The 72,089-nt window shown below is 40.5% G+C and overlaps 1 protein-coding gene across 2 annotated transcripts; it reads right to left on the bottom strand.

The window, feature by feature from the left end:
- Positions 1 to 29,598: 29,598 nt before the first annotated feature.
- On the bottom strand, positions 29,599 to 71,512 carry ANAPC4 (anaphase promoting complex subunit 4; the record flags this gene model as incomplete). 2 transcript variants are annotated; one of them, XM_079698431.1, is made up of 28 exons in its annotated part: positions 29,599 to 29,934; positions 30,559 to 30,682; positions 31,262 to 31,435; positions 32,406 to 32,480; positions 33,287 to 33,388; positions 33,485 to 33,523; positions 33,604 to 33,665; positions 34,465 to 34,562; positions 37,864 to 37,957; positions 40,035 to 40,091; positions 40,424 to 40,480; positions 48,777 to 48,826; positions 51,150 to 51,205; positions 57,563 to 57,614; positions 57,699 to 57,799; positions 59,270 to 59,346; positions 59,455 to 59,497; positions 60,265 to 60,329; positions 60,749 to 60,835; positions 61,951 to 62,034; positions 63,332 to 63,436; positions 64,078 to 64,162; positions 64,812 to 64,856; positions 64,949 to 64,975; positions 65,093 to 65,167; positions 66,702 to 66,834; positions 68,534 to 68,639; positions 71,384 to 71,512. In XM_079698431.1, the coding sequence occupies 28 exons, from the start codon at positions 71,510 to 71,512 to the stop codon at positions 29,707 to 29,709; spliced, it is 2,430 nt and encodes an 809-aa protein (XP_079554557.1). In that variant the 3' UTR covers positions 29,599 to 29,706. The 2 variants fall into 2 exon arrangements, with proteins under 2 accessions (XP_079554557.1, XP_079554556.1); XM_079698430.1 differs by having other exon boundaries at positions 48,780 to 48,826.
- Between the last annotated feature and the right edge of the window lie 577 nt (positions 71,513 to 72,089).

Raw genomic sequence — 72,089 nt, 5'->3', positions numbered from 1 at the left:
CCACAACAGTGAGAGGCCCACGTACCTCAAAAAAAAAAAAAAAAAAAAGAGAGAGAGACAGTGGGTCCGGGAGGTTATAAGGCTTGCCAAGACCGCACAGCCACTACATGCTAGCTGAAGCCCGGCCAACTGACCCGGCCAACTGAGAGGCGTTACTCCCCCCTGCCTCTCTGTCATAGGACACACACAGATCCCCAGCCCGTACCCCAACCCTGGGTCAGCTGTGGGTTGAAATCCAGAAGACTCCGATTTAAGAATGCTCACTCAGTGCAGTATGGCACGGTCCATGACACCCCCAGGGGATCTGGGACAGCACACAATTAGACATATTTCTGCATCAAAACATACTAATCTTCACGCTCAGTGGACTAAATAAAGAGCTATTAATAGCCTCCATTCAGGTGAGGTTTTTGCCACCAAATTCAGGTCACTTTTTTTTTTTAAATTTTGTTTTGGCTGCGTTGGGTCTTCGTTGCTGCACACGGGCTTTCTCTAGTTGTGGCGAACGGGGGCTACCCTTCGTTGCGGTGCGCAGGCTTCTCATTGCGGTGGCTTCTCTTGTTGCGGAGCATGGGCTCTAGCTGCGAGGGCTTCAGTAGTTGCAGCACGCGGGCTCAGTAGTTGCGGAGTGTGGACTCTGGGGAATGCGGGCTTTGGTAGTTGTGACTCGCGGGCTCTAGAGCTCAGGCTCAGTTGTTGTGACGCACCAGCTTAGTTGCTCCGCAGCATGTGGGATCTTCCCAGACCGGGGCTCGAAGCCGTGTCCCCTGCATTGACAGGCGGATTCTTAACCACTGCGCCACCAGGGAAGTCCCAGGTCACATTATGATGCCAAGTTAGTTATCAAAGTAAAAAACAACTTTCGGTTTTCAGAGCCTTTAGGATTTCCACTAAAAGGACTGGGGGAGAAATGTTATATGTTCTGAAAATGACAGCTCTGTGAAGACAGGAGGTGAAGAAGCCAGCTGGAAAAGGGGTCACCCACGTTCCCATCTTGGCATGGCTCAGACTGCGGGAGCTGTCACCAAAGTGGCCGAGCGCTCTGGATGCAAACTTCCTCCTTGACAAAGGACCCAACAGCAGCTCAAGAGCAGCTGGCAATGTGCAGGAAAAAGGTGATGCAGAAGTCCAGATCCAGCTGAAAATGGGAGACAGGAAAGTCCAGCTTTACCAATAAGGCACCAAAATGAAAGTTTTCTTTTCAGTTCTTCTTATTGTGCCCTTGCTAGACGGGGTTGGGTTTGAAAACCTAGCCAGAGGCAGAGAAGTTAAAGATGGGAGAGACAGAAAAGCATCTTTCTTCAAATTAAAAAAAAAAAATTGTTGCCTAAGTCTTGGTCCTCCTGCCCCTACCCCTACCAAGAAATGCAAACCAATTTTGGTCCCCCTCCCTGGGGTCCTCCCCGCTACCCTGCCTTAGAAGGGCCAGAACTGGAGTAAGGCTGAGGGCGCTGGGCAGAGAAGCCAGGCTCGGAGAGGCCATTTCTTCCTTCTGCCCCTCAGCCTGGAGAAGAGGCCTTGGCCGTCATCCCCACCCAAAGTCAGGTTGAAACTCACAGTCCACGTACAGCCTCCACTTCTGTCCTCATTAGCTTTAAGATTCACTGAGAAATGAATAGCAACAGAAATAAGAAGGAAATGATACAATCCCAGGCTTTCCTTGGGAAATTGGGAAAATATCCATTCATTCATTCATTCATTCATTCAATTAGTCTACAGTGTTTATTGAGCACCTACTATATGCCAGGGGGTTGGGATACATCAGCAAACAAAACAGCAAAAGTCCTCGCCCTCACAGGAGCGGGGAGTCAGACTTGGATCCAAAATATTGTGGTGGGCAAAGGTGATGGGTGTTTTGGGGGGTAATATCACAGAATAGGGAGATCAGGGTTCCCGGGCAAGGAATCAAAGTTTTAAATAGGGTGTCAAACTGAGCAAAGAGTCAAAGGAGAAGGAGGAAACCACCCCAATAGTCTGAGAGAGAGTGTTCCAGGCAGAGGGCACAGCCAGGGCAAAGGCCTGGAGCGGGGAGTAGGCCTGTGAGTTCCAAGTACAGCAAGGAGGCTGGTGAGGCTGGAGGTGAGTGAGTAAATGGGAGGAGGGGGAGTACGTGTCGGGAGGAGGGGGCGCAGACTCACTCAGCGGCCGACCTCTTAGGGTGTTTTCTTTTATTCTGGATGAGAAAAGGAGTTGTTGGAGAGTCTTGAGAAAAGCCCAGCATCGTGTTGGTTAGAAGAGTCACTCTGGCGTCTCCAGAACCTGGGGATCATCATACTTGGGGAACCAAGCTGAGCTCTCAGCTTCTGACGAAAGAGGTCCACCATGATCCCAGGATTTTAGGACTGTAAGTATGGCTTGGAGGGAGCCTGGGAGGGAGCCTGGGAGGGAGCCTGGAAGCCCCAGGAGGAGGCTGCTGGAGGTTCTGGGATGGGAAAGGCCCACTGTGGATGGGGAGCAGGGCATGAAACCCAGGCAATATTTCACAAGTACAGTTCAGCCTGGATACAGTGGATCAGTAAAAGGAAAACAGAAGAGATGAGCCGTAAGCGTTCTGATCTGGGAATCTGGACCACAGTGCATTTTAATAAAATGCCCCAAATTAATAAATTGACATGAATACTCGTTAGATGACCCACCCTCCAACCATGTGCAAAGTGCCAAGTCTACCTCTTACACAAACCACAGTGTGGACGAGTTCAGAACTGGGTTCATTCTGCCCGAGTTTGAATTCTGCTGTCTCACAGACAAAATGGTGTGGAGTTTTTGTTATGTTTTTTCTTTTAAAATTTTGTTTTAAGTTGCAATAACGTATATGTAACATAAAATTTGCTATTTAGCCATATTCAAGCACACAATTCAGTGGCACTAATTACATTCACAAAGTTGTGTGTGTCGTGCTTCTTTTATAACTTTAACCAGCCTCAGTTTCCTCCTCTGTTAGGTGGGAATGATGATAAAACCTACCTTCCTTCGAGGGCAATGCAAGGATTACACAGAATAATCCAAGTGACACAGCACAGCGCCCAGCATATAATTGACACTCAACAAATATTAGCTATTTTATACCTTACTGCCTGTCTCTTACTTCTCTGCATCATCCACAGACACACTGGCCTTCATGGCACCCGCATCACTTAGTGCTAATTACCAGGTCCCCCACTCTTCCCTCCATGGGGAGTTATCCTAACAGGCAAACCAGATGCAGGCCAGTTTCTGGTTCAAAACTCCACAGGACTCCTCATCCTCATCATCTCGAGCGAGCAGGCAGTGTCTCTCTCACTTGCCCCAGAAGAGAAATCAGATCACGTTCTTCCTCTGCTTAAAATCCTCCAGCAATGTCCCATCTCATTTAGGAGAAACCCACAGGCCTCACCATGTCCCCCAAGTCCCTGTGATGCAGCCTCCCCCACTGTGGACTGCCCTCCCCCCCTGTCCCCTGCACACACCTCAGGGCCCTGGCAGATCCTGTCCCTTCTGTCAGAATAAATCTATCCCAGATATTCTCTGGCCTCCTCTCTCACCTCCTTCAGATCGCTTCTGGAATGTTCTGCCTAACCTAAAACAGCAACTTCTTCCCTCTTCCTTCCTCCCTCTCTAACTCTTTAACTGGCTTCACATTTCTTTTTCTTTCTTTCTTTTTTTTTTTTTTTTTTTGGCTGCACTGCGCAGCTTGTGGGATCTTAGTTCCCTGACCAGGGATCGAACCCAGGGCCACACAGTGAAAGCACCGAGTCCTGATCACTGGACTGCCAGGGAATTCTCTGCTTCACATTTCTTTATTAATGGTGCCATTCTCCGAAATTATCTTGCTCACTTATATCTTTGCTTGATTATTGTCTACCCCTCCCCCACCATTGGAATATAAGACCATAAGGGTGAGGATTAGGGTTGATGAATATGTATCATCAGTATCCACAGTGATGAGAGCATGTTTGGTTGTTTTCATGTTTTAAGTTTTATAATTATTTCTCTATTTTTTTCCAGTTTTATTGAGAAATAATTGACATTCACCATTGTATGAGTTTAAGGTGTAGAGCATGGTGGTTTGATTTACACATACTGGAAAATGATTACCACAATAGGCTCATCAATCTTCTCATACAGATACAAGAAAAAGAAAAGACAATTAAATGAATGAGTGAAGAGGAAGAGCAGGAGGTGCAAGAAAACAAGGCACGTGTTGCTGTGGAAATACTGCATCTCGGGAGCATGAGCTCAACAGTCATGGAAGAAAATAGAAATAAAGATCCAAGGCAGAAACTTGGGCCTGAATGATGAACCACACGGACTCCATGGGATACTCAGCTGAGGAGAGGTCACTGCCCATCTTCATGAGCTTCTCAGGATGGTCCATGGTTGACCTCTGCTCCTCCTCAAAAGCCCTACGCTTGGCTTCCTGACACCCACTCTCAGGCTCACTCCTACCTCCCAGCTGTTCCTTCTTGGTTTCCTTTCCAGATTTGGCCCTTCTCCAGAGTTCCACATCCAGAAGGCCAGTGGCCAGGTTCTACCAAAATCCCATCATCTTCTCACTCGCTGCTCTCTCCTTAGATGACCTCATCACACCAAGGCCAAGGTATGAATTTATATTCCTATTTAGACCATTCTTCTGAATACCCCCAGATAGCCAACAACCACACTTGGATATATCAAGGGCACCTCCAATTCCATGTATCCAATATCAAGCTAAAGATAGTTCATGGAAATAAAAACTAAACGCACTAAATACACACACACAATGTTCATGTATATTTTCAGATATATTACACAAGATATTGCAGATCTATAAGAAGGAGGAGGTGAAGGAAGAAAATAATAATAATCGAGGAAGAGGAAAGAGCTCTTGGAAATTAAAATATGCTAGAAAAAAATCAAAATTAATTAGAAGATTGGAAGACAAAGTTGAAGAAATCTTTTAGAAAATAAAGTAAAAGTCTTCCTTTTATTTCTTTTTCTTCTCTGACTGCTGTGGCTAAAAGGAATCCAAATCGGAAAAGAAGAAGTAAAGCTGTCACTGTTTGAAGATGACATGATACTATACATAGAGAATCCCAAAGATGCTACCAGAAAACTACTAGAGCTAATCAATGAATTTGGTAAAGTAGCAGGATACAAAATTAATGCACAGAAATCTCTGGCATTCCTATATACTAATGATGAAAAATCTTAAAGTGAAATTAAGAAAACACTCCCATTTACCACTGCAACAAAAAGAATAAAATATCTAGGAATAAACCTACCTAAGGAGACAAAAGACCCGTATGCAGAAAATTATAAGACACTGATGAAAGAAATTAAACATGATACAAATAGATGGAGAGATATACCATGATCTTGGATTGGAAGAATCAACATTGTGAAAATGACTATACTACCTAAAGCAATCTACAGATTCAATGCATTCCCTATCAAACTACCACTGGCATTTTCCACAGAACTAGAACAAAAATTTCACAATTTGTATGGAAACACAAAAGACATTGAATAGCCAAAGCAATCTTGAGAACGAAAAATGGAGCTGGAGGAATCAGGCTCCCTGACTTCAGACTACACTACAAAGCTACAGTAATCAAGACAGTATGGTACTGGCACAAAAACAGAAATATAGATCAATGGAAAAGGATAGAAAGCCCAGAGATAAACTCATGCACATATGGTCACCTTATCTTTGATAAAGGAGGCAAAAATATACAGTGGAGAAAAGACAGCCTCTTCAATAAGTGGTGCTGGGAAAACTGGACAGGTACATGTAAAAGTACGAAATTAGAACACTCCCTAACACCATACACAAAAATTAGCTCAAAATGGATTAAAGACCTAAATGTAAGCCCAGAAACTATCAAACTCTTAGAGGAAAACATACGCAGAACACTCTATGACATAAATCACAGCAAGATCCTTTTGGACCCACCTCCTAGACAAATGGAAATAAAAGCAAAAATAAACAAATGGGACCTAATGAAACTTAAAGCTTTTGCACAGCAAAGGAAACCATAAACAAGACCAAAAGACAACCCTCAGAATAGGAGAAAATATTTGCAAATGAAGCAACTGACAAAAGATTAATCTCCAAAATTTACAAGTAGCTCATGCAGCTGAATAACAAAAAAAACAAACAACCCAATCCAAAAATGGGCAGAAGATCTAAATAAACATTTCTCCAAAGAAGATATACAGATTGCCAACAAACACATGAAAGAATGCTCAACATAATTAATCATTAGAGAAATGCAAATCAAAACTACAATGAGATATCACCTCACACTTGTCAGAATGGCCATTATCAAAAAATCTACAAACAATAAATGCTGGAAAGGGTGTGGAGAAAAGGGAACCCTCTTGCACTGTTGGTGGGAATGTAAATTGATACAGCCACTATGGAGAACAGTATGGAGGTTCCTTAAAAAACTACAAATAGAACTACCATACGACCCAGCAATCTCACTACTGGGCATATACCCTGAGAAAACCATAATTCAAAAACAGTCATGTACCACAATGTTCATTGCAGCTCTATTTACAATAGCCAGGACATGGATGCAACCTAAGTGTCCATCATCAGATGAATGGATAAAGAAGATGTGGCACATATATACAATGGAATATTACTCAGCCATAAAAAGAAATGAAATTGAGTTATTTGTAGTGAGGTGGATGGACCTAGAGTCTGTCATACAGAATGAAGTAAGTCAGAAAGAGAAAAACAAATACCGTATGCTAACACATATATATGGAATCTAAGAAAAAAAAAAGGTCATGAAAAACCTAGGGGTAAGATGGGAATAAAGACACAGACCTACTAGAGAATGGACTTGAGGATACGGGGAGGGGGAAGGGTAAGCTGTGACAAAGTGAGAGAGTGGCATGAACATATATACACTACCAAACGTAAAATAGATAGCTAGTGGGAAGCAGCCGCATAGCACAGGGAGATCAACTTGGTGCTTTGTGACCACCTAGAGGGGTGGAATAGGGAGGGTGGGAGGGAGGGAGATGCAAGAGGGAAGAGATATGGGAACATATGTATATGTATAGCTGATTCACTTTGTTATAAAACAGAAACTAACATACCATTGTAAAGCAATTATACTCCAATAAAGATGTTAAAAAAATAAATAATAAAAAAATAAAGCAAAAGGCAATGAGATTTTAAAAAGTAATAAGAGAGAAAAGATAAAAAAAAAAAAAAAATCAGTCCACGTGAATTCCCGAAAAAGAGAACTGAGAAAATGAAGAGAAGAAAAAAATTAAGAAATAATAATTTTTTTTAAAGTCCCCAAACCGGAGGACATTATATTCCAGTGGTGAGCTGGAGCTGTCTCATTCTGGCTTGGGAGAGCCACTTTTTAAATGCTTGGGAATTTTTTAAGCTAATTGCTAAGCAAAGCCACTATTAAAAATTACATAAACTTAGAATTAAGTAAATTGTGTTAAAAGCAAATGTAATGAATACTCAAAACTTATTACTTGGGGAGGAGTCAAGATGGTGGTATAGGAAGATGCAGACTTAGTGTCTCCCCACAATTAGGGTGCCTGCTGGCTGCTGGTGGGGAACTCTGACCCCCAAGGAGACGGGAGGAACTCCAGAGTGAACTGATAGGATGTAGGGGGACTGAGGGGGGAGGAGAAGTGGAGGACAGACAAGATCAGCGCCCCTGAGGCTGGGGAGATCAGGAGAGGCAGGCGACAGGGACTCTCTGGGAAGAGCGGGAGAGGACTGGAGGGCAAATGCCTGGCCCACTCGGGCCGGGGAGCCTGCTGAGCTCCCAGGCCGATCCCCTGCCCTCCAAGCCCCCTCCAGGCTGCATGTGTCTTTGTGGGCATAGGAGGGAGGCTGGGGAGATCAGGAGAGGCAAGCCGGAGGGGCCCTCCCAGACCCCAGACTAGAGGAGCAGGAGAGGAGAAGAGGGCATTTGCCTCATCCACTTGAGCCCAGAAAGCCTGCTGGGTTTCCGGGTGAGGGACAAAATGTTGGAAATAACTGCTGAGGAGCAGAATAAAGAAAAAAGAATGAAAAGAATTGAAGGCAATCTCAGAGACCTCTGGGACAACACTAAACACACCAACATTCAAATTATAGGGGTCTCAGAAGAAGAAGAGAAAAAGACAGGGTCTGAGAAAATATTTGAAGAGATTATAGTGGAAAACTTCCTAACATGGGAAAGGAAATAGTCACCCAAGTCCAGGAAGCACAGAGAGTCCCATACAGGATAAACCCTAGGAAAAACACACCAAGACACATATTCATCAAACTAACAAAAATTAAATTCAAAGAAAAAATATTAAAAGCAACAAGGGAAAAACAAAAAATAACATACAAAGGAATCCCCATAAGGTTATCAGCTGATTTTTCAGTGGAAACTCTGCAGACCAGAGGGAGTGATAGGATATACTTAAAGTGATGAAAGAGAAAACCTACAACCAAGATTACTCTACCCAGCAAGGATCTCATTCAGATTGGATGAAGAAGTCAAAAGCTTTTCAGACAAACAAAAGCTAAGAGAATTCAGCACCACCAAACCAGCTCCACAACAAATGCTAAAGAAACTTATCTAAGCAGGAAACACAAGAGAAGAAAAAGACCCACACACACAAAAAACCAAAACAGTTAAGAAAATGGTAATAGGAACAAACATATCGATAATAACCTTGAATGTAAATGGATTAAATGCCCCAACCAAAAGACACAGACTGGCTGAATGTATACAAAAACAAGACCCATATATATGCTGTCTACAAGATACCCATTTCAGGTCTAGGGACACATACAGACTGAAAGGGAAAGGATGGAAAAAGATATTCCACGCAAATGGAAATCAAAAGAAAGCTGGAGTAGCAATACTTGTATCAGATAAAATGGACTTTAAAATAGTGTTACAAGTGATAAGGAGGGACACTACGTAATGATCAAAGGATCAATCCAAGAAGATATAACAATTATAAATGTTTATGCACCCAACATAGGAGCACCTCAATACATAAGGCAAATGCTAACAACCATGAAAGGAGAAATCGACAGTAACACAATAGTAGTTGGGGACTTTAACACCCCACTTACACCAATGGACAGATCATTGAAACAGAAAATAAATAAGGAAACACAAGGTTTAAATGACACAATAGACCAGATAGATCTAATTGATATTTATAGAACATTCTACCCAAAAGTGGCAGAATACACTTTCTTCTCAAGTGCACATGGAACATTCTCCAGGACAGATCACATCTTGGGTCACAAATCAAGCTTCAGAAAATTTAAGAAAATTGAAATCATATCAAGCATCTTTTCTGACCACAATGCTATGAGATTTGAAATCAATTACAGGAAAAAAAACTGTAAAAAACACAAATACATGGAGGCTAAACAGTGCACTACTAAATAACCAAGAGATCACTGAAGAAATCAAAGAAGAAATTTAAAAAATACAGAGAAACAAATGACAACGAAAACACGACGACCCAAAACCTATGGGACGCAGCAAAAGCAGTTCTAAGAGGGAAGTTTATAGCAATTCAATCTCACCTCAAGAAACAAGAAAAATCTCAAATAAGCAATCTAACCCTACACTTAAAAGAACTAAAAGAACTAGAGAAAGAAGAACAAAGAAAACCCAAAGTCAGTAGAAGGAAAGAAATCATAAAGATCAGAGCAGAAATAAATAGAAATGAAGAAAACAATAGCAAAGATCAATAAAACTAAAAGTTGGTCCCTGAGAAGATAAACAAAATTGATAAACCCTTGGCCAGACTCATCAAGAAAAAAAGGAAGAGGACACAAATCAATAAAATTAGAAATGAAAACTAAGAAATCACAACAGACACTGCATGAATACAAAGGATTATAAGAGATTACTACAAACAACTATATGCCAATAAAATGTACAACCACGAAGAAATGGACAAATTCATGGAAAGGTACAATTTTCCAAGACTGAACCAGGAAGAATTAGAAAATATAAACAGACCAATCACAAGTAGTGAAACTGAAACCATAATTAAAATCTTCCAACAAACAGAAGTCCAGGACCAGATGGCTTCACAGGTGAATTCTATCAAACATTTAGAGAAGAGCTAACACCAATCCTTCTCAGACTCTTGCAAAAAAATTGCAGAGGGAGAAATACTCACAAATTCATTCTATGAAGCCACCATCACCCTGATACCAAAACCAGACAAAGATATCACAAAAAAAGAAAGTTATAGACCAATATCACTGATGAACATAGATGCAAAAATCCTGAACAAAATACTAACAAACAGAATCCAACAGCACATTAAAAGGATCATACACCATGATCAAGTGGGATTTAGCCCAGGGATGCAAGGATTCTTCAATATACACAAATCAATCAATGTGATACACCACATTAACAAATTAAGGAATAAAGTCCATATGATCATCTCAATAGATGCAGAAAAAGCTTTTGACAAAATTCAACACCCATTTATGATAAAATCTCTCCAGAAAATAGGCATAGAGGGAACTTACCTCAACACAATAAAGGCCATATATGACAAACCCAGCAAGCATCATATTTAATGGTGAAAAACTGAAAGCATTTCCACTAGGATCAGGAACAAGACAAGAATATCTACTCTTACCACTCTTATTCAACATAGTTTTGGAAATCCTAGCCATGGCAATCAGAGAAGAAAAAGAAATAAAAGGAATACAAATTGGAAAAGAAGAAGTAAAACTGTTACTATTTGCAGGTGACATGATACTATACATAGAAAATCCTAAAGATGGCACCAGAAAACTTAGAACTAATCAATGAATTTGATAAGGTTGCAGGATACAAAATTAATGCACAGAAATCTCTGGCATTCCTATACACCAACAACGAAAAATCAGAAAGAGAAATGAAGGAAACAATCCCATTTACCATTGCAACAAAAATAATAAAATACCTAGGAATAAACCTGCCTAAGGAGGCAAAGGACTTGTACTGAAAAAACTATAAAACACTGATGAAAGAAATTAAAGATGAGGGACTTCCCTGGTGGCACAGTGGTTAAGAATCTGCTTGCTTATGCAGGGGACACAGGTTCGAGCCCTGATCTGGGAAGATAGTACAGGCCACGGAGAAACTAAGCCCATGCACCACAACTACTGGGCCTGCTCTCTAGAGCCCGAGTGCCACAACTACTGGGCCCCTGTGCCACAACTACTGAAGCCTGAGCACCTATAGCCTGTGCTCCACAACAAGAGAAGCCACCAGAATGAGAAGCCTGCACACTGCAACAAAGAGTAGCCCCTGCTTGCTGCAACTACAGAAAGCTCGTGTGCAGCAACAAAGACCCAATGTAGCCAAGAATAAATAATAAATAAATAATTTTTTTTAAAAAAAAGGAAATCAAGGATGACATAAACACATGGAGAAATATACCATGTTCGTGGATTGGAAGAATCAATATTGTGAAAATGACTATACTACCTAAGCAGTTTACAGATTAAATGCAATCCTTATCAAACTACCAATGGCATTCTTCACAGAATTAGAACAAAAAATCTCACAGTTCGTATGGAAACACAAAAGACCCCGAATAGCCAAAGCAATCTTGCGAAAGAAAAACAGAGTTGGAGGAATCAGGCTCCCCGACTTCAAACTATACCACAAAGCTACAGTAATCAAGACAGTATGGTACTGGAACAAAACCAGAAATATAGATCAATGGTACAGGATAGAATGCCCAGAGATAAACCCACACACATATGGGCACCTAGTTTACGACAAAGGAGGCAAGAACATACAATGGAGAAAAGACAGTCTCTTCAATAAGTGGTGCTGGGAAAACTGGACAGCTACATGTAGAAGAATGAAATTAGAACACTACCTAACACCATACAGAAAAATAAACTCTAAATGGATTAAGGACTTAAATGTAAGACCAGACACTATAAAACTTTTAGAGGAAAACATAGGAAAAACACTCTTTGACATAAACCACAGCAAGATCTTTTTTGACCCACCTCCTAGGGTGACAGAAATAAAAACAAAAATAAACAAACGGGACCTAATGAAACGTAAAAGATTTTGCACAGCAAAGAAAACCATAAATAAGATAAAAAGACAACCTTCAGAATGGGAGAAGATATTTGCAAATGAAAAAACAAAGGATTAATCTCCAAAATATACAAACAGCTCATGGAGCTCAGTATCAAAAAAACAAACAATCCACTTAAAAAATGGGCAGAAGACCTAAATAGACATTTCCCCAAGGAAGACATACAGATGGCCAAGAGGCACATGAAAAGATGCTCAACATCATTAGTTATTAGAGAAATGCAAATCAAAACTACAATGAGGTATCACCTCACGCCAGTCAGATTGGCCATTATCAAAAAAGCTAGAAACAATAAATGTTTGAAAGGTTGTGGTGAAAAGGTCACCCTCCTACACCGTTGGTGGGAACATAAAAATTGATACAACCACTATGGAAAACAGCATGGAGGTTCCTTAAAAAACTAAAAATAGAACTACCATATGACCCAGCAATCCCACTACTGGGCATATACCCTGAGAAAACCATAATTCAAAAAGAGACATGCACCACAGTGTTCACTGCAGCACTATTGACAATAGCCAGGACATGGAACCAACCTAAATGTCCATTGATAGATAAATGGATAAAGAAGATGTAGCACATATATACAATGGGATATTACTCAGCCATAAAAGGAAACAAAACTGAGTTATTTGTAGTGAGGTGGATGGACCTAGAGTCTGTCATACACAGTGAAGTAAGTCAGAAAGAGAAAAACAAATACCGTATGCTAATGCATATATATGGAATCTAAAAAAAAAAAATTGGTACTGATGAACCTAGTTGCAGGGCAGGAATAAAGATGTAGACATAGAGAATGGACTTGAGGACATGGGGTGGGAGGGCGAAGCTGGGGCAAACTGAGGGTAGCATCGCCATATATATACTACCGAATGTAAAATAGTTGGCTGGTGGGAAGCAGCAGCATAGCACAGGTAGATCGGCTCGGTGCTTTGCGATGACCTAGAGGGGTGGGATAGGGAGGATGGGAGGGGATACAGGGACATGTGTATGCATATGGCTGATTCGCTTTTTTGTGCAACAGAAACTAACACAGTATTGTGAAGCAATTATACTCCAATAAAGATCTATTAAAGGGGCTTCCCTGGTGGCGCAGTGGTTGAGAATCCGCCTGCCAATGCAGGCGACACGGGTTCGAGCCCTGGTCTGGGGAGATCCCACATGCCGCGGAGCAAGTAGGCCCGTGAGCCACAACTACTGAGCCTGCGCGTCTGGAGCCTGTGCTCTGCAACAAGAGAGGCTGAGATAGTGAGAGGCCCATGCACCACGATGAAGAGTGGACCCCGCTCGCTGCAACTAAAGAAAGCCCTCTCACAGAAACGAAGACCCAACACAGCCAAAAATAAAGAAAGAAGCTTTCATAAAAAAAAAAAAAAGATCTATTAAAAACAATTACTTCCTAATTACTTTACAACATTTTATTACATTTTACAACACATCACTACTATCCATCTTTTGAGGTTATTAATGCCTATTGTATCTGTGAGGTCCGACATCTCCATTGCCTGACTTTTGTCTCACTCCTTAACATAAATGAAAATATCAACTAACATTTATACAGGACATACACTCATTCATCAATGACATGAACACCTCCTCTACTGAACTGGATAGTAAACAGGTATTGATTCGTTATTTATTCATTTATTCTGGTTTTGTCAAATCATGCCTGAATGGCAGCTAAAGGTATGTAGAGTTTAACAACAACAACAATGAAAGCATTCCGAGCAGAGAGTAATGTATATTTTATTATTATTTGTAAATGATGGGCATGACTTTCCAGATGGAAGTCCATTAACAGCCCAGTAAATGAATGAAAATCGTCCCACGTGAAGACACATCATTGTAAAATCTCAGCATACTGGAGGGAGAAGGAGGGTCCTAAATGCACCCAGAGGAGAAAACAGAAACAAAACCCAAAACCAGGTCATTGCACATGACAGGCGGGTCATAGGCAACAAGGAGAGCTAAGGGATAAGGGAGGAATGCCTTAAAAATTCTGAGGGGAAATCATTTCTAACCTTGAAATTTGCACCCCACCAAACTATCAATGGATGTCAGAACAGAACAAAGACATTTTCAAAGATAAAACATCTTAGAAAGATTACTCCTGTGTACCCATTCTCAGGAAGCTTCTGGAAAATGTGCTCCCCCCTACGGGGGTGTTGACTGAGAAAGAGGAAACAGGTGAAAAGAATGCTGGGGATGGTGGTGAGGGGGTACAGGACTCCAACCGTGACAGCTGCCGGGCTGGCTGGAGCAGGTCAAAAGGCTCGTCTTGTTTTGTGTTTTCTATGCTCCTTGCTTCCCCCCTTTAATTATAAGAAGCCTGGTACTCGAATTTGAAAAACCCCTGGGACAAAGATCTTGGGTTTGGTTCAATCAAAAAACAGTGCGAGGGGCTTCCCTGGTGGCGCAGTGGTTGAGAGTCCACCTGCCGATGCAGGGGACACGGGTTCGTGCCCTGGTCCGGGAAGATCCCACATGCCGTGGAGTGGCTGGTCCCGTGAGCCATGGCTGCTGGGCCTGCACGTCTGGAGCCTGTGCTCCACAACGGGAGAGGCCTCATCAGTAAGAGGCCCGCGTACCGCAAAAAAAAAAAAAAAAAAAAAAAAAAAACAGTGCGGGCTTCACTGGTGGCGCAGTGGTTGAGAATCTGTTTGCTAATGCAGGGGACACGGGTTCGAGCCCTGGTCTGGGAGGATCCCACATGCCGTGGAGCAACTAGGCCCGTGAGCCACAACTACTGAGCCTGCGCATCTGGAGCTGGTGCTCCGCAACAAGAGAGGCCGCGATAGTGAGAGGCCCGTGCACCACGATGAAGAGTGGCCCCCGCTTGCCACAACTAGAGAAAGCCCTCGCACAGAAACGAAGACCCAACACAGCAAAAATAAATAAATTAATTAATTTTAAAAACCCTCCTACCCCCAACAAAACAAACAAACAAACAAAAAAACAGTGCATCTCAATCTTGTTTTCTGGTCCATAATTCAGGTGTTTCTCAGGCCTCCCAGAGACTTTTGTGAAGACTGCCAAATATTGAAGGCTGGGTAGGTGGATCAAGGTCACCAAGAAACCAGGGCAGTGTGGCACGTGGCCAGGTAAGGCATTTAATGAGCACTTACTGTGTGCCTCTGGCCACTCAGAACCAAGGTGAGCATCAGGCATTGGCAAATGTATCATGATTTCATTGCCCCATGAGTCACCATGCAGGTACCAGCTAGACACAATAGTCTTCAAACCGAGAGTGTCGGGAGGCGGAGCCAGGAGGAGCCAGGGAGAGAAGGAGGCCGCAATGGCCACGCCTGCTGCTTATGAGTCAATGCCGTTTGTCGTGTGCACAGCCAGTCCTCACCACTCTGCTTTAGACGTGTGACTGCAGAGCGATGGGACTGCTCCCAAAACAGCCCTTCAGAATCTGTGTGAAACAAACCTGTCCCCTTGCAAATGGCCACCTGGGAGGCCACCCTTGTGCTTCAGCCCATAGTACTGTTTTCCCAAAAGGTTAGGAAAGGCCTCCTTGGCAGCTGCCACCAGCTCTCATGGCGTCTTCTTTTAAAAGCCCTCAGCGGAGAAAAGTCTTCATCCTTTGAGAGTTTGAGGGCATTCAAAGCCAGAGCTGATGTCTGAGGCGACATGTATATGGGGAAATTTTCTTTTACCAGAAAGAAAAATGTAACCAGAGCAATAGGCAGTGGGTTCTGGAGCTACTTTCATGATACTGGATCATAAGCTCGGAAGCTTCCCCAGGGTGAAATCAGAAACTGGCCCCAACAAGGTAGGGGGGCAAGGAGAGACCAAGAAAGAGGCAGCTGCTCCAGACTGGTAGGTGGCAGGTTTAATAAGCAAAGGAACTTACAAATGAGGCTTGTCTGGGGTGGCCCCAGATCTCCACACTGGCCCATCAGTCTTAAAAGTCTATGTAGAGGCCTTAAATGGGTTCAAATGGTCTCAACAACACATTATTTCAAGGCTGCAACCTTGAAACAGCTCCTAGTGGGGGAACAGTGGGCGGAACGTAGGTTCTAGGGATGGGGGCGGTGAAGAGCCTCCAATTGCCCGGGTCCAGCTCAAGGGTCAATTGGCGGTCACGTCCTCTCAATGACCTCCTCCAACACATGAACAGCAAAGAACGCATTGAAATTCGAGTTTATGCTTACAAAGGAATTCATTGTTTTTGTATAACACAGTGCTGATTATAATGGTCCTTGAAAATTTTGCTCTCGACAGATAAAATATTGCCCTCCTCCCTGAAAATTTTTTGCACAGTGCATTTGCTTAGCAAATCTTTTTTTCAAAAATAGACCAAAACTTCTCTATTTAAAATGAACATGATCCAAATTAGTGAGCTTTGACCCAAGTTAGATGTTTGTTTCAGCCCAAGCCCACTGACTATTCACACTGTCCAGAAGACCCCGACCATACCAAGATAGAAAAAACACAGCGGAGGATCTGCAGGCTTCAGAAGGAAACAGACTCGTCAACAGGCCCCAATGACATTCCCCTGGGCGTTTGAACCTGGGTTCCACCAGGAGGCTTTCAGTACTTGGGGACAGCACAATCTCAAATTCTGAGTAAAGTTTGAAAACTGCAGCTAGATCATGAAAGCTTCCTTGGTCGTGAGTCCAAAGAACACAGGAATGGCCACATCATGTACAGGACCCAGTGTGGGTCCCCTTGTCAAGAATTTCAAGATGGTGACAGTGGAATGAGAGATGGATTATACAAACGGTTGATGGCCAGACCATGTATAAAAATAGAACTCCAACCCACAGCCCACAGCAACCTGCCCAGCAAACCATCTCCTCATCTGCAAGAACTAGTCCAGGAAGCCACCTGCTTTATATAAGTCGTTCTTGCAGGAAGGGAGACTGCCATCTCGACAGTGGGAATCCAGGATGCCAATCATCCTTGTAACAATCAGCCCCAATGGCCAGGACTCGATCAATAACTGACAGCTTCCCTAACTTCTGTCCCTGCTTCCAACTCAGGACCCACCAGAGAAGGCCAAAGAGCCACCCCCAAGCAACCACATAGGATGCTCCACTTCTACTTAACCTCCTCCAGCTTCCCAGGGGCCCACAGCCTCCAGTCAGGGCACGTGGGGAGCCATCCCTTTTCTCCACTATAAAGCGTCCCCAGCCCTTCTGCCTGCCTTCGAGTCTCTGCCAAAATGGAAGAGTGCCTCCTTTGCTCAGGGAAGCTCAAATAAGCAGCCTTGCTTGCTGTCATTTGGTTGGTCTTTATTTCCACAGAGCATTAAACCAAGCCTGGGCCCTTCAGAGCTAGAGGCCTGTCATACCCACGTGTCAGGAAGCCGACCCGGCATGAACAGCACAAACAAGCACACTGCTGCCCTCTGCAGGGGTTTTCAGCCATCCTCCAACCCGCAAGCCAAGACGACCTCTGGAACCCCAGGTCTCCTGATGGGGACCCTCCCACACATCTTCCTCTCTGGGATGTCCTTCCTAGGCCACTGGGCCTGGCAGAGTACTGCCTGGTCAGCCAGAAAGTCCATGTGGTACCCGAGCGTCCTGGATTGAGGCATTCCCACAGAGCAGCCTCAGAAACCCAGCTGCGGGGAGCAGCCCTCTCCTACCTTGGGTGGCTCAGCTCTGCTGCCCTGGACCTAAGGCTGGGAACCTTCAGCACTGGCCGGCTTGGGGCTAAAGTTAGGCTTCTCAGGCACCAGGGGGCGCTGTGGCTTCCCAAACAGGACTCAGGGGCCCAGACTCCACAAATTTTAAGGGTGGGGCTTCCTATAGGGCACAGGTCTTTAGTGAGGATTTACCATCAGGCAGCAGGGCTGCCTGCCCTTGAGGAGTTCACATGCCAGAAGGGGAAGGTATGTTATTCACAAGTAAAGGGAGGTGGTGGTAGAGGCCAGGGATGTACTGTGTATGATGGAGAACTCGGGCCCGGCCCCTCACTAGCTGTGTGACCTTGGACAAATTACCTAACCTCTCTGGGCCTCTCCTTCCTCCTCGGTACAAAGGGATTAACAATGCTTCCTTCCTCATGGGTGATGGGGTGGGGGCAGCTGGACAAGTTCATACCTGTAGTGCATTTATTAGTCTAGGTCCTTGCCTGTGCTTAGTGCTCAGTAACCACAATGGTTATGGTGAGAGCTTGAGGCAGAGATAAGAGCCAGTCTGGGGCTGGGATGGTGGGGCCTGGAGTTGAGGTGCTGAGGCTTGGAGGAGTGAGGAGTGAACGGAAGCTTTGCAAAAGCATTTGAACTGGACTCTGGCACTGACAGAGGGATAACAATTCACTCCCTTCTCCCCCCAGAGCCACACCACTCCTCTCTGTTCTGCTTCAACCCATAAAACATGTCTTCATTTCCTCTTCCAGGGATTTTGTGTACTGTCATTTTCTTAACCACCTTTGGCAGCAAAGCATCATCCATCCCTCCGACTTCCGGAGATGGACCGGACCAGGTGTCACACGCCTAATGACCAGCCCAGAGCAAGGTGAGTTGTAAATTAGTCTTGCATTTAATTAAACATAAACAGGCCACTATACTAATTTTGGAACTAAGGGGAGTGAAGAGTACTGGGTTAGAAATGTGAGAGGTCTAAGGCTCACATTTTCATTGAATTGCTGAGACAATTTGCAAATCTGTTCCTTCAACTTCCGTTTCTCAAAAGGATCTACATTATTACATTTCCTGCTCCACCCCGAGAGTGTCACCCCATCAAGTCCCTTTTACATGTTAGATGAGTAAATAGGATAATTGGCATGTGATGCTCTGAGCTATTTTGTGGAAAAACACAAGATGGAGCTTATTTTCTCGACACTGCATTATCATCGTCCCTAGTCCACAACTAACAGGCCAAGTGTGCTTCTAGTCTGTATTTCATGGAGTCACACAGTCCTTCTCACAGTGTTCACCACTGAACATTCCGTGTTTTGAATAGTTTCCCTGCTGCAAACTGCAAATACACCCCCTGCCTGGCCCATGTATTTATTCAGAAGATCATCTCTCTGCCTTTCACCTGCTTCCCATCTGCCGTGGGAGCCTTTACCCATGGGAAGTCTGTAGACCAGCAAAATGCAAAATAACCTCGATGCATTGGGAGATGGGACAGAGAATATTCATGGCACAAATACTGTGGGCAGCTTCCCTGCTGTCACCTTTCTGGGGAGAGGACTGCTCTGTCTCTGTGAGCCCTGAACACACACACACACACACACACACACACACACACACACACACACACACACACACGAGAACCTGCTCAGGAGGCAAAGCAAGAGGGCACAGTAACTGCCGTGGGCATTGCTGTCTTGGGGGAAACCACACTGATCTCGGGGGGCAGGATTTGGGGTTCTCGCACATATTTCCGTGTCTGCAGGAAAAGCAGCTCTGCTCCCTCTTCACAGCCTGTTTCCTCACAGAGCTGATGGTGATTATGAACGAAGGAGCTCTGGGAAGAATGAAGTCTTGGCATCGCTACCAGTCATTCCACACAGACATCACGGTGGCCGTGCCGCTGCAGGGAGACTGTGCCCGGGGAGCACGGCCAGGGGCAAGGCAGCAGGGGCGAGGGAGGGAGGGCAGGGCTGCGGATCAACACAGACCCCGGAAAGGCAGCACCTGTAGGGGTTAAGAGCAAGGATGCAATATGGTCACCTTATCTTTGATAAAGGAGCCAAGAATAAACAATGGAAAAAAGACAGCCTCTTCAATAAGTGGTGCTGGGAAAACTGGACAGGTACATGTAAAAGAATGAAATTAGAACAATCCTTAACACCATACACAAAAATAAACTCAAAATGGATTAAAGACCTAAATGTAAGGCCAGACACTATCAAACTCTTAGAGGAAAATATAGGTGGAACACTCCAGGACATACATCACAGCAAGGTCCTTTTTGACCCACCTCCTAGAGAAATGGAAATAAAAACAAAAATAAACAAATGGGACCTAATGAAACTTAAAAGCTTTTGTACAGCAAAGGAAACCATAAACAAGATGAAAAGATAACCCTCAGAATGGGAGAAAATATTTGCAACCGAAGCAACTGACAAAAGATTAGTCTCCAAAATATACAAGCAGCTCATGCAGCTCAGTATCAAAAAAAAACAAACAACCCAATCCAAAAATGGGCAGAAGACCTAAGTAGACATTTCTCCAAAGAAGATATACAGATTGCCAACAAACACATGAAAGAATGCTCAACATAATTAATCATTAGAGAAATGCAAATCAAAACTACAATGAGATATGATCTCACACCAGTCAGAATGGCCATTATCAAAAAATCTAGAAACAATAAATGCTGGAGAGGGTGTGGAGAAAAGGGAACCCTCTTGCACTGTTGGTGGGAATGTAAATTGATACAGCCACTATGGAGAACAGTATGGAGGTTCCTTAAAAAACTAAAAAGAGAACTACCGTATGACCCAGCAATCCCACTACTGGGCATATACCCTGAGAAAACCATAATTCAAAGAGTCATGTACCAAAATGTTCATTGCAGCTCTATTTACAATAGCCAGGACACGGAAGCAACCTAAGTGTCCATCAACAGATGAATGGATAAAGAAGATGTGGCACATATATACAATGGAATATTACTCAGCCTTAAAAAGAAACGAAATTGAGTTATTTGTAGTGAGGTGGATGGACCTAGAGTCTGTCATACAGAGTGAAGTCAGAAAGAGAAAGACGAATACCGTATGCTAACAGATATATATGGAATCTAAAAAAAAAAAAAAAGGTTCTGATGAACCTAGGGGCAGGACAGGAATAAAGACGCAGACGTAGAGAATGGACTTGAGGACACGGGGAGGGGGAAGGGTAAGCTGGGATGAAGTGAGAGAGAGGCATGGACATATATACACTACCAAATGTAAAATAGCTAGCTAGTGGGAAGCAGCCGCATAGCACAGGGAGATCAGCTCGGTGCTCTGTGACCACCTAGAGGGGTGGGATAGGGAGGGTGGGAGGGAGACGCAAGAGGGAGGAGATATGGGGATATATGTATATGTATAGCTGATTCACTTTGTTATACAGTAGAAACTAACACAACACTGTAAAGCAATTATACTCCAATAAAGAGGTTAAAAAAAAAAAAAAAAAAGCAAGGGTGCTGCACCAGACATCCTCATCCCACCCCTGATGCCCGTGTAATTCCCATGAACAAAGTAAGAAAACTTAGCCTGTGCCTCAGTTTCTTCATCTGTGAAATGAGGATAATGCTAATAATAGCACTTACCTTGTAGGATTGGAGTGAGGCTTAAATGAATTATTCATGGAATGTGCTTGGAATGGTGCCCGGCTCTTATTAAGTACTCAGTTGTCGTAGCGATTATTACTGGCTGGGGTCAGATCATCTGTTTCGCATCCTGGCCCTGCCCCCGACTAGTTGTGTGATTGGGACACACGGAACCTCTCTGAACTTTTTTTCTTTTCTGTAAACTAAGGAGAGCAGTGCCTTTGCTGCAGAGCTGTTCAGAGAACCATGTGAGATAATGCATATGAAGCACCGTGCAGTCTCTCCCGCACTACTTCTCTTCCATGACAGACTTCTGCATAGAACACTGAAAAGCCAAACGCAAACCAGGAGGAGGGGGATGGGTGGCGGCAGGTGCAGGTAGAGACCCTCTGATCACAACCGGCCTCAGGTCTGGCCTGGCCTGGCCCCAGAGTGTCCGCGGCCCTGAGCACTCGGGATTTTTGTGTACAATTTGGCAGATGCCAAAGTTCCCAGGGCCAGCTGGGTCTAGGCCCTCCTGGGTCTGCTAAGCAGCCCGCTGAAGCTCAGTGCCATCTCGTAGGGGCCTGGAAACTGCCTGGTTACCCAAACAGCCAGAGCCCATGGACCAGGCAGCTCCCCTCTGAGGAATGCTTCGGATGACCCAGGAGGGCACCCAACACCGGGGAGGCCCTGAACTACACCCCACACTGGGAGAGAGATAGATGCTTCAGCTCCCACCCCTCCTGGGCCCCGCCCTGGGCCTCTGAACAGGCTCACTCAGGCCCACTGTCCTGGGCCATCACACCAGGCCGCCTCCTGTCCACCCACAACTGTCTCCGAGAACAGCCCTTCACTCAAGACAGGATCAGGCAGAACAACCATGAACAACCACTTCCCAGAGCCAGCAGGGAGAGCTGCTGAGTCCAGCTTTAAAAATCAGAACTGACCTCCACCTCCATCCCGGCCTTCAATCTTATCTCCCAGATGGAGGAAGTACCAATCTACGGCTGATACAGGACTGGAAAACACTGCAGTGCTCACAAGCTGGCTTTGTATTCTTATCCTGCACCAGGTCCTCTATAACCCTGGGTTCTGCTTCGAGCCCCTCTTGGGCAGTCGGCGTGGGGCTTGGGAGGCCGGCCCTGCCTCAGCCTGCCTGGGCTTGACTCCCTGCCTCACGACTTCCTAAGTGACCGTATGTAAGTCATGGACCCTCCTCTGGGCCTCTCAAAGCCCAGGAGCCTTGGAAGCACAGGCAGCTTCTCCTTTCCCTCCCGTTCCGCTCACAGCTGTCACCTCATCCTCCTCCTGCCCTGGTGACCTCAGCACCCAACGCATGGTAACTTTCTCCACCTGGTTGCTGTCATCTCCTTTCTCAGCTTGAACAGCCACATGGATGGATGAGCCATCCAAAAACCCCGGGCACCCAATTCTTGACCTACTGATCCCCAGTGACTTTCTCCTTCCCAACAGCAGCCACCACGGCCACAGCTCCCCTTGTCCTCATCAACTCCACCACCTCTGTACCACTCACTGCAAACGGCCCCTCTGGCCGCCGCCTGTCTCCCCATCCTTCTGGTTCAAAAACCCCATGATCCTCCACCTTCTAACCCACTGGCCCTGTCACAGTGGTACTACCTTCTCTAAGCCCCTCATCCCTCTCTGCCTTGTCGCAGTGGTTTCACAAAACCCCAACCCAGATTAAACCCAATGTTCCACCTAACCCACCCAACACCTGAGCAGTGGGAGAAAATGATTCCATTAATTGGACTCTTGGAATTTATGCCACAAATCTCCAGCAGACTCTCAATGCTAACACTTCCTCAGCAAAATTCACTTTCCCATTGGAGGTCAACAATTTCACACATCTCCTCTCCTCATCTCTGCTGAGACCTTACCTCTTGGGGGAAATTGTTGTACTACCCACAGTTCCAGCACCCACCAGCAACTGTCCCCACACACTCCTGTGAGCGTGCAGGGATGGAACACCGTGCTCCAACCCAAGACAGATCCTTCTGCTGACCAATGGGTCTCAGCTCTTTGCCTTCTCGAGGGTTTCACTCTCATATATTCCCCCCTTTCTCTAGAATGGTCAATCTCTCCCCCTTCCGTGGATTACTCCTATGGTTGTATAAATATGCCTTCACAGCATCCATATTTTTTAAAGAGCCCTGATGCCATGTCTCCCTCTGGCCACCACTCCATTCCTCTCCCCTCTTGCAGCAAAATTCTTCAAGACTTGCCTACTTCTGTGGTCGCCACTTGCTCACTTCACATCTATTTCACACCCACTCAAATAGGGCTGCTGCTGCCAGCACTCCTCTGAAACACTTCCTGTCAGGGTCACCACTTTTTTTTTTAATACTAAAAATCACCTTTCTAAATACATCATCTCTATCCTAAATTCACAAGAATGAAGGCCTTAAAAATTATGTGAAGGCTGAAAACTGTGAATCCTGATTTGGAAATCAAGGCTGATATTTGGATAGACGTGAGCTTGCAGATCTGTAATTGTTATTTTCAGTAGGTGCAGACCGAGACCAACAATGACAGTTTTTCTATAGAGAAATCTAATCTGAGTGTCGAACAATCAGTTTGCAAAATTTGTAATACAGCCCATTTGTGAACAAATTCAATACATTGCAATGCTGTTAAGATTTCAGGATAATTTATCATATTTCAAACCAGTGTCCATTTTGCTGTATATTTTGATAACTGAATCGAGTATATTTTGAGCACCTACTATGTGCCAGGCACTATGCCAGATACTGAGTATAGAGAGGTAAGCAAAATGGACATATACTCTGATGCTACAGGGTTTATAATTTAATTTAGACAATAAAATACTAAGCACCAAATTAATATATAACTACAAAATTGTGACAACTGATGTGAAGGGAAGGGGTAAGAGAGACTCCTAAAAGCACAGGAGACTTCTCTGAGGAAGAGACATTGAGCTGAGAAATTAAGAATAAGTGTGAATTAACTCTGTGATGGATTAGGAAACAACATCCCTAGCAAAGGGCATATCCCAAAGCTCTGGAGTAGGAAAGAATTTGGTTCATTCAAGAAAAACAGGAAGAAAGCCCATCTGAGCTGGGGAAAGAGCCCCGAGATGATGGGAAAGAGCCCCGAGATAATGGGAGAGTGCAGGGGAAGAGCCTGAAGGGCCCTAGAGAAGATGTTAAGGAGACTGAGGGTTATTTGAAAAGCAACCACCACCAACTTTCAGCTTTTCAGAGGTAACAGCCAATCCTCCTCCACGCCCTTTCTCCACTTCTTGGCAGCATATCACATGGCTGACTGCTCTCCTGACTGGGCTTCCGTCAGACAGTTACCTGGGTGTCCTCCTGCCACGTGGGTCACTCTTTCCAAGTCTCCCTTGATGGCTCCTCCTGCAGCAGGGAGAAAATGGCACCCAGAACAATAGCCTTGGCCCCTTGGCTATCCACATTCTGCCACTGGGCGGAGATCTTGACTTTGCACCCCAAGAGAGCAAACCAAATCTTTTTTTGTGTGTTTTTTTTTAAATCCTTCACATGCCTTCCTGCAAGAATTGGGCAGGACAAAATAAGTGGTGGAAAGGAAAATGGGGAACCTGTTATCAATGTTAGAAAGTTGGGCAGCATCACTTAAAATGTTGACAATCACATCTAGCTGGGCTCCTAAACACCCAGTTTTATCATCTGAACAGTGGGGAAATTTAAAATAATAATGTTCCCTCTGCAACCGGAATCAGGATTCCAGTCTGGTTGGGGGAATATGACAACATTGGAATTCAGAGGCAGGAGGCATGAACTACAGATTTATCTCCTTGCCTAAACGTTTAAAACATCTATCAAGCCGGTAAACACAGTGTCATTAAGTCACGTCATGAGACAGTTTTATCATTGGTACAGCGGTAACCACACAGCACACTTTGTGTTCAGAGGCACTGTGACTTCAGTCTGACTGCACACACCTGAGGAAAGGTGACATTTATGAACTGAAATGGACTATTACCAACTCATGGCCCACAGAGACCCAACTGAGCATCTATTACTTGGTTGAACCATACCTTCCTTGGGCTGAAATGTGGCCTTAAGGGATGCATTTATACATGCCGCAGTACATAGAGAGTTGGGGTACAATTAGGTCCACCGCCATCTAAATAGACTTAATGGAAGTATGAGCACCTTGCATGTGAAATTCATCACCAGTGAGGGTTATTTTTAAAGAAAAAGAATACATCAATTTTCAATGCATCTAAGGGAGCAGCTTTTAACCTTACAACAACAACAACAACAAAACACTAAACATCTAATTACTAAAAAACAGCTTCTGTGGAGAATGCTGGTTCTTACCCTTGGTGGGCATAAGATCAGGTGAGTTGGTTAAAAATGCAGACCTGGGCCCCACCTTCACATTCTGACTGAGCAGGCCTGTGGAAGCACCCATAAATTTGCTTTTTTTTTGCAGTACGCAGGCCTCTCACTGTTGTGGCCTCTCCCATTGCGGAGCACAGGCTCCAGACACGCAGGCTCAGCGGCCATGGCTCACAGGCCTAGCCGCTCCGCGGCATGTGGGATCTTCCAGGACCAGGGCACGAACCCGTGTCCCCTGCATCGGCAGGCGGACTCTCAACCACGGCGTCACCAGGGAAGCTCTAAATTTGCATTTTTAATCATTGGCCCAGGTGATTTGTATGTGGTGGCCTGTGCATCATGGGAAATCCTGTTCTAGTTCACTCAGAAAGTGAAAAACATTGATTATCTACCATATTAACAATTCACTTCTAAGCACTAACCCTTCAACAACTGAGAACTTCTGATCTGAATATTCCTCCTAAGAGTTCAAATACTATTTTCTGCTCTAATATTATCAAAATATTAATATCTTACTCTCATGTTATAAGGTTTTTGTGACCTTAACTTTGTGTAATCTTAGGTACCATCTCCCTCCGGCTCAGTAGAACTAAAGATGATATGTGCCGTCAAACACAGATTCTAATAAATGCAAACAGTCTATAGATAATTGTCACAACTTCAAGAGGTACCAAAGAAACTGATTTGCCCCTGGTGAAATCATGCAAACCATAATTTCAGGTATAGCATCCTCTAGAAGTTTTTAGCATATGTCTGCTTGCTGGGCCTCCTCAAGAATGGAAATTTAGATTAATTCAGATATATACAGACTCCTCTAGTTACAGCATCATAAACTCAGGCTATACCCTAATAGTTTTCTTCACATTTATATTCAAATGCTCTGAATAAAACATGTTTTAGCATCTTTTGGAGGGTAAAATTTTTATTTTGGAAAAAAGTCAACAATAAAACGAAAAAAAAAAAAGAAACCCAGAGACTTAAAAAGACTATTGGCACAGTCCAATAAGTCTGACGGAGAAAAAAAAAAAAGGCTATTTAAATTTTTAAAAAACTAACACAATTTAACACAGAAAAGAGCAGCACAGAATACTGTACTAAGAAGTGCTAATCTATCAGGTGTCTCCTACATGCCAACCACAATGCTCTGCTGAGCCCTCATTAGTCCTCAAACCTTGGACAGGTTCTCACTTATCCCCACTGTACAAAGGTCAGGGCCCAGAGTTCCGCACATAGCCAGTAACTGGTGGAGTCCCACGGCCCAGGGTGCTCACGTCCCCACACCTTACTTGTCATTCACTAAATTCAAAACTCAAATTCAGCACGTGCTGCTAAATATACTAGAAATAAAGTGATAATCTATAATGATCAGATTGCTTCTAAATATTAAAAGCAAAATTTCTTATGATGTGGAAATGACAGCACCATCTAAAAATACAATGATAAATAGAAAATTGTTTTATACTTGCTAAAACATAAAAAAGATATATGCAGATATCAGTTTAAACTTTTTCACTTTGATATAATACAAACCCAGTTCCGAAATAGGTGATTTATCATATACATTAAAAGCATTAATGAAAAAACTATACTCCTATAATAAGGAATGATTCCCATTTTTTTTAATTGTAGTTGATTAACAATATTTTGTTACTGGTGTAAGCAAAGTGATTCAGTTATATATATATTTTTTCATATTCTTTTCCTTTATTATAAGATATTGAATATTACAAGATATTGAATATAGTTCCCTGTGCTATACAGTAAGTCTTTGTTTCACATTTTATATATAATAGTATGTTATCTGTTAATCTCATACTCCTAATTTATCCCTCCCCCACTTTCCCTTTGGTAACCACAAGTTTGTTTTCTGTGTCTGTGAGTCTGCTTTATAAATTCATTTGTTATTATTTAGATTCCACATATAAGCGATATCATATAATGTTTGTCTTTCTCTGTCTTACTTCACTTACTATGATATTCTCTAGGTCCATCCATGTTGCTGTAAAGGGCAATATTTCATTCTTTTTTATGGCTGAGTAATATTCCACTGTGTGTGTGTGTGCGTGTGTGCATGTGCGTGTGTGTATCACACATATCCTTTATTCATTCATCTGTTGGACGCTTAGGTTGCTTCCATGTCTCGGCTACTGTACACACTCCTGCTATGAACACTGGATGCATGAAGGAGTGATTCACTTTATTAATTTAACTCAATGTTAAGGGACAGCTAGTGCATCAATAGAACTATTTCTGATCCCTGGCTCAAGATAAGGGCAAAGTCTAGGAGTCCCAGTTTCAATCTATCCCTATGCTGGAACCATAGAAAGCAAATATTCACATATCAAAAAATCTTTATAAATTTAATGAAGTCACATGAGACAGATTAGTCTAACAAAGAACTGGCTGCTTATTTTGAGACTGTAATTCATTCTAAGAACAATCTGTAACTATTTGTCCCTAAAATCCATCAAAGTTATTTAAATGTTATGTGGTATATCTGTGCAATGCATTCACCCTAATTTGCTCCACATACCTACAACCTATACTTTCTCTGTAATGTCATCTGACAGTTCACCTTTCTTGCTGACAGAAGTTAATTCAAGGCATTCTGCACTATGCCATCAACACTGACCAACCATTAATAAACATTTATGTAAACTGTATATTAATCGTATTTAAGGACTGTTAAGTGCAAGGCTGAGGGCTAGCATGGTTGGTCTCCTGAAGAGAGTTCTAATCTCCAAGCTCATGCACACAACAGTGAATTCTCTTCAGTTTTCCCTTCAAAACCAACAAAGATCAGTCCAACTGAGGTACCTTGAGAATCTTAAGTGTGACACACCTAAAATCAAAGTACAACAGATCCCTATTAAAGAAACAGACAAATGACACAGCAATCTTGCAGTTACCCACTTAACCTGGTTATAGTATATGTTGTTGCCTAAAGATATTTAAAGCTTTCAAAAGTGATTCTTTTACTTACCAGTGAACTGATATTAGAATTCACATAGGACTTCCCTGGTAGCGCAGTGGTTAGAAATCCTCCTGCCAATGCAGGCGACACGGGTACGAGCCCTGGTCTGGGAAGATTCCACATGCCACGGAGCAACTAAGGCTGTGCGCCACAACTACTAAGCCCGCACACCTAGAGCCCATGCTCTGCAACAAGAGAAGCCACCACAATGAGAAGCCCGCACTCCGCAACGAAGAGTAGCTCCCGCCCGCCGCAACTAGAGAAAGCCCACGAGCAACAATGAAGACCCAACACAGCCCCCACCAAAAGAGAATTCATATATGAAATGGGAACTTTGAAAGTCACATGACAGTACCATTCTACTTTAGAAATGAGCATTAGGAAATCAACAAGTGCTCATTTGCACTAATGCTAAATTATGTTTAGTTGATCCCTATTTCTCATGTTCCCAAGGAACCAACCACACAGACAGCCACATATGTCCTTGACCAATTCTAAACAGAGGAAAAGTACACTTTTAAACACTGGTGATTCAAAGGACTCAGATAAAGTAACAGTGAGAAAAGATAATCATGCAGGTGTCAAGTAATGTTTTTGCTATTCAGATCATAAAGATAGTACCCATCTCTTGGCTTATTTAGGATTACAGTAAGTCAGTATAAAAACATAATTTTGAAAGCATTCTAGAGATCTAAAATGAACTAGAAGAGGAAGATGGAAAAACAGGAATAAATGTTGTCTGTGTTTTAAAAATACTAAATGCATCAAAACTTCCAGTGATGAATGACTAAACGTAATTTCTCCCTGATACAGGAATGATTCCTGATACCTACCTTTTGACAGAAAAGATTAAACTTTTTCTTCACATTCAATTTATATTTTCTTTAACACTAGTTCTGCACACAGTATTAAAAAGAAATCTTGGTGAAAAGAAAATCTATCACAGTGGGTATACCACTAAAAGATGACGCAGAATAAAAAAAAATAAAATTTACTGTTTATTTCACAAAGAAAATTAAGTGGTCCAACACATCTTTGATCATCATCTGTGTCCTTTCTGACAAGAGAACATTCAAAATAATGGCAAGCTAGATCATGAGTCTAGCTCAGGGTCAAGTTTTTCTACTTTAATGACCATCTCTGGAGCTAAAGCAGCAGTGCCAGCTTGCTGGTTCTCTGCTTCCGACTCAGACAATACTTCTTCCTTTATTTTTACAGGCTTATTACTGGCTTCCTCCTCTTCATCCGAAGACTCATCAAGCTCCCATTCATCATCTATGTCCATTTCAAATACTCTCACATGACGGAGATTCGAGCTTAACTAAAGAAAAGGCCAAAAAAAGAACTTTTAAAATGGCTTAACTACGAAAGAGCGGCATGGACATATATACACTACCAAACGTAAGGTAGATAGCTAGTGGGAAGCAGCCGCATAGCACAGGGAGATCAGCTCGGTGCTTTGTGACCGCCTGGAGGGGTGGGATAGGGAGGGTGGGAGGGAGACGCAAAAGGGAGGGGATATGGGAACATATGTATATGTATAACTGATTAAATTTGTTATAAAGCAAAATAAAAAATAAAGAAAAATTAAAATAAATAAATAAATATTTAAAAAATGGCTTAATACATTATACATAAAAAATTAGAAATCAGAAATCTGAGAAAAGTGGTTTTATAGGAAAGTTATTTTCCCATCAATTTACAACAAAATCACTAAACTCAGCTTTCATTTTGTATAAAAGGATCTCCACATACAATTTCAAGATTACTAAAATCTAAAATTGTTATTAATTACTTAGTAAGCTTTCTCAGAACAAGAGAACTAAATAGCTAAGGCCACTACATGCTCATAATCAATAAAAGCTTGACATCACTAAAGGTTTGCACTGAGAGGACTTATAGATCCTGTTGCTTCTGTTACTCTCTGCAACAATTTAATACTTACCACACAGGACACTTTGCGAAAACCATTCCCAGCAACATACTGTGCCTTCATACTTTCCAGTAATCTCCAGTGCTTCTCAAAGTGCATGGTACGGGTGGGAATAGCACCACGCTGCTCATCTAGCCTAGAGAGGGGAGAAAACCAACCCAGGAGTGAAATGGGGCTGTTTTCCCTGGTTTACTAGGGGTGGTATCAGGGTTTGATACTATATTCTATGAAAAAACTGCATTTCCAAATAGGCAGAATACCTTTTTAAGGCAGAAACCTTAGTAAGGTTTTTGATTCACTTTCAAGGTAAGCACATGGACTCATTTTAAAAATTAGAGATCTGCTTATTTAAATCTCAATCTAAAGCCCATCTCTTTCAACTGACCTTGAACCTCTATGTGGCTACTGAGGTCCTAATTCTGAAAGGAAAATACTAAAGGCAAATCTAAAATAATTCTACTATAAACTGGGGTTCATGCTATCCTTGAAAACAGAAGTTCCATTCTCCACACCAAATAATTCTCCACCTTGTTCCAGCAAATAATTCTTGACAGAAGAGCTGTTGAAGCCAGTATATTTTCAATAAAAAAATAGAAGCATTTCTGCTCAGCTGACTTTATTTATCTATCATACCTAAAGAACCAGAATGTACAATATACATTAAAAAAACATTTAACTGTTCTATCAGAAAGACAATCTTACTAATGTAAGTTACCTTGTAGAGTAAGACCCAGTGAATTGATATTCTGCAGAATCTTCACTGTTATACACTAAAGACAACGGCAACTGGACCAAGAGTCTATCTCTTCCTTCACGTCCTACAGTGTCTTTAAGAACTACTGTGACAGTTTCATCATCATAGAACTGTGCATCTAAACAACTGTAGGTGCTAGAATTAAAATAAGTTTTGTTATAGCAAAGATGTTATCATGACTGAGAAAATACTGTATATATAACATTATACTGGTACCAAGCAGAAAACTGACAATGAAAATATCAAGTGACATTCTATACAGTGACATTTAAAATATATCATTAGTTTACACTAAAGTCACAGTTACCTGTTGTACTGATTATTCACAAATATAGCTAGGCCCTGAAAACAGATAATCATGAAAAAAGAAAAACCTGTGAACTTGGTTCACAGCTCCAGAAAACTCTTGACATCAATGGTCAGGCCTCTTGACATCAATGGTCAGGCCTTAAGCCTGTGGAGATTCCATGAATGACAGCATGTATATACATATGTGTATGTGTGTGTGTGTGTGTGTGTGTGTGTGTGTGTGTGTGTGTGTGTGTGTGTGTATCTACATATATACAATAAACAGAGTTTACTAGAATGAAAAGTAAAAATAAGATTTACATATGAAAAGACACAACTTCAAAGACATTATCATAAAGAACTTTGTTTATGTAAGGAAAAGAGTAAGAAAAAGGTTGGTTTAGGATTAGTGTCAGTTCTTTCTCTTGCAAAAGCCTCAGGATGACATCAAGTATTGTTACCCTTTGTGCCCTAAGAAAATCCCACCCCGGTGAGAAGGATACCACCTCACACCTCTGCTGGTCATAAGACCTTCAGCCATCTGCCCCCTGGACCCACATTACTTTCTTAGTGGACAAAGAGCTCAGAAGTATTAATTGTAGGAAAGCGCACTATAAAAATTCCTGCAGGCCAGTAAGGTTCCTTTCACTGTAAGTCAAATCATCCTCTAAGTATAAAATACATAACCAACCCAGCCCCCTAAGTTGCAAATGATGAAGGCCTTCTAAGAATATCATCACTGTAACTGAGTCTACCCATATTCTTATAATTGTATTTATTATATATACATCTCACTCAAACAAGATTCAAGATTTACCTTCTTCTCACTTTTTCAGTTGTGGCATATGTGAAGCTCCCAAATTTAATAGCAATTAGTCCATTACTTACAGATCTTCAAGAAAGAAAAGGGGGTGGGGGAAGAGACTTTGTAGAACAAGTTGGATAGGCAATAATCTATATATGCTTGAAAGAACATGATTGTTAGTACATTTACCTAATCACCAAACCCCCGACCAAAATACTATTACACTCACTCTAGAATACTGATAACTGATATAAACCCGACAGATAAAACTAACATCAAAATTACAACTTAGTTTAAAATCTTTTAGTCACCAAAGTAGCAAGATTCCTTATAAAATAAGGATGTTTGGGACAACCAAATTATTTCTCGGGCTACATCTTGGTTTCAAAAAATTTCCCTCAGGTTTAGATTTAAAATCATTTAAGATCCTAGTGACATCCTGAATATGATTTATTTTTCAGAACTTTTATTTGCATTCTCAAAAGAAGTCTCTATATGCAAGGCTTCTTGTTTAATGACAGGCATACTTAACCTGAGGTAAAAATCCTTTCTATAAGGAAGCCAAAATATAATTTTGAACTTCCACAAGTTGATGAGATATAATCCTATTCTGTTGTTGTATTTTTCCTAACCCTAAAAATATCCTACACATAACAGCTATATACCAATACAAAATTAAATAATCTAGAATTAGAAGGGATCACATAGCTTCCTAATTTGGCATTACCACCTTAAAAATGTGAAAACAAAGACCAGAACAGTTAAGTTAGCAAGCCTAAAGTCATAAGGCAGCTTAACTAAAACCTGAAATGTAGGGAAGGGAAGTGGTATGTTTTATGATTAGAAATAATAAAATCTTATCTCCTTGGTTCAAACTTCAGATTAATACTTACTGGGAAATATCAGTATGTCTCCTTAAGATGCACATTTTATAAAGTGAATCTTCTAAAATAGTAAAAAGCAGATAATGCAGATTTGAGGTTTTATTATTCCACCTAAGGAAAAAAATTAATGTCAAAACATGATTATTTAGCTACCAATGCATAGAACAAAACTGTATTATTCACATGAGACAGGGGAGAGACACTTACAGAAAAGGGAATTTGAACAATCTACGTGTGGAGTCCTCACTAAAACAAAAGAAAAAAAAAGTAAGAAAAATTTTAATTGGCTGCTGAATTATATCACCCAAAAAGGTTAATAGAATTACCTTCTAGCATCTCTATATAATGGAATACATATTGCTTGATTCATCGATTTTCCAATTACATCCTAAATAAGATTTAAAAATATAATTAAAGCACGTACATACACAAAAATAAATACTCCACAGAAAGTGACTGATCGTCACTGTTTAAGTCTAGTGCAAAATCATCTCTATCACCAACCTTCATGCAAGAAACTTTAATGACAGTCATGGAAGTAAGGTAGAGAGAAAGTTCTAAGCTGAAAAGGACCCTGGAGATAAGTGATGGCAGGTTAGAAACCACCTCTTCTAGTCCCATAGCATCAATCATATATCATTCAGTAGTTAACAGACACATCAGCTCTGTAACTAAGACCATTTATAATAAGTTTGTTCTGGGCACAAATAAAATACTAAAGGACGTCAACACGTTCAATAACCATGTATTTATTTTTTAATTTATGTAAGAAAGCAACAATAAGAGGAAATATTAGAGTGAACCATATGAAACTGCCATTTTTGTTAGTCAAAAATAGCTGAATATCAGCATTTTGATACGGTTCATCTTTTTTTTTTTTTTTTTTTTTTTTGCGGTACGCGGGCCTCTCACTGCCGTGGCCTCTCCCACCGCGGAGCCCAGGCTCCGGACGCGCAGGCTCAGCGGCCACGGCTCACGGGCCCAGCTGCTCCGCGGCATGTGGGATCTTCCCGGACCGGGGCACGAGCCTGTGTCCCCTGCATCGGCAGGCGGACTCTCAACCACTGCGCCACCAGGGAAGCCCCTGATACGGTTCATCTTAATAACTACGATCATTTACATAAGTGAGCCACATATTACAGATGTTCTTGCTCCTACACAAAAATATGCATTTCTTTCAAACTTACTGCTGGCTTTTGCAAGCACTGATCAATAACATTCTCCATCCGCCTTTTCACAAAATGCAATGATTTTCGAGGATAATAAGGAAACAGCAAAGGACTTTCTGGTTTGAAACAAAAACAAAAAATAAAAAGCTGTAACAAACCAGCTAACTAGGAGAAACTAATCTACTGCTAGAGCCAGCCCACACAGCTTATCTGATGGTGGACTTCTCCCTGGCCACTTCATTATACCTTGGCACGACCTCACTAAAAATGACCGTGGCCTTCTGCCTTGCATCATCCCCTGCTGCCAGTCCATGGAAAACCACCACACTTACTACAAGCTGAGTCCTTGCAGCTTATTATTCTTATTTTATTTTTCCCACCAAAATCCAACAGTATGCTTCCGCTGGCTATAAGAAGAAAGGGATGATTTGGGAACCATAAGACATATAATGAAATAAGTTCATTTTTCTCTCTTCTTTGCCACAATGGTATAACAACAGCACTTGTTTTGGAAGAGTGTGATAGTGAAAACAAAAACAGGAGACAAGAAACTGGTGCTATGAAAATAAGCTCTTTACTTTTGAAAAGACTACTTTATCAGTAGAAAGTAATATATAATTTTTCATTTAGTGACACCAAGTATGCTAGGCTCTTTTTATACCTGTTATTTCTATTGTTTACAATAGCTGTATATATTAAGCATCATACTCTTTATTTTACTGATTAAAAAAAGAAAAAAAATGAGGCTTAGGAGGTGTAGGCAATTGCCCAGTGTAAGAATGACTAGGAAGCTAGACTCTGAATCAAACCCAGGTCCAACTCCCAAGCCTACCCTCTTCCACTGTGCTCTGTAGGCCTCCCTCACAGCACCTCATTTCCCAGCTACGCTGGATAAAGGGAGCTTTAATTGTGTTAACATTTTAAGCTCCCAACAGGTTACAGATGCTGTGGTATCATAGAGAGATATTCGGTCTTTGTCCCCAGTTCCTGGCCCAGAGCTCCTTAAAACTCTTGGAATTTCCTGAGTGATAAGGATGACAGGAGCATACTCTGTTTTAATGAGGCCCTTAGATAGCTTCAGGATGGGGGCTGGTCTCCATAAAGACCAAGCCTTGATTAGAAGCTTGGAACTTTTAGCCCCTTCCCTCGACCTGCGGGTAGGAGAGAGAAGCTAGCGTTGAGTCCCATCACCAATGGCCCCTAACCCCTACATAATGAAAATTCCATAAAGCCCCTAAACGACAGAGCAGAGGGCCTCTGGGTCGATGCTTAAGGTGCTGGGAGGGCAGTGCGTCTGGAGAGGGGATGGACGCTCCATGCCCCTCCCCATACCTTGCCCCATGCATCTCTTCCATTTGGCTATTCCAGAGTTGTATGCTTTATAATAAACTGGTAGATATAAGTTAAGTGTTTCTGAGTTTTGTGAGCCATTTTAGCAAATTATTAAAACTGAAGCATGGGAAGCCCCAACTCTGTAGCCAAGTGGAACAGAAATGTGGGTAACCTGGGGACCCAGTACTTGTGACTGAACTCTGAAGTGGGGGCAGTCTTGTGGGACTAAGCCCTAACCCTGTGGAGTCTGGTGGTAACTCTGCAGAGTTAGTGTCAGAATCGAACTGTAGGACACCCAGGTGGTGTCAGAATTGGTCTCAGGAGGGAAAAAAGCCTCTTATTTTGGTGTCGGAAGTGTTTTGAGTAAAAACAGCTCAGATGCATACTGCCTGCTTATATGCTATGTGCCAGGCGCTATCCTAAGTGCTTCATCTAGATTAATTTGTTTCATCTTCCCAACAGCTTTTTGAGGGAGGCGCTCTGATCACCCTCACTTTACAGAAGAGAAAACTGGGGCACAAAGAGGTCAGGCAACGTGCCCTCAGCCCCACACCAGGGAGTGGCAGAACAGGACTTCAGCCCAGGCAGCCCAGCTTCCAGCACACCAACCTCTACCCACGTAACAACACCGACTCTCTCACATCCCCTGGGAAGCGACGTGCACTAAGCATTTAGCACTTGATTTTTGCAAAGTGCTAGGAAGAAGTTTCATTAAAAAGGTTTCTTAATAGCTCCATAATGACAGTCGGTATTACTTCATACTAGACTAAGAAACTGGGAGATTAATGAGCTTGTCCAAAGTCACACACTAGCAAACTCTTAAGCATTTAAGAGATGGAGTTAATCTGAAGTTAAACATGAGACCTGTAACTAAGATTACACCTCTCTATTCAGCCACAGAAGATGTGGGGAGAAAAAAAGGGTAGAACCTGTTTTAAGCCCAAAGTCCCCAGGATGGATATTAGCCCAACAGTGACAGGGTCCAGGTGCCACCCTGCTGGTACACTGCCATCAGCCCTCCCCAGGCATCCTTCTTTACTCTTTGGACATCCTGATTAAATACGGTAAATGAGCTGAGTCAGCTGTACTTTTATTTTCCCTCTATTCAATAGCTAACTTACGTCAATACATCTCTCTCAATTGATCTTAAGACTCTCAAACAATGTAAAATACGTCCTGCTCTGAAAAAGAATTTGGGCTTGTAGGGTTAAATCAAAACAGCAGTATGCAAAGTTCTGGGCCTGAGATTTCTCTGCCTCCCCCCACTCACTCACTCATTCAGATACACAGCAACCACACAGAGCAGAGGTCACTACTAAGTCCAGTTAAAAACTCAGCAGAATCCTAGCTCTATCGCTTACCACCTTGTATCATCTTGGGGCCTTCTCTAACCTTCAGTTTCCTCACTAGTTAAATGAAGATAACAAGTACCTACCTCATAGGTTCTTGTGAAGATTAAAGGAGGTAATATATGTATGTGGCTATTACCCCAAGGATCTAAGAAATAGCTAAACTGTGGTCAGGTTATTCTTTGAGAAAGCAAAGAAACAGATGCTTAAAAAATCTTTTCATCTAAAATGGAGACGTTTCGACATATTTAATGGTTGCTATTTTGTGTTGTATTCCCAGTAATGTTGGCTAAATAAAGTTTTAACAAATCAACATCCTAGAGAATGAAAGGCGTAACAATTAAAAAAAATACAACCTCAGAAGAATACAGTGATGCATCATTATAGGAGTTAAAAGCATTATATGCTCTTAAAAGCTAATAAATTGGAACTGGCAAAATAGACTTCTCTGACTGATAGGCTCTACAGTTTTCTTCCCAATATCCTATTTTTTATACATATTTTTTATAATAGACAATACTTAAGCAATCTTACTATATCACAGTTAATATCAGAGTGTTTCTGAACATGGTAATGTCATATACTGTTATTATTTTACTGTTTCTATAATCAAATAAAATGGACACAAAACATAAATCTAAAGAACTTAGATAAGTATTCAGCAAGTACACTTGCTGATGTACTGGTCTCAAATAAATATAAACATGGCCAAAATCCATGTTGGTTCATGATATACCTTTAAGGTGGCTGCTGTTTTGAAGAAAGTCATACCACTGGTTCCCTTCTGTGTTAGGGGGTGACACAAGATCATCATCTTCGTCTTTTAAGTACTAGAAGTACAGAATTAGAAATTTAAGTTTTGTAAACCAAAGCATTAGGCTCCGAAATTGTTTATATTTAACACTATTCTACTTATTTTGTTTTACTGCCAAGTCCTCTGAAAGTGCATTATTCTGTGAGATGACCAAAATTTGCTAAATGCCAAGCAACTGAACTGCAAACATTAGAATGCTGTGGATTTAGAGACTATACATTGAGTTTAAGTTTCATGTTTTATTTTCAGGAAGCACATTTTAAACTTACACATGTAAGTTTATAAATTAATTTGAAAAGTATCAACTGTCAGTCTAATCTATGGCAGTCGTTCTCAAAGTGTGATCCATGCAACTCTGAGAGTCTTCAAGATGCTTTCAGAGATCCATGAGGTCATTACTATTTTTATAATAGTATCAAGATATTATTTGCCTTTTTTACTGTAATGACACCTGCCCTGATAGTCAAAAGCACAGGTGGAGAAAACTGCTGGCACTGTCACCAAGAATCAAAGTAGTGGCCCCAAACCATACTAGCAGTCACTATATTCCTTTTTGCCACATACAGTTTCACTAATCTCTAATGAGGCTATTAAAATGATTAATTTCATTAAATCTCAACAAAATCTTTTTAATATTCTGAGTGACAGAATTGGGAAGTATAAATAAAGCACTTTTGCTGCCTACCAAAGCATGACAGTTATCATGAGGGAAAGCATTTATGAAAATGTAGTTGTGAGTCAGGCCAGGCACTTCTTTGTTATTAATGGAATTCCATTTTCACTCAAAAGAATAACTGGCAGACAAACTATGCTTACTCATTCTTGGGTATTTGGCAGATATGTTCTTGAAAATAAAAAAAGTGATCCTGTCACTTTAAGCAAAACAACTGACAGGGGCTTCCCTGGTGGCGCAGTGGTTGAGAGTCTGCCTGCCGATGCAGGGGACACGGGTTCGTGCCCACGTCCAGGAAGATCCCACATGCCGCGGAGCGGCTAGGCCTGTAAGCCATGGCCGCTGAGCCTGCGCGTCCGGAGCCTGTGCTCCGCAACGGGAGAGGCCACAAGAGTGAGAGGCCCGCGTACTGCAAAAAAAAAAAAGAAAAAAAAAAAGAAAAAAAGCTGACAGTATTTATTACCAATGATAAAATTTAAACATTCAAGCAAAAATTAAAAATTTTGAAAAACCTGTATCTGCCACTATGTGCTTGACAAGCTCACAGCAGTTAAATATTGTCTGATGAGATTGGTAATGACATTAACAAAATGTGACTTTTGGATACTGTATGAAGAAAGGTGTCAGCATATGGAAGATCGTTGTAATTCAGCGAATCAGTATTTTCCAAATGACCAGTACATGATATGGCAAAATCACATGCACAGCGTAAAAGATCCATCCAAAGTGCAAGGTAGATGAATGAATTTTAATGAATCAGAATATGAAAAGTCCACTGATGCAATTTAGATTCCATACTGAAACTAACCTAAGATACTACCACTTGTCAGGATCTGGTGTAGTATCAAGAATATTCACAGTTATCTAAAAAGCTATTAAAATACTTTACCCTTTCCAACTACACACCTGTGTGAAACCAGGCTTTCTTAACCAAAACAACACATCAAAATAGATCAAATGCAGAAGCAGATATGAGAATATAGTTGCCTTGTCTTAAGCCAGACATCAAGGAGATTTGCAAACATATGAAACAATGCCATTCTTCACTTAATTTTGTTTTGTGAAGTATAGTTACTTTTCATTAAAAATATTTATATTAACATGTAATGGTAAGTGGGTTTGTTCTTTTTAAATGAATTAAGAGATAAATAATTCTTTATTCTGTTTAATTTCTAATACCTAATAATATCTACTATTGATAGATACAGTGCACATAAAAGCTCTCCGGAGTCTTCAATAATTTTAAGAATGTAAAAGGGTTCTGAGACTAAAAAGTTTAAAGCTACTCTTTGGTGATTTTACTCAAAGGGCAGGGTTACTATATAATTTGGCATTATATTACTTTCAAAAAGTTTTGTATAATAAAGACTAACACTGCTAAAGTTTTAAAAATAAAAAAATTAGTAACTAGAGCCCATACCTGACCAACTTTTTCAACGTTAAAATATTTTCCTTTTCGATTATAAAGATCTGGAGCCTAGAAAGAATAAATACAGTTTAATTCTTAAGTCAACTCACTGAGGAAAAAAAAAATCTTATATATTTAAACCAAAAACTCTATTGTTTAAGAAAGCTGTTGGTGGCAGTTACTCTTTTATATGTAGCAACACACACATACAAACAAAAGTTCAATTTATATGCTTCACATTTAATAAATAAGTACTGCCATTAATTAGCTCAATAGTTTAAAAGCATACATAATTGCTTAGAACTTCAACTAAACTGGATTAAATTTGATTACTTCTTACCATTATCCCGATTTATTGTGATTATTTTTTAAAAAGCACTATAGAAATACCAATTTCCTACCTCATTGAAATGTTCAGTAAGAAATTCAGCAACAAATGTGATGTCTTTTTGAGTCATCTATCAAACCAAAAGGAACAAAAAGAAAACAAATTAAGATAAGAGAAAGCTTGCCAATAAAATTCTATGTAATAATAAATGTGACTTTTCTACTATCTACTAAAAGTATGGGACAAATAAGCAAAGTTCCTTCAAAGAAAATGTCAACAGAAATTCAGGAGATTATGCAACTCTGAAAATATGAAATCCTAGGGCTCTAAGAAGCATGTAATTAAATATTTTAAACCCATTTTCCAATCAGCAACGCCAATAGCTACAGAACTCTTTATGGCCTAAGGCTGTTTATTATTTTATGCTTTATGCTAAGACTATGTGTGTAGAGTCCTGCCTTTGGGAGTAGGGGACTGTCAGTCCAGATAAATAACCTCAATGTGAGTTAAGGGCTGCAACCCAAAAGCGCTTCAGTGTTGGCCCTCTGCTTCTTTCAATGACCCTGCCTTCTCCCTATCCCGGTTCTTCAGTTCTCAAAAAATTACACATTGAGGGCTCTCCCAACAAGTAACATATTATATTTCCCCAAATAAAGCTAAGAGTGATATCAGAGAAACAGCTAAGGTGAACGTCTCTGGTTTGCAAGGCCAGTCATCCACAGCACAAAAGATCTACTTCGTATAAAAGCTGTGATCCTTTACTCATCTGGGCCACCAAGGCCAATTTTTTTTTTTTTTGCGGTACGCGGGCCTCTCACTGTTGTGGCCTCTCCCGCTGCGGAGCACAGGCTCCAGATGCGCAGGCTCAGCGGCCATGGCTCACGGGCCCAGCTGCTCCGCGGCATGTGGGACCTTCCCAGACCGGGGCACGAACCCGTGTCCCTTGCATCAGCAGGCGGACTCTCAACCACTGCGCCACCAGGGAAGCCCAAGGCTAATCTTAATGCTCTCCATTTTTTCAGACTCAAAATTACCTAATCTATCTGAAGCAGACAGTTTGGGCAGGGGTGAGGATGAGCGAGCTGCAGGAGCCCAGTGGGAATTTTGCCTTATTCTGTAAGATTTTTCTAGAAGAACGTTCCATTGTTACTTGTCACAATCCTTAGAGTCAGAAAGAAACTGGTGTTTGCCAGACCTCACCATAGGTACTAATACCTAAGTACTAGCTTTCCAAGGAAAATAAAAATGCATTTAACATTTTAGGAAGTTAAAGTAAGGAATCCAACCACCCTATGTTATACAGGTTACAAAATCTTATACAAACATGAAAACAATAAACTTAGACAGCCATAATAAAGGTGTTCTGTGAGATTAAAAAAATATCAAACACGCAAATTAAAAAAAGGCTTACTAGGATCTGTCTTGTGTCTACAGCCTAACATCTTGTTAACTAATAACTGCATAAGACTACCAAGATGACCAGCAAAGCTGAGCTCAACCAGGGCAATATTAACATATTAGGAGAGGGGCGGAGTCAAGATGGCATACTAGGAGGACGGAGAATTTCTGTCTCCACACAACTAGGGCACCTACCAGGCACAGTGGGGGACCAAGGACACCTAAGGGGATAAGAGGAAGCCCCAGCGACCAGGGAGAATGTGGGGCGTGGGGGGAGTAAGGGGGGAGGAGAAGTGGAGGCAGGACAGGACTGGAGCCCCTGAGGGGCAGCTGGGGGAGGGGAAGGGATCCCACGCCCGAAGGGGGAAATTGTGGGGCCACTGAGAGGGCAGAGGATCAAAAGGGAGCATGGCCAGGTTTCCCCTGCCCACCTGGGCCCCGGGGAACCTGCTGAGATCCCGGGCCTGATCCTCTGCCCACCGAGGCCCCCTCCAGCAGCGGGTCCTGAGGGAGCAGGAGGGAGGGAAGGGGGAGCAAAAATAAAGGCCAGACCTACGGGACCGGCACCGCTGAGGGGTGGCTGGGGGAGGGAGGAGTTCCTACAGCCAGAGGGACCCTCCCATGGTTAGGGGTCCAGCGGGGATGGGGGAGACTGTTGGTGGGGGGGCATGGAGGAACGGAAGGGAATGTGGCCAGTGCTTTCCCTGTCCACTTAGGCACCGGGGAGCCTGTTGGGCTCCCGGGCCTAACCCTCTGCCCTCAGAGCCTCCCTCCTGCCCTGCAGACACAAGCCCCGCCCCTACACCCCCACCCAGGGCCCCGCCTCCACACTCGGAGACCCCCTCTGAGAACCCCTCCAACTGTGCTGGGCCTAAACCCCACCCACACTCCCCCACCCAGGGCCCTGCCTCCACACTCCGGAACTCCACAGCCAGAAGGCCCTCCTTTGGAGTCGCTGCCTCTCCCCTTCCGGGCGCAGGTCCTAAGCAGAGGCCCCGCCCCATCCTCAAACGCCACCCCGAACCCTACCTAGGCTCTGCCCCACCTTAAACCCCACCCCTGACTAAGTTCCACCCCCACCTAAACTCTGCCCCCATAGCCAAGGCTTTTTTTTTTCTTCTTTTTTCCTCTTTTAGACTGGGGTTCTGTTTTACCTTTTTGATTCATTTATATTTTATTTTTTTCTAATAAATCTTTTACTTTTCTAAATTTATTTTATTCTTTATACTTTGTTATTGTTCTCCTTTTGGATTGTTCCCTCCCCCTCCCTTTTTTTCTGTTGTGGTTTTATTTTACCTTGCTGCGGTCGTTTCAATTATACTTTTATTTTTCCTAATATATTTTTTATCTTTCTAATTTTATTTTGCTTTTTATTCCTTGTTATTATTATATTGCTCCTTGTTTTATTCTTGTTTTTTCTGTCATGCCACACGGCTTGCGGGATCTTGGTTCCCAGGCCAGAGGTTGGGCCCGAGCTCCTGCGGTGGGAGCTCCGAGTCCAAACCGCTAGACTAAGAGAACCTCAGACCCCAGGGAATAATCATCGGAGTGAGGTCTCCCAGAGGTCCTCATCTCAGCACCAAGAGCTGGCTCTATCCAACTGCCTGCAAACTCTAGTGCTGGAGTCCTCAGGCCAAACATCCAGTAAGACACAAATACAGCTCCACGCATCAAAAAAAAAAAAAAAAAAAATGAAACGACAAAAAAATATGTTACAGACAAACGAGCAAGGTACACACCTACAAGACCAAATAAATGAAGATTAAATAGGCAACCTACCTGAAAAAGAATTCAGAGCAATGAGAGTAAAGATAATCCAAAATCTCAGAAACAGAATGGAAAAAATAAAACAAACATTCAACAAGGATCCAGAAGCACTAAACAGCAAACAGACAGTGATGAACAACACAACAAATGAAATTAAAAGTACTCAAGAAGGAATCAATAGCAGAATAACTGAGGCAGAAAAACGGATACGTGAACTGGAAGATAAAATGGTGGAAATAACTGCCAGGGAGCAGAATAAAGAAAAAAGAATGAAAAGAATTGAGGACAGTCTCAGAGACCTCTGGGACAACATTAAACGCACCAACATTTGAATCATAGGGGTCCCAGAAGAAGAAGAGAAAAGAAAGGGTCTGAGAAAATATCTGAAAAGATCATAGTCGAAAATTTCCCTAATGTGGGAAAGGAAATAGTCAATCAAGTCCAGGAAGTGCAGAGAGTCCCATACAGGATAAACCCAAAGAGAAACACACCGAGGCACATTAATCAAACTATCAAAAATTAAATACAAAGAAAAAATATTAAAAGCAGCAAGGGAAAAGCAACAAATAACATACAAGGGAATCCCCACAAGGTTAACAGCTGATTTTTCAGCAGAAACTCTGCAAGCCCAAAGGGAGTGGCAGGGCATATTTAAAGTGACGAAAAGGGAAAAACCTACAAACAAGATTACTCTACCCAGCAAGGATCTCATTCAGATTCAATGGAGAAATCAAAAGCTTTACAGACAAGCAAAAGCTAAGAGAATTCAGCACCACCAAACCAGCTTTACAACAAATGCTAAAGGAACTTCTCTAAGTGGGAAACACAAGAGAAAAAAAAAAACACAAAAAAATCCTCAAATTAATTAAGAAAATGGTAATAGGAATGTACATATCAATAATCACCTTGAATCTAAATGGATTAAATGCTCCAACCAAAAGACACAGACTGACTGAATGGACACAAAAACAACACTCTTATATATGCTGTCTACAAGAGACCCACTTCAGACCTAGGGACACATACAGACTGAAAGTGAGGGGATGGAAAATGGTATTCCATGCAAATGGAAATCACAAGAAAGGTGAAGCAGCAATACTCATATCAGATAAAATAGACTTTAAAATAAAGACTGTTACAAGAGATAAGGAATGACACTACATAATGATCAGGGGATCAATCCAAGAAGAAAACATAACAATTATAAATATTTCTGCACCCAGTACAGGAGCACCTCAACACATAAGGTAAATGACAACAGCCATAAAAGCAGAAATCGACAGTAACACAATAATAGTGGGGGACTTTAACACCCCACTTACACCAACAGACAGATCATCCAGACAGAAAATAAATAAGGAAACACAAGCTTTACATGAAACAACAGACCAGATAGACTTAATTGATATTTTTAGGACATTCCACCAGAAAGCAGAAGAATACACTTTCTTCGCAAGTGCACACAGAACGTTCTCCAGAATAGATCACATTTTGGGTCACAAATCAAACCTTGGAAAATTTAAGAAAACTGAAATCATTATCAAGCATCTTTTCCAACCATGACACTATGAGATTAGAAATCAACTACAGTAAAAAAACACAAATACTTGGAGGCTAAACAGTGTGCTGCTAAATAACCGAGAGATCACTGAAGAAACCAAAGAAGAAATCAAAAAATTCCTAGAAACAAATGACAATGAAAACACAATGAGCCAGAAACTAGGGGACGCAGCAAAAGCAGCTCTAAGAGGGAAGTTCATAGCTATTCAAGCTCACCTCAAGAAACAAGAAAAATCTCAAATAAACAATCTAACCTTACACCTAAAGCAACTAGAAAAAGAAAACCCAAAATTAGTAGAAGGAAAGAAATCATAAATCAGAGCAGATATAAATGAAATAGAAACAAAGAAAACAATAGTAAAGATCAATAAAACTAAAAGAACACTCTTTGAGAAGATAAACAAAATTGATAAACCTTTAGTCAGACTCATCAAGAAAAAAAGGGAGAAGACACAAATCAATAAAATTAGAAATGAAAGAGGAGAGATTAAAACTGACACGGCAGAAATACAAAAGATCGTAAGAGACTACTACAAGCAACTATATGCCAATAAAACAGACAACCTGAAAGAAATGGACAAATTCTTGGAAAAGTACAACTTTCCAAGATTGAACCAGGAAGAATTAGAAAATATAAACAGACCAATCACAGGTAATGAAATTGAAACTGTAATTGAAAATCTTCCAACTGACAAAAGTCCAGGACCAGATGGCTTCACAGGTGAATTCTATCAAACATTTAGAGGAGAGTTAACACCTATCCTTCTCAAACTCTTCCAAAAAATTGCAGAGGGAGGGACACTCCCAAACTCGTTCTATGAGGCCACCATCACCCTGATACCAAAACCAGACAAGGATATCATAAAAAAACAAAATTACAGACCAATATCACTGATGAACATAGATGCAAAAAACCTGAACAAAATACTAGCAAACAGAATCCAACAACACATTAAAAGGATCATACACCATGATCAAGTGGGATTTATCCCAGGGACGCAAGGATTCTTCAATATACACAAATCAATCAATGTGATACACCACATTAACAAGTTAAGGAATAAGAACCATATGATCATCTCAATAGATGCAGAAAAAGCTTTTGACAAAATTCAACACCCATTTATGATAAAAACTCTACAGAAAATGGGCATAGAGGGAACCTACCTCAACATAATAAAGGCCATATATGACAACCCACAGCAAGCATCATGCTCAATGGTGAAAAACTGAAAGCATTTCCACTAGGATCAGGAACAAGACAAGGATGTCCACTCTTGCCACTCTTATTCAACATTGTTTTGGAAGTCCTAGCCACAGCAATCAGAGAAGAAAAAGAAATAAGAGGAATATAAATTGGAAAAGAAGAAGTAAAACTGTCATATTTGCCGATGACATGATACTATACATAGAAAACCCTAAAGATGCCACCAGAAAACTACTAGAACTAATCAATGAATTTGGTAAGGTTGCAGGATACAAAATTAATGCACAGAAATCTCTGGCATTCCTATATACTAACAATGAAAAATCAGAAAGAGAAATGAAGGAAACAATCCCATTAACCATCGCAACAAAAAGAATAAAACACCTAGGAATAAACCTACCTAAGAAGGCAAAAGACCTGTACTCAGAAAACTATAAAACACTGTTGAAAGAAATTAAAGATGATATGAACAGATGGAGAGATATACCATGTTCTTGGATTGGAAGAATCAATAGTGGGAAAATGACTCTACTACCCAAAGCAATCTACAGGTTCAGTGCAATCCCTATCAAATTACCAATGGCATTTTTCACAGAACTAGAACAAGAAATTTTACAATTTGTATGGAAACAAAAAAGACCCCAAACAGCCAAAGCAATCTTGAGAAAGAAAAATGGAGCTGGAGGAATCAGGCTCCCAGACTTCAGACTATACTACAAAGCTACAGTAATCAAGACAGTATGGTACTGGCACAAAAACAGAAATACAGACCAACGGAACAAGATAGAAAGCCCAGAGATAAACCCACGTACATATGGTCACCTTATCTTTGAAAAAGGAGGCAAGAATATACAATGGAGAAAAGACAGCCTCTTCAATAAGTGGTGCTGGGAAAAATGGACAGCTACATGTAAGAGAATGAAATTACAACACACCCTAACATCATACACAAAAATAAACTCAAAATGGATTAAAGACCTAAATGTAAGGCCAGAAACTATCAAACTCTTAGAGGAAAACATAGGCAGAACACTCTGTGACATAAATCACAGCAAGATCCTTTTTGACCCACCTCCTAGAGTAAGGGAAATAAAAACAAAAATAAACAAATGGGACCTAATGAACTTAAAAGCTTTTGCACAGCAAGGGAAACCATAAACAAGATGAAAAGACAACCCTCAAATTGGGAGAAAATATTTGCAAATGAAGCAACTGACAAAGGATTGATCTCCAAAATATACAAGCAGCTCATGCAGCTCAATATCAAAAAACCAAACCACCCAATCCAAAAATGGGCAGAAGACCTAAATAGACACTTCTCCAAAGAAGATACACAGATTGCCAACAAACACATGAAAGAATGTTCAACATCACCAATCGTTAGAGAAATGCAAATCAAAACTACAATGAGGTATCACCTCACACCAGTCAGAATGGCCATCATCAAAAACTCTACAAACAATAAATGCCAGAGAGGGTGTAGAGAAAAGGGAACCCTCCTACACTGTTGGTGGGAATATAAATTGATACAGCCACTATGGAGAACAGTATGGAGGTTCCTTAAAAAACTAAAAACAGAACTATCGTATGACCCAGCAATCCCACTAGTGGGCATATACTCTGAGAAAACCATAATTCAAAAAGAGTCATGTACCAAAATGTTCATTGCAGCACTATTTACAATAGCCAGGACACGGAAGCAACCTAAGTGTCCATCGACAGATGAATGGATAAAGAAGATGTAGCACATATATACAATGGAATATTATTCAGTCATAAAAAGAAATAAAATTGAACTATTTGTAGTGAGGTGGATGGACCTAGAATCTGTCATACAGAGTGAAGTAAGTCAGAAGGAGAAAAACAAATACTGTATGCTAACGCATACATATGGAATTTTATTTATTTTATTTATTTATTTTAATTTTTTTTGCAGTACGCGGGCCTCTCACTGTTGTGGCCTCTCCCATTGCAGAGCACATGCTCCGGAGGCACAGGCTCAGGGCCCAGCCGCTCCGCGGCATGTGGGATCTTCCCGGACCGGGGCACGAACCTGTGTCCCCTGCATCGGCAGGCGGACTCTCAACCACTGCGCCACCAGGGAAGCCCCATATGGAATTTTAAAAAGCGGTACTGATGAACCCACTGGCAGGACAGGAATAAAGACACAGACACAGAGAACAGACTTGAGGGCATGGGGGAAAGGGGAAGCTGGGATGCAGTGAGAGAGTAGCGTTGGCGCATATACACTACCAAATGTAAAATGGACGGCTAGCGGGAAGCTGCTGAATAGCACAGGGAGATCAGCTTGGTGCTTTGTGATGACCTAGAAGAATGGGATAGGGAGGGTGGGAGGGAGGCTCAAGAGGGAGGGGATATGGGGATATATGTATACATATAGCTGATTCACTTTGTTGTACAGCAGAAACTAACGCAACAATTATGAAGCATTTATACTCCAATAAAGATGTGGAAAAAAAATACTACTATATACTACCTTATTCAGCTCAGGAAGTACGTGGTCTTCTGTCATTCTCAACATTGCTGGAAATATAAATTTTAAAACTATCTTTAAAAGGAAACTACAAACATAATTTTAATTATAGATGCATTTCAAAAACTAAATGTATTTCATTGGACTACATTTTCCATTTTAAATAGCTTCTTGTCATCAAGGAAAACTTATTTTTCTTCGAAGAACTAAAAGGTGAAGAATTTAAATTTGATTTATATTTTCAGGTTCAAAATGGTTGGTATAGCCATCCTAAACTATTATTTTTCATTTTCTCCTTCAATTCAACCTACTGCCACTCCGGACAAACAAACCTAACTGCTGCCTTGAGCTAAGACTACATGTGTAGGGATTCCTCCTAAATCCGTGATGTTTCTTCTCTTAAAATGTGCAAGCAGTTCTTTCCTCCAAAAGTCTTAGAATACCAAAAAGATGTGTTTCTTTCCCTTGGGCTTTTTTGCTACATGAAAATATTTGCACTAAGACTTATATGTGTAAACACACACTTACATGTGTGTATATATATATTTATATACTTTCTTTAATATTGTGGTTTGTTCTTTTTGTCCTTTCATAGGGGTGTCTTTATCAATACCGTGTTTTCTATACATTACATCCACCTAAGTCAAGAAGTATGCTGCATGTGCTTTTGCACAGTGTTTGAATATGCTTCTTATGTTTGGCTGGGAAAAAGCATGTTGGACATTATTCTGCAAATATGGATTATTTTAAGAAACTGTTTTTAATTAATTCAAACTTCTAAACTATCTGAAAAACCAGCCATAATCTAGGTTCCACTGATTCATTTATCCATCCAAAAATTAATTATTGAGTGTAATATAGGTACTAGGGATACAGCAGTATAAAAGAAGTCCCTGCCTTCATGGAGAATGCATTTTACCCAAGAGCAAACCAAGGTTAGAGCGCTAACTAGTGGCAGCACCCAGTTACAGTTAGGTCTCCAGTTCTCCAATCCAGTGTGCTTTGCTCTAATGATAAGGACTGAGCAGTAATTCATTTATCTTCTAACGCAGCTTCTTATTACATTTAGGACAGGCAATAAAAATATAAACTGCCTAATTACTCCAATAATTATCAGTAAAACCAAGCTACTACTTCTGTAAAAGAAAGTCACTTCTAAGACTTCGTTTAATTTGAACATTGCAATTTATTCTAATTAACTCTGATATTAAACAGGCTAGCCTGATAAACACTCTGGCTCCCCATTCTGGCTAGTGTTGGTATGGTTTTGAGAAAAATATAAGAATTTTAAATGTCAACATCTACAGATCGCTTTCATTTTTTTATTGAAAGCAATTATACTAGGCTAACAAATATGAAAAGTCTGTTTTAAAAATATGAGAATTAAAGATCTGGGCATTTGTTTCAAGGATATTAGCACATTACAGGTAATTTATTTTCTATTTTACTCTTTAGAATTTTAACAAATATAAGAGTCGTAAATTCCATTTACAACTAAATTTTGCATATGTTGGAGGGAAATGTATGCTAAATTATTTCAAAGATATTAATAGAGGTCACAAAAACAGCAGTACAAATGGACCTAAATAAAATATGCATATCCTGTAGAGTAAGCATTAAAACATTTAATATCAAGTCAGTAACTATTTGTTAATTACCTGCAAATGCAAAGATACTGTGGAGACATAAAGAAAGGCCACAAGTGGTCTGCATTCTATTTAGCTAGGGCATCACTGTCCAATAGAAGAGATAACGGAAATGTTCTAGTTCTGTGCTGTCCAACATGGTAGCCACTAACCACATGTGGCTCTTGAGCACTTAAAATGTGGCTAGCATGACCAAGGGACTGCGTTTATAATTCTACATAATTTCAACTAATTGAAACAGCCATACGTGACTAGTGGCTACCATAATGAATGGCACAGATCTAGAAACAGAAGACCAAAGTATAAAACAGGAGCTAAGCTATTCAAGGGCAGAGGTTTTGTCTTATTTTTTCTCCCCCTTTTCCCCCAAATCTAACACCTAACAATACCTAATACAAAGCAGAGATTTAAAGAATGTTATTTTAACCTAAGGAGACATTACAAGGTAAATAAGGGTCAATTCTCAGTGAGTGCCAGAGACAATCAATGCTAGAAGGTGTATCTGCGGGGGTGGAGATGGGTGGGTGTATAGAAGAAATAAGACTGGCCATGTGTTGAAAACTGCTGAAACTAAGTGACGAGTAGAAGGCAGGTCACTTATACTATTCTCTCTACTTCAATAGGTATTTAAAATTTACTATAGTAATTGAAATATGCTAAATTGATACTCCCACAATTTTTTTAAAAAGTGTTAAAAATACAAGAATGCTTCATTCAGTTCACTTACCCACATACAGCCACCGAAAAAATGCTTTGAAGTTTTTCATACTGCTATCTATAACTCTAGAAGATAAAAATAAATCAGAAATGAAATTATTATATGGGGTTCATGTATCATTGTTCAATTATTGTAGAATATAATAATCCTTTTTGTTCTACTATATCCTATCTGGATGACATGTAAGCCTTTACAACAGATTTAACAAATAAAACACATACCCAAAAATAAAGTTTCAAAAAAGCAAATCCTGATTCTCTTAAAAAAAAAAAGCAAATAACTCAGATTCTAACTGATTATAACAGCCTTGCCACAAACTGTGTAACAGTTTTTCCTTTCTGGGCACTCAGTAAAGTATGAAATCCTTTTCTAACTTTGGAAATAAAAGAAATCAGAAAAAAAGTTTCCGGCACCATTCTCAGTTAAAAAAAAAAATACTCACTGATCAGGAAGAAGAAACAAACATCAAACACAACAGAAAATCATTATTATAAACTTGTAATATGTCACTACCACTACCTCTGATATCAATAGACATTACTTTTGGAAGCTGATTTTTTATCCTTATAGTAATGAATCTCAAAATTTGAATTTCCTTGGGCTTTACGCAAATGTACCCCCAAGATTAAGGGTTATAAGTGGAAGTCATCTTCACTTTGATGCAACTGTCTCTGAATATAAAGATGGATATCATTTTTTAAAAAAACCTCTTTAAGCTCACATCTGTAAGATAATTACTCTAAGCAAATAATACGTGCATTTTTCACCCCTAAATCTCAAAGTCCCTTCCAAGCATTAAATGTCATAATACTACTGGAGAAGTAGGTTGGCATCATTAACCTTTCTGTACACAGTAAAACACCTGACATAAAAGACTGTAACATCTCTTGCGTTACCAAGCACTATGATCAAAATTATCTTGCAGCAAAAATGAAAAACAGAAAAGACGTTCCTTTCTGTCTTTCCCAGTCAATACTCTCACCCCAACCCCAGGCAACCACTGATCTATTATAGGCTAACGTCCAAGTTCTCACTGCCTCAGTTTCTCCATTATAACCTAAAATAATGCTATATTCTACTTATCTCAAAGGAGGAAGAAGTTAAATCAAAAACTACCTTTCACTGAAAGGTGATCACAGAAAGCTTAATATTTTATGTTTACTCTCTGCAAAAAATTATTCAACATTCAGGAAAAGGAATATCATTTCTCCTCCTGCTTTGTTCTTTGAGCACACACATCTGTAATAAGCTCTACCTTCTAGAAGCCCATTAGGGGCTTCCCTGGCGGTGCAGCGGTTAAGAATCCGCCTGCCGATGGAGGGGACGTAGGTTTGAACCCTGGTCTGGGAAGATCCCACATGCTGCAGAGCAACTAAGCCCGTGTGCCACAACTACTGAGCCTGTGCTCTAGAGCCCGCGAGCCACAGCTACTGAAGCCCGTGCGCCTAGAGCCCGTGTTCTGCAACAAGAGAAGCCACCGCAATGAGAAGCCCGCGCACCGCAATGAAGAGTAGCCCCCGCTCGCCGCAACTAGAGAAAGCCCGTGCACAGCAACGAAGACCCAACGCAGCCAAAAATAAATAAATTCATTAAAAAAAATAAAAGCCCATTAAAATGATGATGGATTGGTGGGGAGAGGTGGATGTGTTATAAACTCACACACAAAAAGAGGACACTAGAAAAAAATTTTTTTTAAGTTTCAGAAATGTCAAAAGCCAACAGAAGACTAGTGATTGGTGAAGGTCACCAGAGGCGGCCATGTGCCAGGCACTGTGGAAAGAGAGCAGCAACGAGTCATCCGCCTGGCAGAACGCCAAGGATACTCAGTCCTTAGAAATATCAAGTTCAACAGAAGACATTAGGATGACATCTGGGGCTGGACAAAGGAGGACAAACTGAAACACAGAGTGGCCAATACACTCTTTCCCCCAAAATATGAATGCCTAGGCATTTACTACCTTCCAGACAAAAACAGAGCTCTTCAAAGAAGCTGAATAAACTGGGAAGAGCCAAGGTGGCTCCCGGCAGGCACTGGCTGCCCACAGCACAGGTCCGCATGCTCTGGCACTCATGCTGGCTTTGGGCCACCCTGCACCCAGCAATTCCAGGCAACTTTAAACTGCCTCACGAATAAATATGAGTAAACAATCAGGCATCAGGTTTTTGAAGAAAGCCGGCAACAAGAGACCAAAATAAACAGCAAAGTGACACACAAAGAGGAGATAATTCAGGGAGCGGCAGAGATTTTTTTAAACTCTAATTAACGTCCTCAGAGAGCTGTGGGAAGATGTCACATCCACAAAGCAAGAGCACAGCTTTGAAAAATGATTAAACAAATAAGAAAACACTTAGAAATTAAAAGACAGGACTGCCATAATAAGACATTCAATAGCATGGTTCAGGTCAAAGATCTCGTCCTCCACCCCACCTGGGCTATTTATTCTAAAGTTCACAACCTAGACCTTCATTACCAACGTGAACCTTTTTTAAAATTTATTTATTTATTATTTTTGGCTGCGTTGGGTCTTCGTTGCTGTACATGGGCTTTCTCTAGTTGCAGCAAGCAGGGGCTACCCTTTGTTGCAGTGCATGGGCTTCTCACTTTGGTGGCTTCTCTTGCTGTGGAGCACAGGCTCTAGGCACACGGGCTTCAGTAGCTGTGGCACGCAGTCTCAGTAGTTGCAGCTCGTGGGCTCTCTAGAGCGCAGGCTCAGCAGTTGTGGCGCACGAGCCTAGTTGCTCCGTGGCATGTGGGATCTTGCTCCGTGGCATGTGGGATCTTCCCGGACCAGGGCTTGAACCCATGTCCACTGCATTGGCAGGCGGATTCTTAACCACTGCGCCACCAGGGAAGTCCACCAATGTGAACATTTTAAATCTCAATTTAAAGCACCCTGCTCACCAACAACCAGCAACTATCTTTCCAGTGACTTTTCTCCAGTAGCACAACATTCATCCCACCAAGACTACCACCTACTGGTTCTACCACCTTTCACTGTCTCGCACCCCCTCTGTGTCCTCACTTCCCTCCTAAATCAGTACAGATTTGAGGTTTATCATTTTAATCATGCCCTTGCTTCAATTTCTTGACTCCCCTTTGCTTCCTTTTACTCACCAAGCCTAGTAAATCAAACTGCTCACCTATTCTGTGCTCCCAGTGGAGCAGCTGACCCCGGCTGGAGAAAACCACACAGCCATGTTGGCTGGTCTCATTTTAACGCTCCTGGGAACGCTAACCAAGCAGCCCTTAGCACTACTGACAATCCTCCTGCTTCATCAGCCCATTCACGCTCCTACTGTACTAGACAAATGGCTCACACCTCTTCCTTTATTCTCAAAGCTCAATACCACTTCCCCATCCTTACCTTCAGCTGATGACAGAACATTTCATATTTCCACTAAGATAACAAAAACAATTAGAAGTGAACATCCCCAAGCCCTCATCTGCTCATATACCAGCATGTGTGACCCCTGTCTTGGCTTTCTCTCCTATAACTATGGAGGAACTATTCTTCCAGCCCCTTCCCTGACACACTAAATCCCATCCCCTCTTGAATCCTCTTGTTCTAGCAATCTTCCCTCTCTTTGCCATCTCAACTGTTCCCCTTCAGAAGAACATTCCCACCATAAATAAATATGCTCTAATTTCTCCCACTGTAAAAAGAAAGAAAAACCCAATGACTATTTTTAAATGCTGGCCATTCCCTTTACAGCAAAACTCAAGAGACTACATTTGTTGTTTTCTTTGTATCTGCTCTCATTCTGCATCATACCTGCTCCCATGACTCCACGGAAGTGGCTCTCATCAAGGTCACCCATCATCTATTCTGATAATATTCTGATCTAGTCCACTTCTGGTCCTCACCTTACTTGACTCAGCAGCATTAGACAACCAATCCCTCATTACTTCTTGCAATGCGTCCTTCACTCAGACTGCAGGACACCCACCCCTTGGTCTTTCCGCCTCTCCAGTTTCTTTCGCTAGCGCCACATCAACCCCATTTCTAACACTGGAAAGCCCATCACCCAGTCTTCAGATCTCTCCCCTAAGCACACTAACTATCTCATCCAGGTTCGTGGCTTAAAATAATACCAATGTGCTGATAGCTCCCAAATTTACATTTCCAGCCTGGATCCCTCACTTGAACATAATCTCATACAATCAACAACACGCTGGACAGCTCCACCAGGGTATCTAACAGTATGCCTAATACATTGACCATGTGATCAAAATTAACATCAATAAGAAGAGGTAGCCGGACACTGTTTGCCTCTGGATCTGACACCTTGAGAAGGACATTCCACTGATTATGTAATATTCTGGCCAGGGATGTATAACTTGAATCAAACCATGAAAAAATCAGATAAACCCAAATTGAGGAACATAAAATACATATATATTTCCTATATTCTCCCCCAAGTCTTCCCCATTTCAGTAAATGTTAGTCATACTCTACCAGGTGCTCAGGACCTAATAAACTCGCAATTGTCCATGACTCCTTTATTTTTACCATCCATACAACCATTCAGCAATCTTGTTATTTCTACTTTCAAAATATATCCAGGTTCTGACCATTTCTGATTCTGACCACCATTTGTCTCGTGGCTTCTGTCCTTGCCCTCATATAATCTATTCTCAATACCAAGTAAATAACAAGAGGGATCTCTTTAAACCTAAGTCATATCCTGTCGCTGCACTGCTAATAACTCCCTAAGAGCTTATTATACCCAGAGTAAAAGCCACAGTCCTTACAACTGCCTACAGGCTCTACACAACCTGTCCCATCCTCTGTGACCTCTTTCAATTCATTCCCTACAACTCACATTGTTATTCAAGTCACTTTAACTGTAGTGGCTCCTTGAGTTCCCTCATATACGCCAGGCATGCTCCAAACTCAAGGCCTTCATACTTGCTGTCTCCTTTGCCCCCAAAGTAACAGGGCTCACTCCCTCCTCTCTCCAACATCACCTTCTCAGTGAGGCCTTCCCTGACCAAAAAATTGCACCCCTACTCCCAGCATGCCCTAGGTCCTCCTTCCCTCATTAGCTTTTCCCACCACTACTTATCACTATCTGACTTGCTGTATGTTTTAATTATTCATTTCTTTATTGTCTGTCTCATCATGTAAGAATATAATATCCATGAAGGCAAGATTTTTTTTATCAGTTTTGTTTACTGCTATACCCTCAGCATCTAGAATAGTGTTTAAAACATAGTTAAATGCTCAATAATTGTCTATGATGAATGATAGCATTGGATAATTAAGTCAAGAAAATTTCACAGGAAATAGAAAAGACAAAAGATATTAAAAAAATGAGAGTAAAAATAAATGACAGAAGATCAATCCATGAAGTCTAATATCTGACTAACTAGATTTCTAGAACAAAAATCTAGTTTAAAAAAAAGGAGAGGGAGAAGAGGAAATTGTCAAAATAATAATACAATATAGAATTCAGGTTAAAATGGCATTTTCTTATTATGAGTACAACAAATGCGAAGACCCACATTTAAAACTCTATTGTGAAATTTCAACATATCAAGGATGAATAAAGCTTTTTGAGAGGAGGAAAAAAATAGCACACAAAGGAATGAGAATCAGAAGCACCAGACCTTCCATTGGCAACAAAAAGGCCAAAATACAATGGAGCAAAGCTTTGAAGGTTCTATGAGAAAATGAATCCCCCTTCATAATCTATACCCAGGCAAAACCATCAATTAAGTGTCGCAGAAGGAGAAAAGACACAAAAGGACACACAAAGCTTACCCTCACACATCCGTTTTCTAAGTTACTGGAAGATATTTTCCACAAAGTGATTAAATGAACCAAGAAACAGAGGAGATCCTGGAAGTAAGGATCTAACCCATGAAAGCAATGAAGAAAACGCCAGGGCGGTGGCTGCACGAGAGGGAGCCCGCACGCAGGCTGGTGCAGGCAGGGGGAGGGTAATGGAGGAGGCAGCAGGGACAGAGGGAGTTCCAGGGGTGTGACACTGCCCCTGAGATGGCGGAGAGCCTGAGGATGTGAGCAAGGCAGACTGTGCAAGGAGAAAGCAAGCAGAGTCTAGGAAAGACAGACACACAGAGAAGAATAATTTCTCAAAACTGGTAAGTAAAAGAAAGGCAGTACAGTCATACAATTTAGAAATATGGAAGTAACCTACAGACCTAAAACCAGAAATAGTTAAAAGGATTCCCCCTGGAAAGAGGACCTGGGGTGAGGATGGGCGGGACAGGAAAATACCACTTTAATGTATGAAACTGCTGTGCTACTGGATTGTTTTAATCATGTAAAGTATAATTTTGATAAAAACTTAAAAACTCATTTTTAGAAAATCACAATTTGCTAGGTTCTTATTTATAAGTAAAAAGTAAAACATTCTCAAGTCAATGATTCCAAGATTCAAGTATCCCCAATACTTACTGAAGAAGTTCATTTGCCTTGAGTATGAAAGAACCCACTGCAGTAATAGCATCTAAAAGGAAGTAAATAAATAAATATCATTTGTCAAATAAGTAAAGTGGATTTAATGCAGTCTATTGAGGAATTAAATTACCACCTTCAATTCCTGAAGCATCTAGTCCAAGAGGTTCATATTTTTGCTTCCATGAAGCCATTCCTTTCAGTTCACTCAAATGGTATAATAAAGACTCTGAGCCACTATCAAAAACAGAGCAGAAACACCATCATCAAGGCGGCAGGCAGCTACTATCTTGCTTGAATATTTCTAAGTTAAGTTTTCAGAAATAAAAACTGAAAGTAACTTTTTCTTTCTATGAGAAACAATTATTTCTCAAAATTATTTTGAAAAGTTGTAGAAGAATCATTGGGTTGTCGTGACTAGTGAGATGAATATATGACCACAAGATTAAACTTTGTAAGATCAAATTATGCTCCACAGTTAGTCCTGGCGCTTTTAAGATAGTCATATGGTCATATTGTTCACCCAACAGCTATGTATTTAACATTCAACAAATATTTATTAAGCTCCAACTTTAGGTCCGGCACTATGCTAAATACTGGGGACTTAACGGTGAACAAAGTGAAAGGGTCCTCATAACACTGCCAGTATAATGGGGGAGACAGTCATAACCATACAATCAGACAGTATATCATTCCAACTACCATAAATGCCTTAAAGGAAACACACCAGGTGCAGATCTAACAGAAGAACCTGATCTAGTCTGGGGATTAGAGAAGGCTTCTCTGAACAAGTGAGATTTGAGCTGAGAGCTAGAGAATGCAAGTGAAGAACAGGGTGGGAGTGTTCCAGAAAGCAAAAGGGCTGTACAAAAGCCCTGGGTAGGAGAAAAACTGTCAAGTTTGAGAAGGCCACCAGTGTAGGTGAAGCAGATAGGCAGCCATCCAAAGGTATTAGTCCTAAGAAGTGGGAAGGCACTGGAAGTTTTTAAATAAGAGTAACATGATCAGATCCACTGTGGAGAATATATTTGAGGGGCATAATGTGGACTGGAAGAGACCAGGCCAGAGGGTCCTAAAGTGATCAAAACAGGAGGTGATATAGTAAGGCCCAGGGTCTCAGCATAAAGAAATTTATCAAAATTTAAGTCAAACACTGAACATCTACCTGCAAACTGCTTCAGTGAGGTAGCTGTAGCTAGAAATAGCATGAGACTTGAAGACCTGGGACAGTCTTGGCTCTGACACTTAATAACTTTGGGTCAGCCATATATAACCATTCTGAACTTCAGTTTCTTCTAAATGAGGATAATCATAACCAACACCTTGCCACAGAGTTAAATGCAAAAATATAGACATGCTTTTACATAACATATAAAATGATATACAAACTTACTTAATTTCACCACTCAAAAAAGGGTATATGCCCTATTCAAGACATACCTCATGGCTGTCTGGGTGAGATAAAAGCCCAGACAGGGCCTCGGGTGGTGAAAAGATGTTGGGAAGTTATTTCATAAAGCAGAATTACCATTATTGACTCTTTAAATCTTGGGCACTCCAAGAGTCCCCTCAAGTGCTAATGCAACAATTTTAGCCAGAAGAGGCTCAAACAGAGAATGCCAGATGATGAAAAGAAGGTTGCAGAAAGAAGACCAATGCCAAGTACATGTAGATGCAATACCAAAAGATTCTACATCACCTTCATACCTCTGTAAGTGACTTATAACCAATTTTTGTATACTGGAATATGATGACTCTATAGATTGGCCAAGCTTTTTTAAGCCCTAATTAAGAGAAAAAAAAGTATTCAGCATACAAGTAAGATACTATATGCCATTCTAAAAAAAATTAGGAATGTGTTCATAGTCATTAAAATACAAAGATAACTGCACCTTTACTGTTAACTGGTTCATTAAGAGGGTCTGAAGTTCAGCACTAGAATGAAAAAGAAAGTATTTTTAGTCTTCTCTATTCAAAATCTGAATGCATCACTTAAAACGTTTAAATTTCAAAGAACAAACAAGATTTTTAAACAAAATAAATAAAAAGAAATAGCCCAACAAAAATTAAGACTTTGTTGTACTCACAAAGAAATGGACAAAACGGGAAACAATAAAGTCTAGGAACAGACTGAAGTAGATATAAGGATATACTATATGCTAAAATGGTATTTCACATCAGTAAGAAGAAAGTGTAACACTCAATGAATTATACTGGGCAATTACCTAAACACTTAAAAAGAAAGAAGTTAGTCTTCCACAGCATATGACCAAATAAATCATATCTGGAACATGTAAATGGAATAAAAACATAAACCACAAAAAAATCTCTGGAGGAAAATACAGAGCTTTGAACACTTAATATGGAAAAGATCTTTTTAAGAATAATGTTAAGGCAAATACAATAAAGGAAAAGATTGATTTGGCTACATAGAATTTAAAAATTTTTATACATTTAAAAAGTACATATATAATATATTTACATATATTATACATACACTCAGAATGATCACATTTACGTAAAAAATAAATACGTGAATGAAAAAGCCTAGAAAAATATATACTACTTTTTTGGTCTTTGTGCACCAGAATTTTCTTTTCTTTTTTTTTTTTTTTTTTTTTACAATGAATGTGAATTGCTTTTGAAATAAATTACTTTAAAAAGAGAAGGAAAAGCAAGAGTACCTAATATGAGCTCATTACCTTGCTTTTCCCCACAACAGCAAGTCCATGAATTCATCTTGCACTGATGTGGTTGTATTCTTTTCCTAGAGAAAGATCAATAAAATCAGAATAGGTATTTTTTAAATTATAAGCATATTTATTCAAAATTACAGGAACATGACTCCCTTTCTTACCCTTAACCTTCTCTCAAATTCATATTTAAATTGATGATCTGAATAGCAGTTACAGGAAAACAACCAGTCAGCTCTTCCAACTCCTGTCCTTAATCCCCAAGCCCTACCAGCTCCACTTCACAATCCTGTCCCCACCTAAGTTGTACCAAGGGGAAGAGCTGGTGTATCACTCTCTGAGATAATAGTATGAGGTTAGACCAAACCGTTTGAAAGAAATCATGATCTGAGCCTTTTACAAAACAGACTGATTTTTCTCATGTCCTTCATGAAGTAAATAAGGATAACGTGCATTCTTTAACACCTTCCATGGGAAACTCCAGGTATATTACCTGCACAAACTTGGTGAGACGAGAATCCATCTGCATCAATATTTCTTCCCATGCTTCACACATACATGTCAGTGACAAATTTATATACTATTAACAAGAAGAAAAAAATATTAAAGTAGCAAAAAATATTTAAGTCAACATGCTACCTAAATAATACATGTTTCTTACTGTCGACTGTCTCAAAGAACTCCAAAATTTACTATAAATCACTTTTAACTCAGTTAAGCCTGAGAAAGAAAAGACCATAGCTAACACTTGATAATCACTTAACTATCAAACTTTCTCAAATTCAATTTTTATCTGGTAAAACAGATATTTTCCAGCTTTTTACATATAAGATGCATTTTATATACAGTAACTGTCAAAATGCTGACTGGTCAACTATTCAATTTTCAAACAGTATCCTTTTAAAAAGACACTAATCTCCAGAAATCTTTGACATGAAGTACATTAGTGACTGTGACAGATTGATAAAAGAAGGCCACAGTTCTTTGTAGCTTCTCTATGCAGATGTAGACTCAATTTCTTCAGTCCTTCAATCCGGGCTGGCCGTGGGTCTTAGTGTGACCAAAGCAGAAGTCTAAGGCCCCAGAAGGTTTTGCATGCTTCCACTTGCACTCTTGACACCCTGCCGTGGCCACCACTTCATGAACAAGCCTGGTCCAGCTGGCTGGGAGATGAGGAATGTGCAGTCCAGACAAAGCCATCACAGCTATGGGACACTTGGACCAGCCAGCTGACCACCAATGTACGACCAAGCCCAGCCCCGAATAGCTGAACCTGGCCCAGAACAACAGAACCTTCTAGCTAAGCCCAGCCCAAATCGTCGACTAAAACACCAATCACAAGCTAATTTGGGGTGCATTTATCATGTACAAAAGCTAACTGATATGATGTTTTCCATACTACTTTATTTGTAAAAAAACTTTTAAAATTCCAAAATATTGTTTTATTTATGAGAATGTTTAAAAAGGTTTAAACTACTTTTTTTCTTTTCCTTTGGAGAAATAGAGATGGGTGAGAGTAGATTTTCAATTAAATTTCTCTTTCTTGCTTTAATGGACATTATAAACTTGTCTATCAGACTAGACACCTCTGCCACATAAAGTTGGCTTTAAGAAGTAAGATTTTCAAGTTTTTTATTTACAGAACATTAGAAATTTATAGTAAACAGTCACATAAAACAAGCTATAAATAAATACCTGTAAAAGAGCTGAAATATGAGTAAACTTTCTGGCCATTCGAGTTACTTCAGGTAAGAAAGAGTACAATAGATTGGTTTCAAGCTGTCAAATCAAAATAATAAAGTAAGTCACAAGCAGACATATTTACTTCTTTTAAAGAAGAGTCAAAGTCTAACTACGTATCAGAAAGACTATGCCAGAATTCTGCTCCTTTTGAGCATAACGGTTTGGAGAGTAACAGAATATAATCTTAGGATTTTCTAATCTGCAGTGTCTAACTATGCACAGAACACCCTCTCGAGGTTAGCAACCCCTTCTACATAGTTAGAATAAATGTAATAATCTATTTTATAATACTCTTATGAGGAATTTAAAAAATGATCACAAATATCTGTAAAAATTTTAAAGGAATTATAGTTATTGATAAATACAAGTGAAATATCTATTACAATGGTACATGAATTATCTCAATAAAGTTGTTTGAAAAATACCTATTACAAATCTCACATAAATAGTGAATCATTTTATTACAGCACCAAATGCAATCCTAGAAATCACATTTTCACAGAACCTTAAGATGAAGAGCAAATATGAACAACTGTTCCAGCAAACGCCAGGAAGTTAAGAGTTCTCTGATGTTCTGAATACAACGAATGTTGGAAGGCATCACATGCATCACACCTTGCATCTTTTCACCCTACTTTTGTTTGAGAGTTCCTGCAATACTTAGGCTAAGTGGCTGGGTTATCTGAGATGAAATTTTAGGAAAGCTTTTCTTGAAGACAAGGCTACAATCTAAATACTCTACAGGAGCCCAGTTTCCACAATCTATGATACAAACAGCACACAATGAAAAAGGGTTTTCCCAACATTAAGTAGTCATCTTACACAAGAGGCAATGTGTTAGTTAAGAGCACCAACTCTGGAGCCAGACTGTGCAGCATCACTTTCCAATGCTCACCAAGCAAATTACAGTTTGTGTGCCCATTTACTCAACTATAAAAAGGGGATAATAGTACCCACCTATTGGGTTATTGTGAGGATTCAAATGAATTATACTGAATCACTCAGTACTGGGCACATATTAAACAATTAATAAATATTAGCTTTTATTATTATTAGGGTCAGAATCCTAAGAAAACACTTGGTACAAAGATGGAACTGGTATAGCAATGAGTTAATATGGTCATTAATAGACCATATTAATTATGCTGTGCCATTGGAATAGTAAGGTATTCACCAGTAAGACTCTATATATGTCTTAGAAGCTCCAAGTCGATTTTTTTTGCTTTGTTTTGTTTCAATGACCATGAGAATCCAGTGAAATGGATAATAAAAAACTATAAAACCTTTAAAAATATATATTTACCCTCTGCTGCTATTAGGTTCCAGTACTCACCTGAAAGTACGAAACTTCTGGGGCACCACTGGTGGAAACTTCTGTGACCACTGACAATGATTTCAAATCACTTGATAGACATAATGCAAGACAAGTACCAACAATCTGTAAAACAGTCAAATCTCCATTATATTTAGTGTTATTGCTAGACTGCATCTGCTTACAATATAGGAGGCAAATATTCAGAGCTCTAAAAAGCAGAAACACATGCCTGGCTCCTGCCACACACGTGGCACATGAAGGCATGTGTCCTCTTAGTTGCAAGGACACAAACACCGCCCCCCCCACAACAAGGGGCCCAAACTAAGTGTTGGAGAACTAACATTCCCACAGAGCCTATAACATTTTCTACCCTTTTAGGGAACTGTAAGAATAAGAAGAAAAAGATATGGAGAAGACCGAGACTGAGCATAAGATTGCTTCTGATGATGTTTATCAAATTCCAATCACAAAGTGTAGCTCTTAAACACCACAAGACTAGAAAAACATTAAATCATAATCCAGTGTATCATACCAATCTTTTTGTTAAGAAAAAAATTTTTGACTAATTCCACTAAGAGCCCCTGATCTTCATAGACATCATATCACTATTCTTAGTAGGAAAATTATCCTTTTAACATTTAAGAACAAATAATTCTAATAACTGAAATTAAGGAAAATAAGTAATGTTTTATTCTTTTTCCATAAATCAGTCAGCTGCTATATTCTAAGAGAAACAAAAAGGAAGATTTTAAAGCAAAACTTACCCCAGTGACTCGAGCAATTTTGAACATTCCATAAGCATAAAGCTCAATAAATGCAGAGCTTCCTCCAAGGACAAGAATATTAAGCCTAATTAAAAATAATGCAACAAGCTGAGGACAACAGACAGGGGTGAGTTCTTAAACCAAGACATGCTCCTGCCCTCACATAATCTGCATGTTCAAGCTTCCTTGTGGGGAACTGAATCCCGCAACAAATTCACCAAGCCTCAGTCACATGGGGCTTATTCCTTTCTTTCAAAGGAACAACATAAATTTCATCCAGCCTAAAAAACATCAGTTTACAGTAAAATAAGAATATATTATTTTAATGATGATTATATTTGTATACTCTCAATAACAAAATCATCTCTTTTCCAGTTAATATAAAGCACCAACAGTTTTATCATGGCTCTGATGCTAAATGCATTAAGTGAGCTTAAAGAACTTGAACACTTAAATTTAAATTTTAGAAACTCTAGCACTTCCACCCTCCTTTACTTTTTAAAATAAAAGTACATCATAATATTAAACTTGACACAACCAAGTATCATAGAATAAGAACAAGTAAATAATAGATATTGTCTGTTTATTGTTCAGAGGTATTTGTCAGCAATGAAATAACATGACAAATAAGGAAACTGTCCTTGGAACTTTAGTCTAAAAACCGCCTCAAATATCAAATATCAAATTTAAGAAAATAAGACTTGTTAAATATTTAAGATATCTGCAAGATTTACCTGACGTCTCCCAAAAGCTTAATAATTTCATCAGAATTTTCTTCACTAAAATATAAAAATAAATTGGGTTATCTTTAACTATATCTTTCAAATAATAAAAGATTATCTTACTTGCAAGGAAAACAGGCATATCTTACCTAAATATTTTTGAGGTGTTGCTATAACTAGAAAAAAACCAGAAATGCATTTTTTAAAACACATGAGAAAATTGTCAGAGTGTTAAAAGGAAAGGAAAGAAATATGCAAGATTAATTCCAATGAAATTAAACTCTGATACTTACTTTTTTGGCAGTGTAGGAAGTTTAGGTAAGAGAAGATTTGATTCATCCTCAGAATTATAAAAGGACGTCAGAACACTAAAAAGGTGAAAACAAAACAAAAACAAGTATTATAAAAACAAAGATTCTACTTTTCTTTCCATTAAAAAATACTAGTTTTTTTAAATGCCCAATTTTATACATCACACATTACCAAGTAAACAGATGCCACACACAGTTTACCACTGTAAAATAGTCACTATAACAATCACAAACAAGAAATAGAAAAGTTGGAATTTCTTCATTTACTTATAACTTTAATTCTGGGGAAAAAAATCAGCCTACCCACTTTACATTTAGAGGAACAAATATTTATCAACAATTTTCTCAGCATATAAAATGTATTCAAATGTATTCAGTATCAGCACCAGATACAGACTGACTGACTTAACTCTCCTCTAGGAACCAACACTGAACATACAAGTTCCAAGAGTAACCGTAAAGAACACTGCAATTATTATATAATGTAATGATGGCTTCTATAGCTTACATACGTATGAAGATGTAAAAACCCAGCAGGTACATAAGATGACACCACGTATTTTGAAACAGTCTTATTTATCCCCCCCCCCTTTTTTTCAATCCTACCTCCGAATATGGCTGGAAATAAATGAGTAAGAAGGTGAAAAAGTAGTGTCCTGAGAGACCCTGGAATCTCCACATAATATTTCTGAACTCTTAATGAAAAGTGTGTTAGGAATACACTTAGCAGGTAACTGGACTGGGATAGAAATTACATGGTATATTCTGTTCCTCTAATCTTCTATGAATTCACATGACCATTTACAACCTTTGATTATTTGATGATGGATTAATCACTGTTTTATCTACAGTGAATTTCAAACCCTAGGCTAGACCTTGTTATCTAATGCTTTACAGTCCCTTTCTTGGGAAATTTGTCAATTAATAATCAGGGTTTACAAATACATTTGATATTAACTTAAAACTTAATTAGAATGAAAAGAAAATTATTGTATTTCCTCAAAAAAGAAACTTTTATTTTCAGTATTCACTAAGTCCACTGATCCTTTAAGCCATCTTTACTGCAAACCTGATGTAGTACTTGACTTCACAGACCAAGGCAAAATTATTTTCACAAAATAAGGAAACTATAGGGACCATGAACACAGAAAGAACCCATTCAGCATCAAAACAGAATGCTCAATTCAGCACTTTTTGTACTCTAAGAATATTTACTGAGACACAAAAACACAAAGCTCCAGGTGAAATATATGATGAAAAGGAAAACAGAACCTCAATTTGCTTATCAATAATTTTAATTAATATTCCTTGAATGTATAAGTCATCGATATAAACCGTTAAAAGTAACTGAAAAGAAAAATCTTGGCCATTGAGGCATTACTGCTCCAATAAGAAAAAAGATTTTTTCAAGAGAAAAAAAACCCAACAGAGCATTAAAAAAACTGTGTCTTGATAAGCTTAAAACAAAAAGTTAAATGCAATGTACACATACTCAACACCCAGATACTCCTAAGTTTCCACTTTTAAAAAATGAGAATTTCAAAAACATCCTACTGTGACTACTGGGGTTTTTCTTTTTTTATTACTCAACCTGCTCTCGACGGTCACTTCCATCCAATGCATACAAGAAACTGGAGCCTCCACAGAAAAAGAGTGCAAGCTTTCAGGTTTTTCTACATCACACAAAACGATTTTCTTGGTGTCAGCAAGAGCAAAGGCCAAAACTAAAGAAGAAATAATTAGAATAAGTTAGTGTAATATTTGAGAAAAATGGGTATTTCATTGCTTCCCCAATTTTACTATTTTAAATACACCATAATCATAGAAATGATTTAACCCCCAAATCCTTGCTTTAAATAATTAAAAAACTAAAAGATACCCTTGCATATAGTTATGCTGTTACCTACACTTATTTTCAAATGCTCAAACTTTCATGAGCAATCTACTACTTTCTCGTGTACTGTTCTTAACATCTTACATATCAGAGCCTCTAGACTGGAACCCTGATGTCAAGCAGAAAATACAGAACAGGCATCAACAAATAAACAAAAATATCGTTATCACCAAGACATATTGGTCCCCACCTAAAAGTTGAAAAGTGATTCAATCTGCTTGGTTCTTGGAAGGTTTTTTTTTTACTCTTTTTTATTTCTAACCCTTAATGAACAGGGCCATCAAATACCGATGGGTCTTCTTCCTTTCACTGTGGCTGGATTATCTAGTATAGTTTCTCTACATAAGTCATTAACATCTTCCTAACATATCAAATTGAAGAATTTCTAAATAGAGGGCTGTGATTTTCACTGTATACCAATATATGAAGCTTTGCTAGATGTGAGGCAATCCAAGTCTCCTCTTCTTCAAAACGATTTAAAGCAATCTTGAAATAATCATTACCAAAAAAACCCCTATTTTACTGTCGAAAATCACAAGACATTTTTTAATGATAAAAATATCATCTACTTAAATACACTTTCACACACACTGACTTTCAGAATTTTTGAGATCGTGGCATTTTTGGATGAATAGTGCAAGATCTCAAATTATTACTTACAAAAGTTCTTTAATTTTACACATACTTTGTTTTTACGTAAAAGATGAAACAAGAACGAAGCAAAATGAGTACAGACAAAAATAGTTGTTATCTGTAAAGTGATAGGCTTTCAGGGCATTTTTACATACTTATATTTATCTAGAAAAAAAGCAAGCAATGAGGAGTACATATCACTTTACAAAAACAATTCTTTTTCTTTTTTTAAGCACCAATGATACAGGTGAACTTTAAGCTGTATGATTTGTAGCATTTTCCTGTGCTGACTGGACATGTACAACAGCTCGAACAATGGCTGTCCTTGTAACAACACATGGAAGAGGAGAGTTCAGTCCTCAGAGCTACAATGCAGCAAGCTACAACATACAGGGCACCAAAAGGAGTAAGATCACACAGAAGTTGCAGGAAGCGGGGTCAGAACTGACAGTGCTTCAGGTGAGGCAAGCAAATGTGCAGAGAGAATATTTATGAGCCACACATTTAATGCTAAAACACATTCTGGGGAGAAAAGGGCCATGATGTCACTGAACTGACTAGTGAGTGACAAATGAAGCTTAGGGTAAACAGTGCAGGACAACATGATAGCGAAAGAACAAAACCAAAGTACTCTGTATATTCCCATCAAATTTCTTTTCAGCCTTATCTTTGCCAAGAAGTCAGATTTCATTTTAGAGATATCTTTGCCAAGAAACAAGATGGTAGAATTAATCTGAGTTCTATGAAAACACTCTAAAGCATTTGAAAAAACAAAGTTCCCAAATTTAGAATTCTAGTATATAATAAGAACAATCAATTCTTTCTGGAAATAAGTTCTCTTTACAGAATACTCCTTCTGAACAACAAAAATGTATTTTTTACAATACTATCATTACGTTTGCCATCTGGTCTCCAAGCCAGACAGGTCACTTCCTTTCCTGTATTTTCATTTGGTGGAAAACTCCAAACTCGATGAAAACTTGCAAGTCGATGAAGTAAAACCTGAGACAAAACAGATATAATGGCAAATAATAAAAAATCCGTTTCCAAAAATAAAATATACCTAGATTCCCACTATAAAATTTTTAAAAAATCATATCAAGTATAATATTCAGCTATCAGAAGAAATTCGAAGACAAAAGTGTCTGAATGAACTTAAGGTATTTTCAAAGAAATGGCTGAAACAAGGTCTAATTTAACCCTGTACCCTATAACTTTCATGTCAATAAGAGACTTATCTTTTAGAAAGGAATAAGGCTGCCCAAGAAGATAACGAAAAAAGCAATAAAGGACACAAACAGAACTGGAAAGGCAGCTGTATAAGATCAAGTAACACTAAACTTGGAATCAGATAATTTCAGCTGTGTTACTTACTGGCCAAGGATCTCAGACAAGTCACTTAGTCATTCCAAATTTCCATTTCCACCGGGTATATTCCCACCTTGGAGGATAAAGATGATGCCCTGGAGTTCCTTGTGCTTCAGAAGTAAAACTGTCCCTACTCTATCCTCTATACAACCGGTAGAAATGAAGAAAAGGCCTCGAACTGCATGTGCTCCTGAAGATTCCCCCCCCACACACACCTTCTTAGTTCCCTGCACTCACAGCTTTACCACTCCCTGCCTTATCTCATAGCATCCTTCCTTCACTCTTGGTTACAGGGAAGCCAGGACTCCCAAGGAATCGCTCATCCCCGAGACCCGGTGCTCTTTTCTGAGCCCATCTCTGACTTTCCTTACTTCTGAAACCCTTCCTCTGTGCCCTCTGGAATTCATGGTCAGGTATCAAGATCCCCTGTATCTTCACTGTCTTCCCTGAAATGTACTTCTCACCTGAGGACACTGCTTCCCTACAGGATTCTCAGGTGGTGGCCGTTTTGCACACCATGTTCCCTATACTACTGCTGGGCTAGGAGATAAAGATTTCCTCCTTGATGCCATTTCTCACTGGTTTTTCTTCTCTTCTCTAAAATCCTCTAACTTTGAATCATATGCAATCAGACCATACGGCCTGCTATCCCTCTTAACTGCAGTCACCTATAGACTCCTAGGCCATCCCCCTGCACCCCCTCCCATTCCTGGGAGATTTGGACTCCTGTCTGGCTCACTCATGCTTTCTAACACTACTCATCATCATTCTTGGTGATTTCAAGAGATACAATGTCCTGGCTTTTTGGTGCTCAACTACCTCTTCTTCAATGATCACATCCTCTACCTCACCTCAGTCACTCCCAGGGTCATGCCTGTGACCTTGTCATTACCAACAACTACAAATGCCGCCATAATCTTCAGTTGCAAACCTCTCACTTTCCATCACCACCTGTATCTCTCCTGCTCATCCCAGATACCCAACTTCAATTCTTCAACCTCACCAAGACATACAAGCCATTGACTCTACCACCGACCAACTCATTGTCCCTCACCCAACACATGACCTCACTTCCCTAATCAGGTTACAATCCAAAGTTCATCATTACAATCACTCCTCTTACATATAACTTCAACCCCCTTGCATCTCTCTTGCTTTGTCACAGTTAGTCACAACAACTCTGGTTAAACCTGACCATGTCTGCACCCATACAGCTGAACAGAAGAGACATACGACCATGCTCACTAGTTTCACTACAAATCACTAACCTCATGTGGCTCTTAATACTGATGAACAATCCTACCAAGTTTCACCAGTCCACTTGTCAGCTTTTTCATACCTCTCTTTTCTCCTCAAAATTCCAATATTTTCTTCTCCATCCTCACTCCTAAACAGCGCCCCTTCTTCTTCACTGAGAAAATGGAAGCAACAAATGCCCACAATTGATTACATCTATCCATCTGATCACAGTGATGCTCCCATTCTCTCCCTTCTCTCCTACTGTTGTGGCTGTACTAACTGCACTTCTCTCAGGGCCAAGAAAGCGTTCCAAAACACCCTGGCAGTGGAGAGAAACTAGAAGATTTCATAGAGGGCCTTGAGAAAGCAGATATCAATACCCTGACAACGAGGTCATGACAGTCAACACAGTTTTGCAGGCTGCTAAGTTTCCCTGACTGCTAAGTTCTCTTTACCACCTAGATTCCAAGGTTGGCTGCACACCACACAACTCTCACCTGGACAGATAACTATCTGGAAACCTGCCAAAAGCCAAAGGAGTAAAGAAGCCAAGGTGAAGGTTTCCTTACAAAATGGCTGCCAAGTAACTAAAAACTCTCAGCAGAAAGTTACAACCCGGTTACACTTGATGAAGCGTAATACAATGTGAACTAGAAATGTTAACTGACAACACTCATGCACATTCAATCAGGAATCCAGTGATGGCTATCCAACCCATTCTGTATAACTTGGACAACAGAATAAAGATTCTTAAACATCCTCTGTGGCAGCTATAGACACGCACATTCGCAGCTCAAGTCTGACAATAATTCATCTTTCTTCTCCCTAAACTGCAAGTAAACTAACTGCAGAGTCTGTGGACCTACTACTATGTCTAGCTCATGAGTGACACATGAGCCTTTAAAAAGCCCATTTAACAAATAACTGAAAGTCTTGGGGATGCAGGACTGTATGACTGCGTTAAGCTGCATGAAAACTGTTGTTCTGGCCATAAAATGCGGGCGGTGGGCGTATAAATGACCTTTCCCATACGTGGCCCCTTAGATTCACTTAAAGTTTTCAGCAGGGCTGGAGGAAGGGGCGGGGTACACAGGTGGCCCGGGCTCGGTGTCCTCGGGGCTGCACGCCGACTCACTCACCTCGCCCGCCGTATTGGCCAGAGCAATGAGATCCCGCTTGGGTGACCAGACCAGGAAGATGATCTCCTGCGGTAGCTGCTTCTCTCCCACCACCCGGAAGGACGGGAAACAGGTCGGGAAACGCAACATGGGGGCGGCCCTGCAGCTACACCCCTAATCGGAGGCCGGCAGGGGCCCCCCCCCCGGGGCCGTCCTGCCCGGGTCCGGCGCCGGCGCCTCCTCCGCCCCCGGCCCTTCGCACAGAGCCCGGATGGTGGCGGTACTTGCCAGATGCCCCACGGCAGCCAACGCGACCCGGGCGGCCTCTGCCTCCAGTTCTCCCCCAACGCGTCGGCTGCCGCCGCCGCGCGCGCGCGCGCGCGCTCCAGGCACTTCCGGTAGCCGGATTTCCTCGCGAGAGCACGGAAGAGCGGTCTCGAACAGCTGGAACCTCTTCGATAGTTTCTAAACCAGTGGGTCTCAGACTTGGGTGCTCAGTAGGGAGGGCTTTTTTTTTTTTTTTTAAAACCCTGCCCAGGCAGCACCACAGACGATTAAAAGAGAATTAATACGGAATGGGACCAATATTTATTAAAACGCTCTAGGTGCTGCCACTTTGCAGCCAAGGTAGGAGAGTCCTACTCTAAAACCTCTGACATAGGCAAATATCTTGATTCTTTATCCCATGCCTACAACTTATTAGTAGTAGTAGCCCCCACCACAATAA

This window comes from Hyperoodon ampullatus (assembly GCF_949752795.1).
Source record: "Hyperoodon ampullatus genome assembly, chromosome: 1".
In the NCBI taxonomy this organism is placed as follows: Eukaryota; Metazoa; Chordata; class Mammalia; order Artiodactyla; family Ziphiidae; genus Hyperoodon; species Hyperoodon ampullatus.
Note: the sequence above shows the minus strand (reverse complement) of the source record. Positions and strands in the feature narration are given on the sequence as shown.